The sequence below is a fragment of the Neophocaena asiaeorientalis genome, unplaced genomic scaffold, assembly GCF_003031525.2.
Source record: "Neophocaena asiaeorientalis asiaeorientalis breed wild unplaced genomic scaffold, Neophocaena_asiaeorientalis_V1.1 scaffold72, whole genome shotgun sequence".
Taxonomy (NCBI): domain Eukaryota; kingdom Metazoa; phylum Chordata; class Mammalia; order Artiodactyla; family Phocoenidae; genus Neophocaena; species Neophocaena asiaeorientalis.
In genome coordinates, this window is record NW_020185336.1 from 7412224 (window position 1) to 7479327 (window position 67104).

The 67104-nt window shown below is 41.7% G+C and overlaps 1 protein-coding gene across 1 annotated transcript; it reads right to left on the reverse strand.

The window, feature by feature from the left end:
* Positions 1-40294: 40294 nt before the first annotated feature.
* DAPL1 (death associated protein like 1) lies at positions 40295-60716 on the reverse strand. The gene is made up of 4 exons (XM_024735983.1): positions 60610-60716; positions 52604-52691; positions 48243-48303; positions 40295-40577 (listed from the first exon to the last, which is right to left on the reverse strand). Exons 1-4 carry the CDS (start codon positions 60665-60667, stop codon positions 40461-40463), a joined length of 324 nt encoding a protein of 107 aa, XP_024591751.1. The 5' UTR covers positions 60668-60716; the 3' UTR covers positions 40295-40460.
* Positions 60717-67104: the final 6388 nt, after the last annotated feature.

Below are 67104 nucleotides of genomic sequence, written 5' to 3' on the forward strand. Positions count from 1 at the left end.
CTGGGGCTGAGTATTACTTTGTTGCTGTTTGTTTGTTATTTTAAATTTTGTAAGTATTAGTTGACCTTTCAAACCTTTTCTGGGTATTTTTTGATTGCCAAAAATATTTTTATGACCTAAACAAATTGTATATAAAGTGATATAAAACATTCATCTTAAAGGTTTTCTTAATCTTTTTGGAATAGGCTGGGTCTAGACAAACAAGATACCTTTTTTTTTTTCAATACGCGGGCCTCTCCCATTGTGGAGCACAGGCTCCGGACGCGCAGGCCCAGCCGCTCACGGCATGTAGGATCCTCCTGGACCGGGGCACGAACCCATGTCACCTGCATCGGCAGACGGACTCTCAACCACCGCGCCACCAGAGAAGCCCAACAAACAAGGTATCTTGATGTTAATTACCTCTAGCTATTAATCACTATTCTTCCTTAATTCAAATACCTAATTCAAATGGCTAAATTCATGAGGGCTTGTACTTTATTATATTATTTAGAAAGTATTTCTATCAGAGTAAAAGATTTTCTATTATAAGGGATGAAAAAATTTTTTTTCCTTCTACCCTTTCTAGGTTCTTGGTTGGGGCTCTGCAACAAAAGGCAGAGACTAACAAGAGAAAGCATTCAAATTTATTCAATATAAGTTTTATGTGACACAAGAAGGAAATGAAGACCCCAAGAAACAGTTAAACCTGAATGTTTTGATACTAGGTTTGGTGAAGAATGGAAGGTCACAGAAAATGTGATAGGACAAAAGGGCATGAGCTGAGAGTGGTAAACTGAGGAAAGCTTAGCGAGGAGGCCTGCTTGTTTGGATTCCTCTCAGTGTCCCTCCTTTTCTCTGGGTAGAGGGAGAGCACTTCCCACATGAAGGTCTTTCGACCTGCTTCCAGGGAGAAAGGAAGAGCAGAGATACCTTCCTACACCTGCCATTTCTCAAAGTCCTTCAGCTTAAAATATTCAGTATGCCAAGGTGCCATATTTGGGGGTAGCGTGTTCTTAACCCTGTTACCATCATAAATTAAATGTATTAACTCTTTGTGAAATATTGTTGCTAAGAATCTTTTTATAGAATCAGATAATTCTGTAATTTTATTTTACTCTTTTTACATACATCTTATATCAAATTCTCACAGTAACAGTCGAAGGGAATAGCACTAGATTAATGCTTTAAAAGTTAATGAATTATTTAGACATATCCTTTTGAGATATTTAGATATATCCTCTCATATAATTTCCTCCTTCTAATCAGGGTAGAAGTATTAATATCCAATCTGTATATCTTGGCTTGAATTTCTTCAAATTATCTTTGTATAAGCAATTCTCTTAAACACGTAGTTCTATAGAAAACAATCTAGAAAAACATATAATAAAAAATTAACAGTGGATATCTGGGATGTAGAATTGGGGAGGATTTTCTAAAATGTTTTACAGCCTTTGTGTGTTATTTTTATAATCACAATATATTTGTGAATGCATATGTGTATATGTATATATGTAGGATAAAATAAGAGGTTTTACATAGTAGTTTTGGGCTCTATTGCAATTCTTTATTGTTTTCACCTTCATCATAAAGGGATTTCACTGTCACAAACCTGAAAGAATATCCTGTTGAACTTCACCTGACATTCTATGATCTGGTTTAGCTACTTTACTTTTTTTTTTTTTTTTTTTTTTTTGGGTAAAGCCCTGGTTTAGCTACTTTAACCAAATGACTCTGAACTGAGGTGACCAAGGGCAACTGCCCTGCTCTAGACTGTTAGATCCAAATTGCTTTCAGCATGTTAGTGGTACAGCCAGGAATATCCAAGCTAGGCTAATGGGCAATCACTTGTCAGTCCACAATCAGCCACAGAAAATACATGTGCAAGCATTGGAAATGAACTTTACAGATTAAAAAAAAAAAAACCAAACAAATAAATTATAATGATTGTTTATTAATTAATAAATGGAGTACATTTCAGCCAGTTTGTTTTCCTCCTTTCCTTGTTAGGCCATTTTATGTTGACCAGAAAACACAAGTAATGGAGTTTCATCTTTTTGCTATTGTCCTTCAGGAGTGGGAAGCATCTTCTTTCAAAGTAGCCCTTCTTATCTGAGAAGACCCTGACTGGGTTAGTTCTTTGTTTTTTAATTTTTAGGATTCTCGGTCTCATGTTCTCCAGATTTTATATTATTATTATTCCAGTCCTTAGCATGCATTTAGAGATGCTGCAGGAGGTTCTATAGGTAATTCATAGTAGAATTAGGAATAGCACTGTTTGACAGTCTTTGCTCAATGCCTGCCTCAAATGGCATAATGCTACAGACGGCATGTTTTTGTGTTCCTGCAATTCCTATGTTGAAACCTAATCCCCAATGTGATGGTATTTGGAAGTGTGGCCTTTGGAAAGTGAGGTGATTAGGCCATGAGCATGGAGACCTCCTGAATGGGATTAGTGCCCTTATAAAAGGAGACCCCAGAGGGCTTCCCTGGTGGCACAGTGGTTGAGAGTCCGCCTGCCGATGCAGGGGACACGAGTTCATGCCCCGGTCCAGGAAGATCCCACATGCTGCAGAGTGGCTGGACCCGTGAGCCATGGCCACTGAGCCTGCGTGTCCGGAGCCTGTGCTCCACAATGGGAGAGGCCACAAAAGTGAGAGGCCCGTGTACTGCAAAAAAAAAAAAAAAAGAGACCCCAGAGAGATCCCTTGCTCCTTCTCCCACTTGAGGTCACAGCAAGAGGACAGCTATCTAAGAACAAGGAAGCAGACCCTCATGAGACATCCAGTCTTCTGGTACCTTGATCTTGGACTTCCCAGACTCAGAATTGAGAAATAAATGGTTGCTGTTTAAGCCAGACTATTGGTGGTATTTTTGGTATAGCAGCCTGAACAGACTAAGGTACATAGGAAATTTTTAAATCTGTGAAGTGCCCCTTGACAACTGTAGGTCTCTCCTGACCCATGTCCTGTCTGTTAGCAAGTCTTCCCAATCCTCACTCCAAAATATGTCTCTGATGGATCCACTTCTCCCCATCTTCAGCATCCCCACCTGATCCTGGCTATCAGGAGAGACGTCCGATGGAACCACTGTCACACCTGCAAACCGGTTTTTACTCTTGCTCCCTCCAGTCTTTCTACCATGTAGCAACACAGAGTGACCTTTCCAAAACAGAAGTTTGACCACTTTATTATAATTTTGTTTAAAAAGGTCAGGTTGGTTGAGGTATAATTTACATAAAGTAAAATTCATCCCTTTAAGGTATATAATTCTATGATTTTTTTTTTTTTTTTTGGCTGTGCTGTGCATCTTGTGGGACCTTAGTTTCCCGACCAGGGATCAAACCCGTGCCCCCTGCAATGGAAGCTCGGAGCCCTAACCACTGGACTGCCAGGGAATTCCCAATAATTCTATGAATTTTAACAAACACACTCTGTTGTGTTACCTCCCACCATAATCAAGATATAGAACAATTCTATGGTTCCAAAAGTTCCCTGGAGCGTCTTTGTAGGCAAACCTTTCTCCACCTACAGCTCCTGGCCACTGATCTGTTTTCTGTCTCTATACCATTACCTTTTTCACAGTGTCACATAAATGGAACCATACACTATGTAGCCTTTTGAGTCTGGTTTCCTTCACTTAACGGAATGCATTTGAAATTTATTCATGTTGTTGCTTGTGTCAGTAGCTCATTCCTTTTTATTGCTAAGTGGTATTCCAGCAACATAACTCTTTATCTATGCACCAGTTGGTAGACATTTGCACTGTTTCCAGTTTTTGGTGACTATGATAGAAGCTATTATAAACATTTGCGTACAGCTTTGTTGGATTTTTGGGGGCAATGGGGGAGTTCATAGGTATCCACTTCTCTTGGTTAAACATGTAGGAGTTGGATAACTGGATAATACGGTAAATGTATATTAAACATTATAGGAAACCGAGGCCCTGTCTTCCAAAGTGGCCGTACCATTTTGTGTTCCCACCAGCAGTGTATGAATTCCAGTTGCTCCACATTCCCCTCAGCACTTGGTATTATTGGGGTGTTTATTTGAGCCATTCTGGCTTTAATTTGCATTTCTCTAATGACTAATGATGTTGAGCATCTTTTTATGTGCTTAGTTACTATCCATATTTTTTCTTTGGTGAAGTGTTCAAATTTGTTGCCCATTAAAAAAAATTGGGTTGTTTTATTACTGAGTTGTTTGTTTGTTTTTTTTGCAGTACGCGGGCCTCTCACTGCTGTGGCCTCTCCCGTTGCGGAGCACAGGCTCCGGACGCGCAGGCTCAGCGGCCATGGCTCACGGGCCCAGCCGCTCCGCGGAATTTGGGATCCTCCCGGACCGGGGCACGAACTCGTGTCACCTGCATCAGCAGGCGGACTCTCACCACTGCGCCACCAGGGAAGCCCCAGATTACTATTTCTTAAAGCACCGACTTCCTTAATGGCTACGTAAACTTCCTCTGTTCATTTCAACTAAACTCGGGGTGGGGGTGGGGGGTTGTAAACCCTATTTATGAAAAAAGAAAATTGGTGTGTGTGAGATGTGTGGGTGTAGGATGGTGTGTGTGTGGGTGGTGTGTGTATAGGGAGGGTGGTATGCGTGTGTGTACTGTTGTGTTTGTGATGTTGTGTGTGGAGGTGTTATGTGCGGGTATAGGTGTTGTGTGCATGTGGGGTGTTGTGTTGTGTGTGTGGGTGTAGGGTGTTTAGAGGAATAGGGAGGGGGTGAGGCTACAAACTGGGAGCTCTACCTGCCAGGAAAGGTGCAGGAAGAGGGCTGTGAGGGGCTGCCGAGCACCACAAAGTCCTCTCATGACTGTGACTTAAGGCTGCTTGCTGTTTTCTCTCTATTTATAGCAGCTATCTCGTGATTATGTCTGTGCTTTTTGCTTCTGATCTCTGACTAAAGAAAGACTTTTTTCTGATCTGTGTTTCAGTCAGGCCAGTGATTTATGGCGTTGGCTCTTCATGAGTTTTTCTTTTGATCATCGTTTGCCCTCAGTTAATTTGCTCTAGCGAAGCTTCAGGAGGAGATTAGCGGGAGAAGGACTGCATTTAGTTTTACCAAATGAAGTGTTTCTGAATTTGATCACTCACTTCTCACTCAAGGGGAAATTTAGGAAGTAGTAGTAACCTCTTTGATATTTAACAATCTCATTGATGGTCTCTGTTATTTATGTCTTAAAGGCCCACACTGACTTTAAATACTGATTATTCATTTAAACCCTAGTCACGGGCTAAAACCAGAAGTTGAATGCAAAGCACAACCACTAACCAGACTGCCTTCTGGTTAATTCTAAATTTAACTGGCAGCTTACCTTTAGTGTGAAAGAGACCTTCTAATTTTGGATTTCTTATGTGCACACAGGTATTGCAGTAACTGGTGGGCTGGTTGTTGATTAGAAAGAGGCGATTGTAAAAGTGAGGTCAGAGAGCTTTCCTCAGGCATGTGCCACTAGGTCACCTCACCCGCACAGTTATTTTCAGAACAAGATGCTGCAAATAGAGACCATAATATTTTTCTTTCCACATTGTTTATTTCAAGAGACATGGGAACCATCATGAAGAAGATTCATAGGCTTAAAATGTAAACCCTGCAAGGCTGCTTTGTTTGAGTTAATGAAGATGTGATTTTGGCGTCTCCTCTTCCCCGATCTCACCTCTGCCCTGAGAAAATGGCAGGCCCTGAAATTTATGGGAATTCTGACCTAAAGGGCCAGGAAGTGCAGGAGACTGGAGAAGGTGGGTAGAAAGGGGACTGGCCTCCCCTGCTGTACATTTCCCAGGAGAGAAAACAATGTTACCCGCAGCTCTAGATTTTTAAACTTGCAGAGATTCGTTACTCCTCTTAAAATAGCCGCCGGCATGTGGAATTCACTAGATGTCATTTAATAGATTTCCCTTCCCTTCCCTTCCAAGTTTGAAGGCTGATAGCCTGTCATTTTACCTGGGGAAAAAAAAATTCTTGAAGCAATTAGAAAATCCCTAGCCCTAAAATTATAGACACAACCTGCACATACGTAGCCCAAACGAAGTCTTAGGGGAAAATGATTAGTTTTAATTTGAAATTTACTGTGAAAAATTTTATTTCAAAAGATCAATGTTTGCCAGTTCTATTAAGCTAACAGGGACAAGGCTAAAGGCTGAAAGAAGCCTTAGAGTCAGTCATGAAAGCTCCAGATTAAAAAATATTTTTTAAATGGTCTCATTGAGAAAATTTTCAAATGAGAGTCACACTTGAATGAATGAATGCTGTATCAAATTATCCAGGGACAAAGAAGAGAAGCCATTCTACCAGAACAAATGCAGCCTGCTTTGTCTAGAGGACAAACCATTCTTGCAGGCCGTTTGGAAATGTCACTTTTAAGTCAATGAGAGTTGTGTTCAAATGAGAGGGGGATGCAAGACCCTATTATATTCAGTAGGATGTGATGTTTTGCCTCTGAATGGTTTCTGCAGTGCATGAAAATTCCTTTTTTTGGGGAGGGGAGGCGTCTATCTTGTTAATGTCTTAAACTGTTTCCAGGTTTTACAAAGTGCTTTAGTTTTTACACTGAAAGGGCAGACATGGTTATGCTGGAACACCAGTTGTCCGGCTACATAAGTTCTGACTTTTGGGGCAAGTCTTCTGAACTTTTAACTTGGTGAAAACAGATTGCTTGGCTCGCATGAGGAAGTTGTCTTCTGGAAGTGATCCAGGGCTTAGAGTAGTCCAACCCAGCCATTTTCTCTGTCCTTCCAAGATATCACCACTGGAGTGCTGTCCATAACGTGGTTGATTTGACCAGTGATGGTGTTCAGTGAAACAGGAAGTTCAGAACTGAGACTGAGCAGAACTGACAGGGAAGTCAATTCACTGCCCTATACTGACCAGATTGCCTGGCATCTTCAGGATTTATAGGCCAGCCAAAGCAGTTTGGCCTTCTTGGTTCATTTTGACAAACTCTAAATCTTCGACTACTATTGGTAAGCTCACAAAATCAATTCATTTTTGTGGCTTTCTTTTCTTTCTTTTTTTTTTTTTTGCGGTACATGGGCCTCTCACTGCTGTGGCCTCTCCCGTTGTGGAGCACAGGCTCCGGATGTGCAGGCCCAGCGGCCATGGCTCACGATCCCAGCCGCTCTGCGGCATGTGGGATCCTCCCGGACCGGGGCACGAACCGTGTCCCCTGCATCGGCAGGTGGACTCTCAACCACTGCTTCACCAGGGAAGCCCTGTTTCTTTTTTTTTTTGATTACTAAAAGAGACTGTATGCTGGGACTTCCCTGGCGGTCCAGTGGTTAAGACTCTGCACTTCCAGCGCAGGGGATGTGGGTTCGATCCCTAATCAGGGAACTAAGATCCCACATGCTGCATGCTGTGGCCAAAAAAAAAAAAAGAGAGAGTATATGCTAAGCAACAGTCCAAATTCTTCTGGCAGATATAATAAAATACTTAAAATGACTAATGATGTATTTGTATCATTTTGATGTATGAGCTTTTAAAAGACAAGTTTCTCCATGGAGATAGAAGGATGTGAATAAGCTGGGCTGCCAATGCTCAGCCATCCTTGTTCAATGACAGCAAAGACCCCCAGCAGACACCAGCTGAGGGAAAAAGCAGATGCTCACTTTGATCTGTAAAATTTCTCCAGAAATACACAAGGGCTGACACCTTGTACAGAAACTCAAAGTTTTTGGATCCAAAGAAAATATCTCCTTCCAAAAAGAAAGCAGGTTTTAAAGGGCACACACTATCCACACTGTTGACAAAGATCAAATTCTCCACTTAACTGCACAATTTTCCATTGGGTTTTCCGGTAGAGGCAAAGCTTTAGAACAGTGATGAAGTAGTCTGTGGTCAGGAGTGCGTCTAACTTCAGCGAGAATCAGGAAGTATTCTCCATGATGCTATTTCTCAAACATGAACAAAGACCAGTACGAAAATTTTCATTACAAGTCTAGCAATAATATTGTTCGTAATCATAAAAAGAATATTAAAAGTAATACTAACAATAAGCGTATATTACCTTTTACTATATGCCAGGCACCGTACTAAGCGCAGATGTGCATTTAGTCCTCAAGCAGTTTTCCTGGGCTTCGTGTTATTAGCCCAATCTTACAGATGAGCACACTGAGGTTAAGAAAAATAATTCGCCCAGAGTTCGCAAGTTATTTTTTTAGCTTGGTAGAGCAGGTATTTGAATCCAGGCGGTGCAACTCCAGAGCCTGAGAGCTTAACCCCTGATAAGGGCTAACCCTTACGGTGCATGCTCACTGTGCACCAGGCAGGCACTGTTCTAACCGCATTATTACTATCATTTTACAGATAAGGAAATAAAGAGGTAAAAAAAAAAGCCTTCCCGAGGTCACATTGCTATTAAGGGTGGAGGTCAGATTTAAAACCAGTCACTGTGACCCTAGACTCTGAGCACTTAGTGTCTAAGTTTGTCTAACTGGTTAGAATATACGTATTTCTTACGGGAATTAGTAAAAGTATTTTCATTTTGGATTGCTAAAAAATGGGACCTGAATTGTTTTGCCTAAATCAGTTATTCTAACGAAATGGCTGTTGATCCCTGCTTAGGTAGTCTCAGGGCTATTCTGCAGCAGGCTGTATGGTTGAACTTTTTGTTGGTTTATACTACCCTCTAGTGGTTAATAGAAAATTCTGATGATGTGGCTATTTGATGACAAAGAGAATGTTGCCCGTTAAGAGGACTAAGTCCTGAACCTGGATTGGTACTATTTGTACTTCTAGTATCTTTTGACTGTGGGGGTGGGGGGTCCGGGGGATTCATAAAGACAAAAAGCTACTATGAATTCAGTACCTCTTTTATGTGGGTATATTTTATTAATGTCAAGAGTATACATACACATTGCAAACAAGATATGCACCATCTTGTTTGGTGCATATGTATATATGTGTATATGCACCATCTTGTTTCCAATGTACACATATATACACACACACACATATACATTCACATACATATATACATATACATGTGCGTGATTTATTTATAGTTTTTGTGTAAGTCTTAGCTATAGACAATGTGTGGGGTACACTGATGGATTTGAAAGCCTCACAGCAGACTTCCCTCCAAGGCTCTTTGCCTATAATTTCAACAAATACCCATGCCTAAGCCAATCACAGACAAGGGGAACAGAATAAACACAAAATCTTAGATTAATCAGCATATTCTCCTGAACTGGGCACAGGGACCCCTTCCCTGGTGTTCTGTTTAGGAGGAAGAAGTCCTGCTACATGAGTACATCACAGTCTTACTTAAGTCTCTCGTCCCCCAATCTCCATCCCTGGCTGACTTTAGGAGGTGCTGGCCTACAGACGGGAGAGCAGTGGCAACAATCTTTCTCTTGAAGTAATGAGGTGCATTGTCTAAAGGGAATTTAAAAACAACAATAAAACCAACCTAAAAAGGGTCTGCTTTTTATTATCTCCATCAGTGGGCAATTCTAAACAATGACAATGATAAAATAATTCTCCCTGAAAAATTTTTTGCTGGTCTAAATTCTAAACAACTATGGTTTCTGCTTAGTTTTAATAACACACTAACACTTTAACATTCAATATGTTTCTAATTAACACATTTGTGTTACTTATCCTTTCATAAACATTGTGTTCTGTGACATAGAAGGTAATTTGGAGAACTTCTGGTTAATACAGTTGGCCTATGACACATGCAGGCTCAGCTATAAGCATTTTTTTTTTCAGGAGTAAGTTCATGATAAACTGGAATCATTAGACCTCAATTTGCGCTTAGTTGAACCACATATTTCTGAGTCTAAACTACAGATTTGAAAGAATCAGTGATAACACAGTGACTATAAAGGCTAACAGAATTTGAGTAACTTTCATTCTGTCATTCCCTGTAACCATACAAACATATTTGCAAACAGCCATAATCAACCTAGGGCAACGCACAGTGAAATGCTAAGCTTTAGAATTGTTCACTGAAGACTGACACATAGAAAATGTGGAGAAGACTATTAACTCTGCAAAAACAAACCATAAGGAAAATGGACATTTCGAAGAAGAATGTCAAGAGAAGCAGCAAAAGATGCTGGCCTTACACTGCCAGAAGTAATCAAGAAGACCATGTTTGAATGCTGCAAGCATTTTCACCAAGAACGGGTATAAAATATCAAATACAATCAATGTTAACTATCACTCAGCCACTTTCTCTGATTTCTGCAAAACAAAAATTTAGGAAGTTTAAACCAAATACAGTAGAAATTTATGATGAATTTTTTGATGAAGATACTTTAGGGAATTTACTTTTTGGGGCGGACTGCAGAGATATTTGAAAACTGCTACTATTCATCCTGAGGAAACAAAGACATAGACAACATTGCAATCTCTGAGATTTGTTGTGAAATAGGATTGGTATAATCTCTGCCAATCTCATCCTTATGGTTAAGTTTTTTGCTAACTCTTTGTATATGTATTGCTTCATTTGAAAGAGGACCGTCAAAATTAAAATAATTAAAAGGGTTCTTTGTTTAATATAAGTGGAGACAGCTATGCTGTCTATTAAACATGTGAAGGTTGATTTTGACAATCATTGACAAATTTGCAGACGTGAAGACTCAAAAGTAGAAACTAATGCTATTCATTTCTGCAACACACCAAACGTAGGTATAAGTTTTAGCCCCCTTTTCAAAAATCCATTACATGTTTTCTTTTGTGTCCTGTGATATTTGTTTTTTGTTAAAAGTTTTTTTTTACTGACTTCATTATATCAATGACTGCTGATGCCCTGTGGAGGTCACTACTTTGACAAAGTCTTCATAGTGTCTCCGAAGAGGGAGGTCAGACATGGGATATTTATAAGGTATCGGGGTCTGGTTTAAGGTGGGTCTTTCAGTGTCAGACTTGATTGGGTTTGGGCAAAGTTCATGATATAATAATTTTAATATAATTTAGTATAATTTAGGATTTTGAAGTGAGTCTTCAAAAACTAAACAATCAATTGCTAAGTACAGTTGAGTTAAGTATTGCTTTGAGAAGTAGCTCAGTAGCTATTTACCCAGTGTTATGGACCAAGTGCGTCCTCCCAAAATTCATGTTAATGTCCTAATCCCCAATGTGATGGTATTAGGAGGTGGGGTTTGGGGGCTGTAATTTGGTTTAAATGAGGTCAAGAGAGTAGAGTCCCCATAACGGGATCAGTGTCCTTATAAGAAGAGGAAGAGACACAAGAATTTTCTCTTTCTCGTGCGCACGCACTGAGGAAAGGCCACATGAGTGCACAGCGAGAAAGTGGCTGTCTACAAGCCAGGAAGAGGGCCCTCGCTGAGAACCTAATCTGTCAGCACCTTGGTCGTGGACTTCCCAGCCTCCAGAACTGGGAGAAAACAAATGTCTTCTGTTTCAGCCACCCAGTCTACAGTTTTTTTTTTTAACAGCAGCCCAAACTAAGACACCCACTAAGGGCAAACGGATGGTCTGTTGCTTGGATAAGTTAATTTTTCAGGAAGTTCAACTTGACCTTCCTGATCAAGAATCTTCTGGTAAATTAACAAGAGTAAAGTTGTGTTAATGCAGATAGTAAACTGTGTGGCTGTAGATGATTTCGTTTCTCAACATATGCAAAGTTCAATAAAGTAAAATGAATACTGTCTGCATTTCTTTTCTGGCTATCACTATTATTTATTTATTTATTTACTTTTTTTTTTTGCGGTACACGGGCCTCATCACTGTTGTGGCCTCTCCCATTGCGAAGCACAGGCTCCGGACGCACAGGCTCAGCGGCCATGGCTCACTGGCCCAGCTGCTCCGCGGCATGTGGGATCCTCCCGGACCGGGGCACAAACCCATGTCCCCTGCATCGGCAGGCGGACTCTCAACCACTGCGTCACCAGGGAAGCCCCTATTTTTAAATTTTATTTCATAATTATTTCCGAAAATAATTTTGTTGTTTAGAAGAGTGATGTTAAAAATGTTCTGTTCTGGTTGCCAGTTATGCTAGGGAGGCCTGCTAGAGGGATTATATAAAAAGACCCCGCAGTACGTGGGGTGGGAGCAGTAGGATGTTGGTCTCATACCCACAAAAGGAAATGAGGTTTATACAAGTAATCCCAGAGGTGCTCTCAAAGGCCCAAGAGAGTCACTTATCACGTAACACTTTTGGTGTGTTAAAAATATTAATTTGTACACTCACGTTCATACCAGCATTATTCACGGTAGTCAAAAGGTGGAGGCAACCCAAGCGTCTGCCAACGTATAAATGGATAAACAAAATCTGGTATACACATACAAGGACATATTACCCAGCCTTAAAAAGGAAGGAAATCCTGTCACATGGTACAACATGGAGGAACCCTGAGGACGTTATACTGAGTGAAATAGGTCAGTCAGGAAAAGACAAATGCTGTATGATTCCACTTATATGAGGTTCCTAGAGTAGTCAAGTTCATAGGGACAGGAAGTAGAATGGTGGTTGCCAGGGGCTGGGGGAGGTACTAGTGGGGATTGTTGCTAAATAGGTAGAGAAGTTTCGTTTTGCAAGATGAAAAGAGCTCTGGAGATTGGTGGTACAACAGTGTGACTGCACTCAACACTACTGAACTTAAATGACTACTGAATTTAACACTTAAAAATGGTTATTAAGGTACATTTTATATTTTAGCATAATTTAAAAAATACTGTTTTGTGACTTGGAAACATTGATGATCTACTACAGTTTGCATAATGCTATTTTGGCATCGCTTCCTTTAAAAAAAAAAAAAAGGGTAGCAAACCTCCAAAGCACCTTTGTACAAGTAAGAAAAGGCACCTTTTCCTCAGACACCTTGCTGCCATCTGCCAGAAGGTGATTCTCATGCAGGTACAAGTCCACAAGGATCTCTGCATGAAAGGTGCCCCCCTCTAAAGTTGTAGCACACAATGTGCTACCCTTGTGTCGTTCAAAGAATCCCTGACTAAGAGCTCTGCAAAATGCAAGGACCCTGGCTTCCACACTTCTGAGAGGCTCTGCAAATAGTCCATGGTGTGAGTTGTGGCTTTTTGAAACTTTGGGAGATGGGAAACCACAAGAAATGTTTGATATGGAGAGTTTGGACTATACAGGTTGCAGTAGCTGAAAATGCTGTCATATCATTGTGAATAAGCCAAAAATGAAGGCTCCCAAGGGGTCCACCTGGCAACTCAGGAGGCAGCTTTGAATCCGAAGTGGTTGCGCCAGGATAGAAAGATGCCACCAGAGTTGGCCTCATTCACAGATAAATGCATAGATGGATGCTATACAGGACACTGGAAAGGCCCTCTGCACAGAACTAATCTTCCTATTAGTTGGGAATGCCTAGAATCCCAGTTACTTCCTTTATGACTTATAGATTGTCAGAACTACAGATCGTCTTAGACATCACCTGTTCAAACCTCCCATTTCTCAGATGAGGACCTGCTGTCTAGAATGCTAAATGACTCGCCCACAGATGCACGCTAATGGGGTTTACTTTTGCCCTCCCTCTGGGCATCTGGAGAGGGAGAGAGTTCTCAAGGGGAGTGGGGAAGTATCAGAAGAGAGCAGGTAGAAGGTTCCAGAGACATGGGTGTCCCACTTCAGTCATCATAATTTCCCTTTTCCTATAACCCCTAAGCCCCAAGAGGTGGTAAATGGGGAGAGAAAAGGGGGAGGCACAAGTATACTGATAGTATCGAGAAGTCTCTTAAAGCTTAAGAAGAAACTGTAAGTACATGGTGTGAATTAGACTTTTCATAATTTATTCATTAAATATATTGAACATCAGCTTATGACAGGGATTCTGTATCTGAGGATCTTACAGCCTAGTGGGGGAGAGAGATGTAAACATAACTTATAATAAAACATGAAATATGTGGTATCAGATGTATGAATCCAGTGCTAAGAGAACTCTGAAGAGGCAACAGCTATCTTTCCACAGAGGCCTTTGGGAAAGCTTTCCAGAGTAAGGGATATTAGAATGGGTATTGAAGGGTGAATAGGAGTTTGGCCGGTGGGATGAATGTGAAAGAAGGTTCTAGGAATTCTGGGAGGAAGAAATTGCCTGGGGCAGAGTCTAGAGAGTAGCTGCAGCTATAATAACTTTAGGAATGACAGGAGGGTCATGTGACAGGAGCACTCTGTGATTAGTGGAGAATAGGCAGAACTAAGAAGTCAGCCTTTATCCTGGAGCCTACCAAATCAACAAAGGCTGTGCGGCAGAGTATGACAGGACCCTTTTCCTATAACCCCTAGGCCCCAAGAGGCGGTACATGGGGAGGGAAAAGGGGGAGGCACAAGGGTACTGATAGTATTGAGAACCTCAGCTGGCTTCAGTTCAGGACAAAAGGCAGTGGGAGAGAGCGGAGGTGGCCGGTGCCACAGCCAGGCTGTGCTAGTCGGTGAACTTGCCAGGACAAGCCAGGCAGGGCGTGGAGAGCGGCTGGGCCCCCGCCCCCTTGCAGCCATCTGTTCCTTCACACACAGGCTGGGCCTCCCCCTACTCGTGAGGCAGCAGAACTCCTGCCCACTGACACGTGAAACAGTGGGGATGGCTCAGAACAAGGGAGGCCTGTGGTGAATGTCTCCCGCCCCGACTCCTGCCTCGGGGAAGGAAGGGTCTGCATGTGCGTACGATGTGATGTCTGTGGCTTCCATATGCAGTACAGGACTTGAGTAGTAAGCAGGTAAACAAGGAATGTCCCTTTAGCCCTTCCAGGGAAACCTACAGCCTCTAATCCTGAGAAAAGCAGGAGGGACCAGGCATTTGGGTGCAAAGCAAAGAAGACTGCCCGTAGAAGAGAAATGCTTTAATCTGGCAGTGGCTGGATACCAGAACATATCAGAGCCAGCCCTAAGGTTGCCGCCAACTGCTGTAGGAACAGGCAGAGGGCCAGGGAGTCGGGTGAACCCCAGAGGCTGAGATGACCTATTGGGCCCTCAGCCTTTGGGCTCGTGTAGCATTAGTCTTACTAGCTGAGGACACTTAAAAAAAATTTTTTTTTTAACATCTTTATTGGAGTATAATTGCTTTACAATGGTGTGTTAGTTTCTGCTTTGTAACAAAGTGAATCAGCTATACGTATACATGTATCCCCATATCTCTTCCCCCTTGCGCTGAGGACACTTTCTAGCTGAGCATTTGAGAACAGTCCCTTGTTTGGGAGCCCCCAGGTCAGCATAATACTGGCTCTGGTGAATGATTCCTAAATGGAATTAAACTCAAATGATTCACTTAACGAGATTCTTTCCTTATAACTGTGTACATCTGAATAGAGCCCTATGGCTTGTAGCAACATTTTTTGAAAGGCTGCACATTATTAATATTGGGAGAGGAAGGAACAAAAGGGTGTATGGGCTGAAACCAGGAGCAGAGGTAGGGAGTAGAGAGAAAGCTGGGCTGAGCAGCGTCTGGAGCCCTTTCTGGAAGCCCAGTAAAAGCGCTTACCCATGGGCTTCCCTGGTGGCGCAGTGGTTGAGAGTCCGCCTGCCGATGCAGGGGACACGGGTTCGTGCCCCGATCTGGGAAGATCCCACATGCCGCGGAGCTGCTGGGCCCCTGAGCCATGGCCGCTGAGCCTGCGCGTCTGGAGCCCTGGAGCCTGTGCTCCGCAACAGGAGAGGCCACAACAGTGATGAGGCCCGCGTACCGCAAAAAATAATAATAATAAAAAGTGCTTACCCTTCAGCTGCTTGACAGGGAAAATAAAGTGTCCCAAGGGAGAGGTGGTGGGGAGGGAGGCACATGTACACTTGAATGGAAGTTTCTCAATATTTTAAATAATTCTTATGGCCATCCTGGTGCACCTGGTTACTGAGGGTGACAGGTGAGGGGCAGGAGACCTGGGGCAAGTGCCGGAGAAGGACCTGCCAGGATACGTTCGTGGCATAACATGGCTGCGGGGTCAGGGCTGGAGAAAAGAGATCGTGATGATCGTCTTCAAGCTCTTCATATTTCCGTAACTCTTTTAATTCTCACAACAATTCCACGGGGGTAAGTATGTATTTTATCCCTATTTTCCAAATGATGAAATCAAGGAGTGTACTGGATCATAAACTAACAGAAAGAAAACAATGAATAGAAAGTAAAGAACATCCTACTGTCTCACAGGAATTTCAGAAACAATAGCCTCCCCATCACAACCTGCTCTCATGGCCCAAGGTCTCCAGCAGCTACAACTTACGCTAAAACTTTGTTTTGTGATTGACGGATCTGAAGGCAGAAGATTAAAGTAGAATATGTGAGAAATTGCTTTAAAATTTGACAAGTCAACCAGTGAGAATTAAAAATCAGAGTTCTCTGTCTCTGGGTTAACTGATGCTGGGTCAAGCAGAAATAAGTTAGTTGCTTGTTCCAAGAAACTGTTACTCCTAGAAGATAAGAGTATGAACCAACTAAATATCTTCCCAATCAAGAATAACAACTTGCTCATAAACATGCCCCTCAAGACCCTTGCCTGCTGAGCCCGTGAATGCACAGCTATTGTTTCACAAACGCTGCCTAATTCCGAACAGTTCCTCACTTTGCAAGAGTCGCCTGAAAAATCACACAGCTCAGGTCCAAAAAACCCTAGAAACATCCTGCCCTAAAAGGTGATGTTTATCAACAGGTTTATTCTGGTGGTCTTTGGGGACTTAACAGTTGACATCAAGCATATATTTAACTATATATTGTGATAACATTGTGACCTTGTCAGTAAGATGACCAAGTCTTAGCACAGTCTTATGGGTATAAAACACAAGCTTTTGGATCCTTCCTGCTGTAGTGATATGTGCTCCAAAACTAGAGCCAGAGACTTATAACCTGGGGGGCCCAGCGACACTGCGTGTGGTAGAACATGGTCATTACAATGACCGGCTCAGGGACGTCCAAGTGCCCACCATCCACAGTCTCTTGAGTTCCTGCCTTCCACCCAAGTTGCCATGAAGTGTGTCACGAGACCCGGCCAACCTGGCCATACAGATTGGACCAGAAATAAGGTTCTGACAAATAAAAACACTATGTCAAAGAGATATCTTCACTCCCATGTTCATAGCAGCTTTATTTACAATAGCTAAGACATGGGAACAACCTAAGTGGCCATCAACAGATGAGTGGATAAAGAAGTTGTGGTATACACACACACACACACACACACACACACAGTGGAATATTATTCAGCCATAAAGGAAGGAAATCCTGCCATTTGCAACAACATGGATGAACACTGAGGGCGTTACGCTAAGTGACATAAGTCAGACAGAAAAACAAATGATCTAACTTATATGTGGAATCTAAAAAAAATGAACTTGTAAAAATAGAGAGTAGAATGGTTGTTACCAGGGGCTGGGGATAGAGGAATTGAGAAGTTGTTTAAGGGTAAAAACATTTATATGTAGAATTACAAAAACATAACAATAAATCCCTCCCAAAACTCATAGAAAAGGAGATCAGATTTGTGGTTACCAGAGGCAGGGGATGGGGAATTGAATGAAGGTGGTCAAAAGGTGGTACTTAACTACCTTCTACCTTCCAGTCATAAGGTAGATAAGTACTGGGGATGTGATGTACAACACGGTGACTACAGTTAGCGCTGCCATATGGTATATTTGAATGTTAAGAGAGTGAATCTAAGAGTTCTCATCACGAGGAAAAACACAATTTTCTTTCTTTTTCTTTTTGTATCTATATGAGATGATGAATGTGAATTAAACTGACTGTGGTCATTGTTCCACAGTATATGTAAATCTAGGCATTGTGCTGTACAGCTTAAACTTACACAGTGCTCTATGTCAAGTGTATCTCAAGAAAACTGGAAAAAGGAAAGAAATAGGGTTCTGACAAAGGCAACTCTATATGTTTTATGTAAGGAGAGCAGAGGCTTCTGAGGTGGCCAGACACGAGAAATCAGACCAGTAGGGGTGCCAAATAGAATGCTAACTCACTCGTCCTAGCTTCCTCATTCTGGCGAAAAGAGAGGGAAGTGGGAAACTCAGAAGCCAAGAGAAGTAAAGACAGAGGTAGCAGTAGAAACAGCTGGAGACTTGAGAGAGGATCCGAGTCATGAGAGTGCAAAGGCACCAGGCAACAACAGATGCTCAGTGTGGATGGACCATAAAATGCTGGAGTCGTCGAGCTGCTGGAGCATCCTGGACAGCTGTGAATCGCGTTCAGTTCTCCAAGAGGCCTGCGGTGTTGCTGATGAGATGATTTGTTGGAATAACGATAAAGCAATAAACAACATTCATTTATCTTTTTCAGATATACAGTTTAACACAATAATATCCACAGACGTTAAATGTTCTGTTCCGTGGATTTTGAAAATTGTATACACCCATGTCACCACCACGCAAAACTTGATGGAACATTGTCATGACCCTAGAAGCTTCTCTTGTGCTCCTTTCCAGTCAATTCTTCTTGTACAAGAGCACTGTAGACTAATGCGCCTGTTCTTATGCTTCATACACAGTGTCCTTCCTGTGTCCAGCTTCTTTCACTCATCTGGAGAGTAATCCATGTGTTTGCAAGTATCAACAGTTGGTTTCTTTTCATGGCTAGGTAGAATTCCACAGTAGGAATGTGCTAAAGTTTCTTTTTTCTCCTATTGATGAGCATTTAGCTTGGTTCCAGTTTGAGGTCATTGAGGATAAGGCTGCTACAAACATTCATGCTCAAATCTTTCGGTGGATATATGTTTTAATTTTCTTGGCTAAATACAACGGAATGGAATTTCTGGGTCATAGGATTAATGCATACTTACATTTATGAGAAACGGCGAGTCTGTTTCCGAAAGTGATTGTACCATTCTACACTCCGAACAGCCATAGATGAGAATTCTATTTGCTCTGTATCACTGTCAACATATAGTGTCATTAGTCTTTTTGATTTTAGTCATTCTATTGGGTGGAAACGGTATCTCACTGTAGCTTTAATATGAATTTCCCTGAAGGTTAATGATGTTGAGTACCTTTGCATGTGCTAACGTCCGTTTGTATTTCTTCTTTTGTGAAGTGTCTATCCATCCAAGTTTTTTACCCATTAAAAAAAAAAACAAAACTGAGTGGTTCATCTGTTTTTGACTTGTAGCAGTTCTGTGTATATTCTGGATATGAATACTTTTTCAGATAAATACACTCTATGTATTTTTCCAATCTGTAGCTTGCCTATTCATTTTCCTAATGATGTTTTTTTACTTTAAAATGTTTATTTATTTATTTTTTGGCTGCCTTGGGTCTTCGTTGCTGTGCGCGGGCTTTCTCTAGTTGCGGGAGTGGTGGCTTCTCTTTGTTGCGGAGCACAGGCTCTAAGCACGCAGGCTGAAGTAGTTGTGGCACATGGGCTCTAGAGCACAGGCTCAGTAGTTGTGGCACACGGGCTTAGTTGCTCCGCAGCATGTGGGGTCTTCCTGGACCAGGGCTCGGACCCGTGTCCCCCTGCATTGGCAGGTGGATTCTTAACCACTGTGCCACCACCAGGAAAGTCCCTAATGATGTTTTTTTGATGAAAGAGCTCACACTGAACCAGCCACAGTATTAAGTGCTTTACCAGTTGTTTTATTTAATTAACTTTTTAAAGTTAGATATTCATCTTCCCATTTAACAGATGACAAAATGAATGCTGAGGGAGGTTAAATAATTTACACACAGTTCACGGATGAGAGAGCCTGTATTTGAATTAGCCTCACTTCAGAGCCTGAGGTTCTAGCTACACACCAGCCTTTGGGTCTTTACTCTTTCATTTTAATCACAAAGCCCCATGATTACAGAGAACAGAGTAGTGGTTAGGGGGAAGGGAAAGGGATGGGAGGGAGGGTAAAATGGGTAAAAGGGATCAACTGTATGGTGATGGATGGAAAATAAAATTTTGGTGGTGAGCACGTTGTAAGGAAGAACAGAAGTAGAAATATAATGTTGTACACATCAAAGTTACCTAATAAAAAATACAATAAAATAATAAAGTTAAGAAGCAAAATCTAAAACAGGAGAATACAAAACAACATTGAGTATCAAAAGATTGTAGAACTGACCTGGATGTAATTATATGGGAAGTACGTTTAGTTCCAAGAGAGTTACCAATAAAGAGACTGTTATGAGTTAAAAAAAAAAACAAAAACCCAAACCAAAAACCTATCATTGAAGGCAGGACATCCGAGCCTTTTTCCCTGACAATCTGAAAGAGATTCATTTTGGGCAGTAGTGAACTCCATCCCTGGACAGTGCAGACCTGCTTTTGTAAACCCACCGTCTGTTTTAACCACTTTGATGCAAAATAGCCGCAGATGAGTTCTTACCTTGATCCTGGGTGCTTTACTCCCTCATCAATTGCTCTAAAAGCAAGAAGTTCATTATGCTCATACTGACCAGCCATAGAATTACTGGCACCATTAAATTGCTTTGAAGTGAGGTTATAGAGTTCAGAGAAGAGAGGTTTTCTTCTGGGCAGCCATTCAGTTTTGAGGCTTGCCTTGTCCTTTTCTTAATTCCCCGGCATTATTTGCTTATAATAACCACTTCATCCTCTTAGATAGGGTCCTCTGCACAGTGCTAGCCAGACTCTCCCACGTAGGGTGCTACTGTATGGGTAGCCACATCACTGCTGCTAAATATTTATGCTCTTTGTGTTTTTTTCAAGAATCTCCTGTGTCCAGTAAAACATCGTCATCTGAACTTGCATTACACAGTTCTTTCCCACAACTCAATGATTTATAAAGGCTTGATTGTAGTAATAATGGAACATACATGACAGCAAGGAATACCACACATTATGAAGTGCTATACTGGATAGAGGAGTCAGCACAAGCTATAAAACTTCAGGGGACAAAGGGCTCAGGAAGGTCTGAGTACTCAGAGCAGAACAGAACTCTGCAACAGAGGGAGGGAACAGGGCTTTCCCCAAATGATAGGTAAAGAGAGAAATAGTGGGTGGAAGGCCCTGCCCAGCAGGAGGTCTGCAAAAGAAAGCACCCCATGGGCTGAGGAAGCTGTTTAATGTACAGTTGACAAAGGGCAAAGAAGTTCCTGGAAATGTTTACAGGGTGCTCCAGAATGTAACCCTCTACTACCAGTCCTGTGAGCTTTGTGCTCTGGGCTCCCAGTGTACAATGTAGAGACGGGATTGGGTTTGTCTCGCTTGAAATGATTCAGTGTTTATCTTGGCTTGATTGGTCTCAAAGTAATTGTTTTACAAAGTGCAATGCCTTGCACTGCTATTTCCTCAAACCCATGTTCCTTTTCATTCACTCTTAAATGTCAAAATTGGGAACCATAAAAGTCTACTCTTTCTGGCCATCTGGCTTTCTGCTGGCATTAGAATCCAGTAAGACAGACAGACAAAAACACCCAGACCTTTTCTTTTTTCCCGTTTAGGGTGAATATGAAAGCATTTTATGGGTAACTGATCAAGTTCTAATTCAAGAGAGCAGATTAGGGGCTTCCCTGGTGGCACAGTGGTTAAGAATCTATCTGCCAATGCAGGGGACACGGAGAGGACACGGGTTCGAGCCCTGGTCTGGGAAGATCCCACATGCTTCAGAGCACCTGAGCCTGTTGCTCTAGAGCCCGTGAGCCGCAACTACTGAGCCTGCATGCCACAACTACTGAAGCCCGTGCGACTAGAGCCTGTGCTCCGCAACAAGAGAAGCCACCGCAATGAGAAGCCCGCGCACCGCAATGAAGAGTAGCCCCCACTCACAGCAACTAGAGAAAGCCTGTGTGCAGCAAGGAAGAACCAACACAGCCAACAATAAATAAATTAATTTTAAAAAAAAAGGAGAGAAGATTAAATATACGGTACAGCAAAAAGCAAACATACTGGCTGTGTGACTTTGGGTAACAATCTTTCTAAGCCTCAGTTTCCTGGAGACGATGATAATACCTATCCTCTATGTTCACTAAGGACACTAAATGAGATGATAAATGTACAAAAAAACTACCTAGTACATAACAGTACTCACTAAATGTTAGTTCTCCCTTCTTTTCTGCCTGGGCTTCACTTTTTTTTTTTTTTTTTTTTTAACAATAAACCCAACAGTTATTATTTATCTAATTGTCTAAGTGACAGACCTAATAGTCCATTTCAAAATAGCAGGAAGGGATGAAGGGATTGGACACAAGTCTTTTGCTGTACCAAAGCTGTGATCAACAGCCAGTCCCAACTGAAAGCAGTGAGTAGTTTTAAACAAAGAGATGCTAGCTCGCCATAAGAAAATTCATTAAACACATGACAACCATGGTTTATCAGAAATGCAACAGGACAGACTACCAGGGAGAAAATGCAAATTTAGCAGACATTGTTTTCTTAATGCACATTTACCCCTTTATGCCAATCTCATCTTTAACAATAATAGAATGAAAGAATGAAACTAAGACTGTATTTAGAATTGATTACATATATGATTTTTAAATGATCTATATATGTGTGTTTTATATGCCATATACATATATACATGTACATATATATATAATTTTTTTTTTAACTGGAAGATGACTTCTTTTTTATGTTTTAAATTGAAGTACAGCTGATTTACAGTGTTCCGAGGTGTACAACAAAGTGACTCAGCTACATATACACACTCTTTTTCAGATTCTTTTTCATCATGGAAGATGACTTCTTAATCTAAGGACATAACTCTTTTTTTTTTTTTTTTTGCCACTATGCGGCTGCTTCCCACTAGCTATCTACCTTACGTTTGGTAGTGTATATATGTCCATGCCTCTCTCTCGCTTTGTCACAGCTTACCCTTCCCCCTCCCCATATCCTCAAGTCCATTCTCTAGTAGGTCTGTGTCTTTATTCCTGTCTCACCCCTAGGTTCTTCATGACATTTTTTTTTCTTAAATTCCAAATATATGTGTTAGCATACGGTATTTGTCTTTCTCACTTATTTCATCTGTAAAATGGGACCTGCCTCATCCTTGCCTCATAAGAATCAAAGGAGAAAACCTACATAATGACACTTTGTAAGCTGGGAAGTGCTACATGCACTAGTAGTTACTATGAAACAGGTCATTATATTTTCATCATATTTCATCATTTTCATCATCACTCCTCTGTGTTCCAGATATTCCTTAAAGTAAAAAAAGAAAAGGACAACAATGAGAAGTTTTCTGTGGGTCCCAAACCTCCATTTTGAAGGGACTGGAATATAAAGCAGCAGGAATAAGAGCTTTTAAGATTTAGTGGAAAAGAGAAAAACAGCATTTTAATGGGAAGAAAAAAAAACTTCCTAAACACTCTTCCAGACAAGCAGCATTTTAAGTATTATCTTCAACATTCAGCTTGAAAAGGTACTGGATTATAAAAATGAATTGTATGTGCTTCACAATGTTGCGAAAACGCGGAGACCCAGAGGTTCTCTAGTCATTGAAGAATCAGCTCCATTGATTTGTTTTGAAATAATTCTCTTAATTCCTTCTCACAATAGAATGTTGCAATGGAAGTGTCAACTAGGTACAAAGATGCCATAGATGTGACATTCCAAGTGGAGGCCCCATCATTTGCAGAAATGGAGAAGCAGCTCCTTGACTCATGACACTTTACCCCAGAGGGAGGTGAACCCTGGGGGGTGGCGGGCTGGGGGAGAGTGCCATGGCAGGGATGGAGGGAGAATTGCCTTGAGAAGGGAATGCATTCCATACTTCCTGAGAGTTGTACCAGAAATTCCCAGTGATGGGACTCTCCAAAAGACCCACAAAAGGAAAAGCCAGTTGTGATCACGCCATCAGCAAGAAACTTGGGAACCTCTCTGACCCCCTTTCCCTGATCCTTCCCCACTCGAGTTAGCAAACTGGGGCCCTGAGGGGGACAAGGGGGAAGTTGACCGCATGGCAGATTTCTCCAGCTGAGCCCTAAATCCACCAGAATTTCAATTTTTGTATTGATCAGGCATCCTAATTGCTGGATAGAGACCGCGGGACCTAAAGGGAACATAAAACAATTGCTCCCTGAGGCCCTGAGAGGGAACAGATGAGTCAGGGGCCTGCCTGAGTTTTCTGCTAATCCCACCTCCCTAAGGATCAGGAGGAAGTTTGTAGGAGTGTGTTTTCATTGTTGTAATGCTTAGTGGTGAAGGTGCTACTGGCATTTAGAGGGCAAAGACCTGGAATGCTAAATATTCCAAAAATCGTCCTGCTTGGGGCTTCCCTGGTGGCGCAGTGGTTGAGAGTCCGCCTGCCGATGCAGGGGACACGGGTTCGTGCCCCAGTCTGGGAAGATCCCACGTGCCCCAGTCTGGGAAGATCCCACGTGCCACGGAGCGGCTGGGCCCGTGATCCACGGCCGCTGAGCCTACACATCCGGAGCCTGTGCTCCACAACGGGAGAGGCCACAACAGTGAGAGGCCCACGCACCGCGATGAAGAGTGGCCCCCGCTCACCACAACTAGAGAAAGCCCTCGCACAGAAACGAAGACCCAACACAGCCAAAAAAAAAAAAATTAAATAAAAAAAAAATTTTTTTAAAAACAAACAAACATATCACTCCAACTTCTGCTTCTGTCTCAGAATTCTGAAGAGTTTCCATACCACAAAAGACCCCTCTCTACCAGTGCTGAATATTGCAAGGAGATAGGGAGGCAAGTCTGGCAATATCTCCCTCCAGACCCTGTGAGCAATTTGCAGTCACAGTGCTGTGTGATATATCTGGACAAGAGTTCACATTAAATAAAAAGGATTTTTATATCATATATTATATTATATTTTCCTAAATATCCCCTCTCTATCTACATGGGTAATTGAGCACTTATTCCATCACATCAAGGATATAAACTGTTTGCTTTCATTTTCAAAGGACTCCCAGCACCCCACAAATTCCTAAATTAGATCCAATGCAGCCTCAGATCTTACAGGAGTCTTGATTAGCAAAGTAAAATAAAAATTAAAGTAAGTGAACATTGTTGGGGAGACAAAAAGAACCTCCCTTACTCGGCAGATCCGAGCATTTAAAATGGCAGTAATTGTGTCACCATCTTGCATAGTTTCTGAGGATGTGTGCAGAAATTCATTCTACTACGACCAACTGGATTTCCCCCTCTTTCTTCAGACCAGAGATAAATATTTAGCTACAAACCTCAGGATAGAATAAAGCCAGACTTTTCGTTTATTTAACAAGAAAGCTTAGTATCAGATACTTAAATCGTTAAGGAGAAATGACAGCCTAATGCTGTTGTAGAACTAAAGATTAACCAGGAGTCAACAGGTTCTCTTATAGTCTGTTTTCTACTTATATCGGTGGGAAAAAAATGTTAATTCACTCAGAATTGGATATCGTGGCACTGAGTCTGGATTCCTTGAAAAGGTCTGTTTTCTCTCAGGAATACTTAGTCTGGCACAGGGAAAATGAAAACAAGTTAAAAAAAAAAAAAACCATTCCCGGGTAGTAATTTTTCTCTGGGGACTTAAGGAAAAAAAAAAAAAAAGAACAGCATTTATGTTGAATAAAATGCTTTCTCTGCAACATCATTTTGAATGTCAAGTAAAAATGCACAGAGCAGTCTCCCCTGGCAGCTGGGGTCCAACTTTAACTGCTTAAAACCAAAATTTTCAGAATATATTTCCTTTGTCAACTGAAAAATTGGGAAGGAGAAGTTTATATGTGTTTAAGAGGAGACAAAGTAAGCAGTATAAAGAGTTACTATTGCATATGCTAAAATCTGACAAATGAGAAACATAACCAATGTTATTAATCAATGTGTAATTATATCAGCATTCCATGTAAGCCCATTATTCAATGTAACTTGCCTATGGGGCTGCATTAGATGAAGGTCCAGTTATAGAAACGTGTGGCTGACAGGCTATAGTCACTGAACCGACTGCATCTGGCATCCGCTCAGCGTTGGGACGCTCTCTGGCTTTCCCTGAGACTGGCCCCTGACTCATGGTCATCTTCTCTATCCTACAACCCTTTTTATCCTGGTGATTTTGTCAGTAACCTTGTTCCCTTCTCCAGCTTCACTTAGTCACCTACCTCCGTGGCCACAGCCTAGAGCCTGCCCTCAAGGGGCTCTGACCACAACCTTCCTTACCGCCTCCCTCCTACCATGCCAGGTCACTGACCCCATGGAGACCCTGAACCCTTGAGCCTTTTATTGTCTTCTTGTTGTCAGCACCTTTTGTTTCTTAGCTCATCCAGATGGGATTGCAGTTACTCACCTGAAAATCAGGGACAGATTAGATGACCTAGGTGCTGAAAAAACTACGGTGCCCTTGTCCTAGATGTAATTCAAAAAGTATAAAGAGGGACTTCCTTGGTGGCACAGTGGTTAAGAATCCTCCTGCCAATTCAGGGGACACAGGTTCGAGCCCTGGTCCGGGAAGATCCCACATGCCACAGAGCAACTAAGCCCGTGTGCCACAACTACTGAGCCTGGGCTCTAGACCCCATGAGCGCAACTACTGAGCCCACGTGCCACAACTACTGAAGCCCACGTGCCTAGAGCCCGTGCTCCACGACAAGAGAAGCTACCACAGTGAGAAGCCCGCGCACTGCAATGAAGAGTGGCCCCCGCTCGCCGCAACTAGAGAAAGCCCTTGCACGGAAACAAAGACCCACACAGCCAGAAATAAAAATAAATAATTAAAAAAAAAAAAAAAAAGATGTGCAGCTATAAAAAGTCCAGGAAAAACCACAACACACACACACGCACATACAAACACCCCCTGACATGGACTGTCAGGTTTTGTTTGGCCTGGACAGCATTTGAAGCAGCATGTAACTAGTTACCAATATTTTCGATTGGATGACTTCATCTAAAAAGTTATATTTCTGCCTTCTCTTGGGGTCTCGGTGACACTGGGCTGTGACAGTCACCAGGAACCATTTTGGATAATCCTGACTGCCCCAGTTTGCTGAAGCCCCCTCTTGGTCCCTACCACCCTCACCTTATGGCCCAGCCCCTAAGGGCATTTGTAACCTCCATCCTCAACAATCGTTTTCATTTACCCTCAATGTCCTTCCTCATCATACCTCTTAAAACTTATTCCAGGGGCTTCCCTGGTGGCGCAGTGGTTGAGAGTCCACCTGCCGATGCAGGGGACGCGGGTTTGTGTCCTGGTCTGGGAAGATCCCACATGCCGCGGAGCGGCTGCGCCTGTGACCCATGGCCGCTGGGCCTGCAAGTCCGGAGCCTGTGCTCCGCAACGGGAGAGGCCACAACCGTGAGAGACCCGCGTACCGCAAACAAACAAAAAAACTTATTCCAGATCTTTGCATTTTCCTTAAACTCCCTACCCTCCCCAACATTTGTTCCCCTGCAGTCTCATCAGATAACCTATTTTATTGACAAAACTGAGACCAAAGTTACTGACTCTTCTATCTGCTGTCCAACCTACAACGTTTTCTATAACTGTCCATATCTTGCTTCCACTCTCAGAGAATGGACAGTCCTCCTTTTAGATGAAGGAACCTCTTCAGTTATGTCATTTTTAAAAACATAATGTTTTTTATAATCGTAGAAGTGATATACCCTCATAACCATTCAGCCAAAGTTAAAAATAAAAGTAGTCCCCTCCACAAACCCACAATGATACTACTCCTCAAAAGTAAATACTGTGAAATTACTGTTAAATATTTGGACGAAATCCTGGTTTCGTCCACATGCGCACACACGCACAGAGACATACACATGCTCATATATACCTAAACATATATGTATACACAAAATTTTATTGTATTTTTCCAAAACTATGATTGTATATTTTTGTGTAATTTGTGTTTCTCTACTTAACAGTGCTTGTGAATACCTTTATGTGTCAGTACATGTAAATCTGCTTCTAACAGCTGTATAGTGTTCCATTGTTTGCATATGCCATGCTTATTCAAACCCTTTCCAAAATTCCAAAAGTAGTGTATGCTTACTAAAAATAATCCAAATTATACAGAGTATAAAAAGTTAAAGATGCTTCCCTTCCCATATTCCCCAGTCCCATTCTCCAAGGGGTAACTATTATTAACAACTTGCTGGGAATCTTTGTGAACTTTTAAAAACGTCAGATTTACCGGAGTATAATTCACATACAGTAAAATTCACGTTTTGTAGCCTACAAATGTACAAACGCATATAGTTGTGGAACCATCACCATAGTTGAGATATGGAACATTTCCATCACCCCAAAAAAAACTTCCCTCATGCCCTTTTATAATGACTTTCTTTCCAACGCTCAGCCCTTTCAACCATTGATCTGTTTTCTGTTCCTATAATTTTGCTTTTGCTTTTTCCAGAGCAAATATATTTATATTTGTGTCATATAAACAGAATACACAATGTGTGACTTTTTGAGTGTGGCTTCTTTCATTTTAGCATAATACATCTGAGATTCATTTGTGTTGATGTATGTATTGTCAAGTCGTTATTTTGTCTAGTACACAGAAATAGTTTTTTTTTTTTTTTTTTGCGGTACGCGGGCCTCTCACTGTTGTGGCCTCTCCCGTTGCAGAGCACAGGCTCCGGATGCGCAGGCTCAGCGGCCATGGCTCACGGGCCCAGCCGCTCCACGGCATGTGGGATCCTCCCGGACCGGGGCATGAACCCGCGTCCCCTGCATCGGCAGGCGGACTCCCAACCACTGCACCACCAGGGAAGCCCAGAAATAGATTTTGTTTCCAAAAATGGAATCATGCTATACCTGGAATTAAGCTATTTTATTTTTGCTTGTTTACTTAAATATTATAAACCTACGTCCATATAATTTACTACATCTAGATCTAATTCTTTCTTTTGAATAGCTGCCCAGTATTCCATTATACACGTATTACAGATGTATTTAGCTGCTCTTTTTGTATTGGACATTCAGGTCATGTCCAAATTTTCACCATTCCGGGCAAGTAAAAATGTATGAACCAGTAAAACACATACTTGTTCATAATTTCTTGTGTATGTATAGAGTATTTCTATAGGATAGATTCTTAGAAGTGGAATTGCTAAGTTAAAAGTCAGGTACATTAAATATTTTTATAAATACTACCAAATTTCTCTATAAAACTTGTATATATTTAAATTCCATCAACCCTGTTTGAGAATGTCCTTTTCTCCATAAACTTACCAACAACAGATAACAATCTTTCTAATTTTTGTTGATCTTATAGGCAAAATGATGGTATCTCATTGCATATCTCTCATCTCTAATGACATTGATTACAAAAAGTATATATTTATTAGCTATTTGATTTTTTTCTCTGAAATGCTAGTTTATAGCTTTTGACCATTTTCCTGTTAGGCTGTCATTTAAAAATGCATTTGAAGGAATTCTTTATATATTAGGTAGACTAGAAATGTTTTTTTTCAAGTATCTACTTGATTATGGGGTCTATAGAAACTGTATATTTTATTATCTATTCTGTAATACCTTTCTTTATGATGTCTGTAAATCATATCATACACAGGGAAACTTTTCCACTCTAAGATTTTAAAGCTATTCTCAACTCCAGAGCTTAACCAATCCTTTGCTGATAGACAAGTTGTTTCCAGTTTTCCCTGTTATAAGCAATGTTGCCTTGAACACTCTTGTACATCTTCTGCCTTTGAAGAATCTTGTACATTTTTTCCTCCTATGTAAGCATTTTCATAAGATTTTTTTGTAAGATAAATTCCTAGAAGCTGAATCAAAGGATAGGCCTATTTCAAATTTTGTTTATCTGTGCTTTTGGAGTTCATATCCTTCAGCCTATTTTGGGACCTCATTCTATCAGGTACTCCCACTCCTGCACAAATATTTAGCCTCTCCCATCTTTGGGCTCTTTCTGTTCAGCCCACAAGCATACTCCAGACTCACATTGTTTTAGAAACAAAGTAGAATAAAACAAAATAACTTCCACTGAGTCTGCACTGCTTTCTAGCTGCCATCAGTTTTTCCTTCCCTCGCTCTCTTTTTCTTTTTAACGTCTTTATTGGAATATAATTGCTTTACAATGGTGTGTTCATTTCTGCTTTATAACAAAGTGAGTTAGCTATACGTATACATATATCCCCATATCCCTTCCCTCTTGCGTCTCCGTCCCACCCTCCCGAACCCACCCCTGTAGGTGGTCACAAAGCACCAAGCTGATCTCCCTGTGCTATGCGGCTGCTTCCCACTAGCTATCTATTTCACATTTAGTAGTGTATATATGTCAGTGCTACTCTGTCACTTCGTCCCCACCTTTCCTTATTGCCCATTACTACTACCCACTGCCATCTGTTTTCTATCCCTGTACTCCACTGATGGAGAAGATACCCAGGGACCTCCACATGGTTTATCCAGCTTCACCTGCAGCTCTTGACTACTCCCTCCTCCCTATTACTCTAGGCTCTCCCATCTCCCTGTCACTAGCTCTTTCCTGGTACTGCCCTTCTTGGTCAGACTTCCTTCTCCAACTCCTTTGGGTTCCTTCTTCCAACATTCACTCCTTTAACTTTGATGTTCCCAGTGCTCTCTTCTTGATCTAATGCTCTTCTCTCCATACACATCCATCCCACTGATTGTACAGACTCTCGTGAAATTAATGCCAACAACACATATAGTAGGATGAATAATGGCCCCCCAATATATCCAGGTTCTAACCTTTGGAACTTGTGAATGTTACCTTTTTTGGCAAAAGGGACTTTGCAGATGTGATTAAGTTAAGGATATTGTGATACAAAGATTATCCTGGATTATCTGTGTGGACCCAGTGTAATCACAAGTATCCTTATAAAAGGGAGGCAGAGGGAGACTTGACTATAGCAGAAGAAACCAATGTGATGCCACACACATTGAAGCAAGGTGCCACACTTGTGGCTTTGAAGATGGAGGAGGGGCCACCAGCCAAGAAATGTAGGTGGCCTCTAGAAGCAGGAAAGGCAAGGAAAGTATTCTCTCCTACAGCCACCAGAAGGAACCAGCCCTGCTGACACCTTGACTTTAGCCCAGCCAGACTGATTTTAGACCTCTGACTGCTAAAACTGTAAGAAAAAAGTTGTATGGTTTTAAGCCATTAGCTTTGTGGTAAGGTGTTACAGCAGCCTCGGGACCCTAATACAATGCCCAAATCTATAGCTCTAACATCAGAACTCTCCTCTGATCATCAGTCATAGTCATCTGCCTGCTATCTTCAATTCAACGTGACCCAAAAAGAACTCATCACCGTCTCCCTCCTCCTTCTGTGTTTCCCTGTTTCATTCAATGGAACCACCATTCCCTGAGTCATGCAACTCAGAACCCATGGGTCTCCCTGGCCTCCTCCCACCCATAACCAATAACCATCCAACCCTACAGAGTTTGTTGTCCAAACCTTTTTCAAATATGCTTCCTCCTCTCCACCCTTATGTCTCTGCCTATGGACTGATCCCCTCCTCCAAACCATCCTCCATATCAAAGTCAAGAGGAAGATGAGCCTTCTAAAAGGCAAACATGCCAAAGCTCCTTCCTTTAACAACCACCCAGAGTCAAGTCCCAGCTCCTTGGCAGACCATACAAGAGCCCCCCCTCTCCAGCCACATCTTCTGCTATTCCCTGCCTTGAATTCTAGTGGCACTGAGTTGTTTGCCATTTCCCTGCCTATACTAGGTACTCTCATGTCTTCATGGACACAGACCCAGACCCAGGAGTTTGGTCTTCCTGTGAAGGATACCTGTTAGGTAATTATAATAGCTGTGGCCTGAGGGTCAGGCTTCTAATTAAACATGCATCTAGGGGTTGACTCTAATCCTTTCCAGAGACCTTAGAGGAAAGTGCTATCTTTGCACTCTCCCTCTGTTATGCTTCAAAGCACCAGTGTTCCTTCCCTAAAGGGGAGATTTGCATGCATCTGGCACCCTGGTTTTTATGTCTGTTGCCCCAGGTTTTGTGGTAATTGCCCAGGGAATGCACCTTGATTGCCTTGCTCTGGTGGCCAGAGGGGCTTGTGTTCCTGGGTCCTGCAGGAACTGGAGTGATGATTCCTGGCAGGCTGCCACCCGCAGGATACTGTACAGACAGCAGACTGGGTCACTCCCCACCATCCTTCTGTGAAGGAGGCCTCTTTGCCTGTGCTGGAGCTCTGGCCTGAGGGGCAGGCTTTGTGTTGGGCACACATCTAGTAGCCTACAGAGCTGCTCTCAAGGAATGTAGGCTGTAGATGTGATCTTGGCCTCACTCCAGCTTGCTGGTATCGTCCAGAGAAGAACTTATATACTTGTCTGGAGCCCCTATATTCGTGACTGATGCCCAGAGGATACCTCCAGATTGCCTGTCTGTGGTGGCCAGCAGGGCTTATGCTTGTGGTCCTACAGGATTGCATATTTTGTATACTTTTTTTTTTTTTTTTTGCGGTACGCGGGCCTCTCCCCGTTGTGGCCTCTCCCCTCGCGGAGCACAGGCTCCGGACACGCAGGCTCAGCGGCCATGGCTCACGGGCCCAGCCGCTCCGCGGCATGTGGGATCTTCCCGGACCGGGGCACGAACCCGTGTCCCCTGCGTCGGCAGGCGGACTCTCAACCACTGCGCCACCAGGGAAGCCCCCTTATATACTTTTCAAAGCTGCTCGCTGAAAGTCTGGCTTTCAATCAGCCTGAATCTAAGTGCTGAGAGCCTCCCCTTTTGAACACTGAAGTCTCGACACATCCTCAAATACTGGGAGCTACTGAAAACATAACAGGCTGCTTAAATAATTACCAAAGTCTGAGAGACAACTATGAGCTAGGGTAGGGGTGAATGACAAGATTCATCTCCTACAGGAGGCCTCTCCTTCAAGACTGGAAGAGGTGGGTTTTTTTAATCTACTGCATAGAAACCAAAACAGAGAGTCAAGCAAAATGAAGAAACAGAAGAATATTTCCCAAAGGAAAGAACAAGATAAAACCTCAGAAAAAAAACCTTAATGAAACAGATGTCATTTATCTGATAAAGAGTTCAAAGTAACGTCATAAAATTGCTCACTGAACTGGGGAGAAGAATGAAAGAACACAGTGATGGAACAAAGAGGGGGAAAATATAAGACAGTACCAATTGAAGTCACAGAGCTGGAGAAGACAATAATAGAACTGAAAAATACACTAGAGGGGTTCAAAAGCAGATTAGATGAAGAAGAACGAATCAGTGAACTTGAAGACAAGGCATGGAACCCACCCAATCAAAGTAGCAAATAGAAAAAAGAATTTAGGGACTTCTCTGGTGGCACAGTGGTTAAGAATCTGCCTGCCAATGCAGGGGACATGGGTTCAAGCCCTGGTCCGGGTAGATCCCACATGCCATGGAACAACTAAGCCTGTGCACCACAACTACCGAGCCTGCACTCTAGAGCCCACGAGCCACGACTACTGATCCTGTGTGCCACAACTACTGAAGTTGGCATGCCTAGAGCCCGTGCTCCACAACAAGAGAAGCCACCACAATGAGAAGCCTATGCATCGCAATGAAGAGTAGCCCCCGCTCGCCGCAACTAGAGAAAGCCTGTGCACAGCAACGAAGACCCAATGCAGCCAAAAATAAATAAATAAATTTATTTATTTTAAAAAAAGAATTAAAAAAATTGAAGATAGCTTAAGGAACGTATGGGACAACATCAAACAGACTAACATTTGCATTATAGGGCTCCCAGAAGGAGAAGAGAGAGAGAGGGGCATAAATTTTATTTGTAGAAATAATGGCTGAAAATTTTGTTTTACTTTGTTGAGCATTCTGCTATGCAATGGAAAATTTCCTACAAAAGCCTCCTATTCTTTTTTTTAAAAAATTATTTATTATTTATTTATTTCTGGCTGTGTTGGGTCTTTGTTGCTGTGCGCAGGCTTTCTCTAGTTGTGGGCTTTCTCTAGTTGTGGGCTGTGTGTGGGCTTTCTCTAGTTGTGGTGAGCAGGGGCTACACTTCATTCCAGTGCGTGGGCTTCTCATTGCGGTGGCTTCTCTTGTTGCAGAGCACAGGCTCTAGGCGTGCGGGCTTCAGTAGTTGTGCCATGCAAGCTCAGTAGTCGTGGCTCGTGGGCTCTAGAGCGCAGGCTCAGTAACTGTGGCACATGGACTTTGTTGCTCCGCGGCATGTGGGATCTTCCCGGACCAGGAATCAAACCCGTGTCCCCTGCACTGGCAAGTATATTCTTAACCACTGTGCCACCAGGGAAGTCCCTATGTTCCCTATTCTGTCCTTATAAAGAGAGTGGTGTCTAGTTCCCAACATCTGCCCTCTTTCCTTTTTAAATGATCACTGGCTCCTTGTTTCACGGTACAGGTCACTTCACCTTCCTCTCAAGTGTATGCTGTGGAAAAGTGCAGCTGGCTAGGTTTTTAAAAGCTTGGAAGAACTGAGCAGCACGTCGGCCAGACCCAGAAGTGTGTCCTTGCTTCAAAATCTGCCTCCCTTAGAACCACTTGACCCATGATATCCTCTGTCAGATGGCTTGTTTCTTCATCAGCCCACAGCCAAGCTCATTGCTCAATCTTTCCTTACACTTGATGAGTCTGGTTAAACCCTTCCATTATCTCTAGACTCTCTTTTGGTGCATTATTCTGCCCATTTTAATCTTGCAGCAATCCTCTCTCTTCTTTAGCTTTCAGAGGGAGTAGTTTTATTCTTCTGTGACCTTTTTCTGCTCTCATCGTCTCCATTCTGTTTTATCTATTCTTTGATTTCACTGTTCCTGCCCCAGTGTCTTTACCTTGATTTTAGCTGTCTGTGCTCTCCCTTAAATGCCTTTGTGACAATATCTATTTTACTCTTGAAAATCTTTGGCTGTATTTCTTTGGAGAGCTCTCTTTATGTCATTAAAAAATGTTTCACTTTTCTGAAATCTTTAAAGGGAAGCACTACTTTGGTTCTTCACTTCTCTACCCAATTCCCTATGTTTTAAGAAATTAATTTCAACCGCAATCATTGCATGAATAGAAGTGATAAAATCTTTCACTTCAATTTTATGACCTCTAGCGTTTTTGCTTGTGATACTCAATTCTACTATATTCAGATGGCTAGCTAGCATGGACAGCTAAATAAATCTCCCTCTCTCCAATCTAGTAATTTTTAAACTTGAATAATTGATGGACCCTTTTTTTTAAAAAAAGAAAAATTCTCTTGACCTACAGTATTGATCTAAGTTATTTTATTTATGATAAATTGCTGTTTTAATACAGATATGGTTCTGGCTAGTATGGGTAGTTTCCTGACTTTAGCAAGCCTATGAAGAATTAATTCTCTCACATTCTTTTCAAACTATCCTAAAACTTTTGTTCACGATGAACATTTATGTGGTAAGGCTTCCTTTTTTATTTCTTTTCTCATAGGTCTCTGATAATTATAGTAGTGATATGACTGACCCCAGTGAGACTGAGGTTGAAAACGCCAGCGCAAACTTGTGCCTGAGGTCTTGTTTAACACCTGCTGATAAAGTGGGCACGCAGGGCATCCAAATACGCTTTTGCAATTATTCAGATTGATTTGGAAAGCTCTTATAGAAGACACTCACATCTCTGTATCTACCTCTTATGGGCTGATAACAAATACTTCACTGAAGGGGTCACCTTTTGTTTAGCCACTGCCCCAGCTCCTTTCCCAAGATGCATGTGACATCTCCCCCAGCCTCATGCCTTTTCTGCACACCGGAGAGGCATCCTGTGCACATTCTCCTTTTTTAGCTTTCATTCTTTCTTTTGAGGGTTCAGATCTAAAAACTGTATCTTTTCTCCCAACCTGGTTGACTTCCATGACCTTTCCAAACTTTTAAACAAAAATCTGGAAATCTGAACTTAGGTGGCTCTTCTCCCACTGAGGAACTTGATTAGTCCCCAAGCAGTCCTTTCATACACCGATTTCTCTCTTCAAATTCAGCTCTATTTCTTAAGCCCAAGTTACATTCAGATCCTCTCTTTGCGGAGATTTCTAAGCTTTAGCTCCAGCCTGTGTTCTTATGGGGTAATGGAGACAGTGCTAGATTTGAGATGACAAGATTCCCAGAGAAGTTCCACCACTTAACAAGCTATAAAACCTTGGGGAATCTCTTAACTTCCATGAGACTTATTTTTCTCATCTATAAAATGGGATGATATCTACCATCCCTCATGATTGTTGTGAGGCTTTCACGAAATACTGTACTCATTTAGTTAAAGCGCTGCTTACCTTAGTCATGTGTGTGTGTGTGTGTGTGTGTGTGTGTGTGTGTGTGTGTGTTTTCTTTTAGTCTTCTAATGTTTCCTTTGCAAGTTTTCCGCTTTCCTTTGGCGCTTCATTTTTCTTGGCTCGGGTTCTCTGTCACTTTGCTTTTTCTAACTAACTGATTAATTGATCGATCATTCATCCATTCTGTTGTATCTGGATGAAAATGTTGACCTCCTGAGAATTGATGTCAGACTTGCTGGAGGCAGGGAGATGATTTGGGGGTAAGGTGACTCCCTAAGGATGTAGTTTTTCTAGAGTCGAGACAACTACAGAAATACTAATTGCTGATTTGGGATGGAATAGAAATCAGGAGGAGGGGGAGAGGAGAAGAGTGAGGAAAGGGAGAGTGGGAGAGATGGAAAGCATCCAGGAAGATGGTGTGAGGAATAGGAGACTGCCGAGGGTGCGATGAGCAGTGAACAAAATCCAGGTTGCGGGAGAGTGAGAAGTGAGTGGGGCTATCTAATACTCTATTGGAAGCTGTCTGGTTCCTGTGATGTAAATCTATGCCAAATCTTTGGTAAGGCTTATCGTGGAAAAGGGCTAAGTCCCAAGCCAAGAGCAGGGTGGTAGGATATGGGGACAGCAAGTAATGAACAAATCTATTGGAAATCAGAAGTGACCATGACAATGTAACCCCCTAGAGGCTCACAGATACCATGGGGAGGGCTTTGAACATCCAGTAGAGGCAGGATGGGCATCTGAGCTAATCTTACTTGAAGGGAGTGGCAGTTCCTGCTGACATCTAGACATTCATTTCATTTTTAAATTAATTAATTAATTTTTGGCTGCATTGGGTCTTCGTTGCTGCGCGTGGCCTTTCTCTAGTTGCAGCGAGCGGGGGCTACTCTTCGTTGCGGTGCGCGGACTTCTCACTGCGGTGGCTTCTCTTGTTGCAGAGTACGGGCTCTAGGTGTGCCAGCTTCAGTAGTTGTGGCACGTGGGCTCAGTAGTTGTGGCACATGGGCTCAGTAGTTGTGGCACACAGGTTTATTTGCTCCATGGCATGTGGGATCTTCCCGGACCAGAGCTTGAACCTGTGTCCCCTGCATTAGTAGGCAGATTCTTAACCACTGTGCCACCAGGGAAGCCCTAGACATTCATTTTAAAACATAATATGTACAAATGCCATAGCCTCTTTGGACTTGGGTTCCAACAGAAGAAAGCCTATCGTACAGGAGGAACTTGACCGATGTTTGTTGAATAAATCGACTTTAATTTTTACTGCCATTTATTTACCCTCCTTTATTCCTATCATACCCTGTTTTTTTTTTTTAATCTGAGTGACCTCAGAACTAGCTATCTTTAAGTGTTCTCTTTATCCTTTACCTCAACAAGAACTAATTTCCCTATTGTTTCCTTCCTGTACCTCTCCTTAACCCCTGACAACTGCATGTCATCTTAATTTTCTACTTTCCCTCCAGAAGTTCCACTTCTCACTGTTTTCTCAAATTCCACAGCAGTCATTTCTGTGGCTGTTCCTGTCTCAGCATTCTCTCTCTTGCTCTCTCTCTCTGTAGTGTTTTGGTTTTTGTTTCTGGCTCTTGTGGCTAGCCAGTCTCCTTTTTATGGTGAAAGATTCTTGGATGGTTTATTTATGTAAACCATACTCCCTTTTGCTCCACCATATTTGTAAAATTCAATTTAGAGAGAGACAGAGAGAGAGAGAAAAAGAGAGAGTGTGAGTACAAACTCATGTACACATGAGCACTTATCTCTTGGGGTAACATACTGAAGTATTTCTAGATGAAATTATTTAAGGTTTGGGATTTGCTCTACAATAATCCAGAAGAAAAGAGGGGAGAGGGAGAAACAGTGGCAGTGGGAGGTGGAGGGGGGTGTTACGCATAAACAAGATTGGCTGCATTGTTGAAGTTCTGTGATGCGTACCTGACAGTTCAGTATGATATTCACTCAACGTGTTTGTAAGTTTGAAATTTCCAAAATAAAAAGCTCAATTAAAGTCTGTTCATTAAAGATCTGCATGGGAGTCATTGACCTCCACAGCTAGCACATTTTTTTTTTTCCTGTACATGACCTCATCCCCAGCACATCCCTCGCCCCGCACTGAGCCATTTCTAAACTTTCCATATTGGTTTGTTGGCTTGCCAACTTCCCTTTGGCCTAAGAGCTCCTGGTGGGCAAGGGCTAGTGTCTTACTCATCTCGGTAGTGCCTAGGATACAGCCTGTTGAACTGAGGAGGAATGAGCTAAATTACCTGTCAGTAAACCCCCAGCCCTTCACTGACGGATGCCCCCTCCCCCATCGTCCTGGCTTTTGCTGGGTCTGTGACCACATATAGGGGCTTCTAACTGCGTGGGGTCACAGCCCACTGGTGCAGGGCTGCATTCCCCAAGAGGGAGAGGGAACAGCCCCTTTGGCTTTCTACATGCACAGCCCTATCACCACAAATTTCTCTTATCAGCCTGGTTCTTCTTCAAGATATTTCCAGTCATTCCAAGACAGTCTCCAAGGTAATTCCAGTTTCCTTTCAGATCTGGAGTTCACATCAAACTTCTTCCTATGATTCGGTGATTCAAGTGACTGCAACTGTGGGCCTAGGTTAACGTGCGGGTCCTCGCTGCCTAGTGTCATTTTGAGCAGTCTCTCTTCCCCTGCAATTCACCTTCTGTCTCAGGACACAGAGAATGTCATCCTTTTCTCTTTGCATTTCCTTGGGGTGGTTGGCCCTCATACCACCCTCTGGAAAGGCAAATGTAGCAGTGCTGCCATCTTTGCTTCCCATGTGTCTTATCGTCCTCCCCAGTTTCCTCCTTGCTCTCATCTAGCCCAAATCTTCAGCTTTCCTATTCTAGGTTCAGCTTATGTCATCTCTCGTAGTTCTCTGCAACTACTACAGTTCTGGTGGCTTCTAGGACAATCATCCTGGTATCACCTTGCTCTCAATACCCTTTAAATGGCTTATTACAAATCCCTGTGTCCATTTTGTCTTCTTCCCATTATGCTACTCCGAGGGTTCAACTGAGGGGGCAGATGTTCTTATGCTTGTATGACAAGGATCAGAAAGCTTGAGTGGCTTGCTTGAGGTTTATGACCTAGTAAGTGTCAGAAGTAGAACCCCAGTTTCCTTATCACAGTCCAATGTTATACCTAGTACCCACCATCTGGCTTATACTTTGCTACTGTCCCCTGGGAAGTGATGGCTGACCTTGAACTTCTGTGCATTTATTTGCCTTGCAACATTTACCTTTTTGGAATATTTCTGACAATAGTCCCAGAGGACTGCGAACTGAGCTAAGCCAGCGTGGGGTGGTCAGGACTGTCTTATTGATTCATGCTGGCGCTGACTGAAGCTGGACTTGGGTTCTCTTAATCCTGAAAAGAGTCAAACAATTCAGGAGAGGAGGTGGGGTGCAACGTCATGACCACTGGGCCTTCGCCAGATGCCTTTGGATTTCCAGGAATCAGAGATAGTCTTGGCATCAGGTCATACTCCAAGGGCTGTCAACCTGTAAAATGATGGGCTGGAGTGCTGACCCCTTCCTTGGGTAGAGAGAAATGCTGACTGTTGGATAGCATTATTAGTTAGAGGTGCAGAATGGTGGAACTATGAGTGGCAGCTAACTTCTGTGGGAAAAAAATGTGTTTGTCCCCTACTGTCACCTGAGGATGCTCTTGGCTATTCACCTGTGAGCATATGAAGTGTGTGTGTGTGTGTGTGTGTGTATGTGTGTGTGTGTGTGTGTGTGTGTGTGTCGGAGGGTAGAAGAGCTACAGCAGGTTTCCCTCTCACCTCCACCTCCAGTTAACACCAACTTCTATACCCCAACCACAATGTCCTGTAGCATCAGGGGCCCTCAGTTCTAGAGCATCAACTTTGTGGGAGGCCCTGAGTAAATCTCCCCTTGAAACTAGAATTCTACTTTCCGACCTTGATTGCTTTGCAGAAGAGAATATGTCTGTAATAAATCTAATACTTTCATTTTCCCTTACCAAACCTTAAACACAAACTATGTATTTATGTGGGAAAATGGAAAAGACATTTCACCTCAAGTGAAAACTTGAGCATGTTATACAAACACACTGAGAAGAATCACTCCTTACGTTTGCATAGAACGTTGGCCTTTGCAAGGCTCAGTGTACCACTTTCTAACCTTTGCCTTCAGGGAGAACTCACTGTGGGTGAAACCACTCGGTCCACATCAAGGAGAAAAGAGCTTATCCAGGGAGGTGGAGCGGGTAGTCGAGTATTCTAGATTCTCCACTTATTCAACAAAATTACACACGTAAACATCAATGGGATCCTGACTAGGACCAAAATGAGGCCCAGGAATGAACTGGATTTGCAATTTCGGATGCTTTATTACCTAAAGTCAGAAGAGAAGACATAAAAGCTGTTTTATTTACCAAGAAAGTGCACTAGGCCTGTGGAAAGTCAGTCCTTTTTGCTAAGCCCTCAGATATTAGAGGCAGTTGGCTAGATGGCTGTGTTTTACATCCCAGATTAACATTTTCGAGGCTGCTGAATAATGTAGATCCTTTTCAGTGGAGTGACCTTCTCCAGAGCAGGTCTGGGTTTTTGATGTGCCATGTGCATTATTGCTGGAAATTTATGGCTGAGCTAAAGGTGAGGAGGAAAGAAAAAAAATGAGCATATTGGATCTTTTGGGTCATAAAGTATTAAAGTAGCAGAAAACAAAACAGCTGGTCAGAGGAATTTCACAGTTTTGTTTACTTCTTTGATAGTATCTTTTTTTTGCATACCACCTCTAGCTCTGTATCCATGGATATACTTGTTAACCTGGGTTTTCCCTCATTAGTGTGTTTCTAATTTTTTAAAATTATAAAATATATTATATATAAGGTAATTATATAAATTATATATATATATATGTTTTGAAGTGACATTTTTAAAGGTAGAAATATTTTCATCAGTCCTCCAATATTAGAATTTATTCTGGCATATATACTATGCATATACGGAACACCATATGCTAAGAAGGCTATGGGGACACTGAAGAAGGTCCTGGGGTGGGGAGGAAGAACGCCTCGGATGTCAGAAGATCAGAAATAAAGAACCTCTGAAAGAAGTTAGGGGATTTTTAGGTTGAAGTATGTGAAACTGGCCATTTTATGAGGTTCAAATAAACGGTCTGGTAAAGAGAAGGCTGAGGAATGACTTATTAGCTTCAGGTAACAAAAGTTCTCACTAGTCATCTCTGCAGAAGATATCTATGAGGAAATGAGCTTAAATAGATTTAAATTAACACAGACTGAGACTTTGACAATAAGAGGAATTTCATATGGAACCAAGAGACCTTATGGAATTTACATTAAGGACAGCTTAAGATGGAAAGGATGCCCAATGTTGCAAGTCTTTCAGGCATAGTTTTCCTAGGAGGAGAATTTGGACCCAGAGGCCTTTCGGTTCCATTCCAGTTCTTGGTTTTCAAGCCCACTGATTCAGTATAAAGGTACCTAAGAACACCTTCCCTAGCCAGCAAGGAAGGGATGCCCCAACTCACCAGGAATTTAATTTATCACTATTGAACTTAGATGCCCTTGCCTTGACACTCAAATAAAAGGGGAGATAAACTGTTCATGACCCCAAACATCACTGTTTATGGTTTGTTTGGGCTCTTCTAAGCCAGGGAAAACATATGTACCTTACATCACTTCTCAAATGTCCCTAAGCTCTGAGCACACAGCATTCCCTTTCATGTGAAACTTGGCTCCAGAAAGTTCTTTCTTCTTGGTCTTAAAAAAATTAAAGATACTGGAAGAATATACACTGAAGTGTTAACAATGATTATCTCTGAGGGGTAGAATTATGGGCAATTCCTAGTCTTTTTCTTTACTTTGCCTTTGTTTCTCTAAAAGTTTTCTTTTACAATGAGAAGGTAAAAGTTATGTAATAATTAAACCCAAGGACGGTCTATGCTGGCATTCTAGCAGAAAGGAAGAAACATAATTGAGGTATTGGTTATAAGTATTATTTTACAATCTAACAAAAGAGCTGCTGATTTATTTTTTTGTCAGATCAGATATCATTGGGCCACATGACATACATTTTATAGTGTGGTAAGGGCAGAGTGTTTTGTTTCGTTTTTCTTTTAACGTTAGAACCAGAAGGAAACTTAAGAGGTCATTGACTTCAGTAGTTTTCTTCCAGACTAGGTGTCTTTAGTGTCAACTAAAACAGATGGATTATTTCAGGTTAGCTCTAAATCACATTCAAGAGATTACAGGTAGGAAGACCTACTTGGCAAGTTACTTAAAGTCAAATGTAAGGTAAAGGAGGGTGAGAAAGGAAATGAACAAATAATTCTGATATAACAGAAATCTGGACAATTAGCCAAGGTGAGATGGATGGGGCAAGATGACAAGGTGAGAAAGAAGAGAGAAAACCACAATGTTGATCGTTGCTCTTAAGGTGTCAGAGTGATGGTGGGTGGAGGTGGGAAAGGTGATCATTTCCAGGGTTATCTGCGCAATTCAGGGGCTACATGTTTTGATCATTTAAAAAATTGCGATAAAACATAAAATTTACCATTTCAACAATTTTTAAATACACAGGTTAGCAGCAATACATACACTTACATTGTTGTATAGCCATCACTACCATCCATCTCCAGAACTTTTTCATCATACCAAACTGAAACTCTGTACCCATTAAAGAATAATTCCTCATTACCTCCTCTGCCAGCCTTTGGTAACCACCATCCTACCTTCTCTCTCCATGAATTTGACTACTTCATGTATCTCATAAATGTGAAAGCATGTAATACTTGTCCTTTTGTGTCTGGCTGATTTCATTTAACACAATGTCTTCAAGATTTATCCATGTTGTAGTATGTGTCAGAATTTCCTTCCTTTTTAAGGTTGAACAATATTCCATTGCATGTATAGAGGCCACATTCTGTTTATCCATTCATATGCTGATGGACACTTGGGTGGCTTCCATCTTTTAACTATTGTGAATAATGTTGCCATGAATACTGTTGCACAAATATCTCTTCAAATTTCTGCTTTTAATTCTTTTGGTTATATATTCAGAAGTAAAATTGTTAGATCATACAGTAATTCAATATTTAATTTTTTGAGGAACTGCCATATTGTTTTCTATCGTGGCTACACCATTTTACATTCTCACCAGGAATGCACAAGGGTTAGGGGCTACCTTTCAACTAAGGCATTTAACTGAGGTTGTAAAAGCTCTGCTCAACTGCGTCTCAAAAGAGGAATGCCACAGATCAGAATGAATGGGAGACCGCCCCTGGGGGCTGTTGGCCATCTGTGAACTGGTCTGGCAAAATTTAGGGGGAAAAAAATCAACAGGATTGAGAAAATAGTGGAAACAATTCCGACAAGGATAAGAGCCTTAGATAAACTGCCCATAATTATTAAATTACAAATGTACAAGTTGCAGAGGGTAAGGGCTTTATAGGGACAGGTGAAAATACAACCAGAGAGTCAAGTTCTCTTTCTCAAACACCCCACCCCCTCAATCAGTAGCATCCTAATATAGAAAGACTTGGGGGTTGTGGGTGGAGAGTCTACAAAGGGTCTACCTTCAGATGATGGAACTGTAAATAATAGTCAATCACTAAATGCCCCGATTCTTTCCTGTAGATTTTAAACCAATGGCGATAGGAACATTTTATATTCAAGTCCAGACCAGAAATAAGTAGGAATAGGTTTCTAACCTACAACTTGTGCTTTAGTCTGACATCTTAACTTTGGGGACACTTTGGATTTTTCATCGTTAATCTTTGTAAAATGATAGGGTTTGTAGAATGAAAGGTGTTTGTCTGACTCGTTAGGGTAAAAGAATCTAGGTTAACCCCACAAGAGAAAGAAGGATATGTGTAAGGATTCTTCCTGGCTGTGGCTCCATCCCATAAGGGACAAAATATTGAACTTGAAAAGCAGATCAATAGAAACTTCCACATTGAGAATTTACCTTCATTTTGGGTAGTCGTGACCTCAGAGCCTACGTTTTTCGTTTCAGAGAAAAAGTCAAAGAAGTATGGTAAAAGTCTTTATGATTAGAGCTATGAAAGAAATTCTAGAAATTAAAAAGTCAGTGGCAGGTTTTGTTTTAGAGCCTGAAGTCAGGTGGTATTAGAAGACTGGCAGCTCTTCCATTCATCTTTGAAGGGTGTTAACTTCCAACTTGAAGGTTGGCACTTAGATTTCCACACCCCGTTAAGCAAAGTGCTTAAAACAAAACATTCAGCTTGAGTCAACGAAATTCAAGGATCATCCTACACAGAACAAAAGAAACCTTTTTAGATGTGCAGATGCCTTTGATAGTTTCCCTTCCCCCAGGATCCCATTTCACATACATCTCACTAACCTTGGCCCTGGTGACATAGCTGGCAGCTTGAAAAGTGGCCCCAATTTAACTAGGCTTCAACTAGGCTTCAACACTCCACCCCCGTCTGCACTATAACCCAGCCCCGTTACTAATGGTTTAACTGGATACTTTTATGTTGGGAGAAGCTTCACAACTATTGCCAAACTTAACTTCTGTAACTATCGAGAGAATGAATATATTAGGCAGTATCATTCTCTCTCATTCCTTGCCTTAAAATAATTCAGTAAACGAGCAATCGTAGATCTCAGGGGAGCTACGGGACTCTGAGGGGTAGATGGAACTTGGTCTAAGACCAGGTCTCCTAGATTTTTATCTTAGAGAGCTTTGGGGTTATACAACCCTTCTTCTACAGGAATAAACACATGATGTGGCCTGTCAGTGGGCAACATGAATTCTCTCAGCATTTAGGGCTGGAAGAGGTGAGAAAGACTGACTAGAGAAGAAGGGAGGGTCCTACCTACCTTGAAAGGTAGTGGGGAGTGAAGTCTGTGTGGAGATGAGTGGGGGAACGAGTGGGAGGGAAAATTTTAGGTTGCTTCCCACTTAGATTTGTACAATTCCAACCTCTTGGGAATTGTTTTCCAATCTCCCAAATCTTAAACCCTTGGTTGGCTTTAAAGTAGGGTATCCAGACATGATTGGCATACGGATAGAAATTTCCTGCCATGATTGAATGGTTGCTGAGCTCCTATGAATAGGGCTATAACTCTCACTGTTTTGGACTCTAAGTTCTTAAACTGGTATGGGAATTAACATGGGTTCTAGGAACTAGACATAATTCTAGCTGAGGGCATGAAGGAATGTTAATAAATGCAGAGGCTATGACCCTCATTTCTGCTACTATATTTCTTCTGGCCAGTTGTATATTGTTAGATCTTCATGACAATATATATTGTTGGGAAAATCATTGTAATGCAGATGAAAATTTATCATCAGATATCTATATCTCTCTCTCTATAAATATTTTTAATACATTTATTTATTTTTGGCTGTGCTGGATCTTCGTTGCTGAGCACGGGCTTTCTCTAGTTGTGGAAAGCAGGCGCTACACTTCCTTGTCGTGCGTGGGCTTCTCATTGCGGTGGCTTCTCATTGTGGCGGCTTCCCATTGTGGAACACGGGCTGTAGAGCGCACAGGCTTCAGTAGCTGTGGCACGCGGGCTCAGTAGTTGTGGCTAGTGTGCTCCAGAGCACAGGCTCAGTAGCTGTGGCGTATGGGCTTAGTTGCTCCGTGGCACGTGGGATCTTCCCGGGCCAGGGCTCGAACCCGTGTCCCCTGCGTTGGCAGGTGGATTTTTAACCACTGCGCCACCAGGGAAACCCTAAATCTCTATATTTTATATGTCTTATTTTTTTATGTTAGGCTGTATAGTTATGCATTTCTTTTTTAAAAATTAAATTTATTTATTTTTGGCTGCGTTGGGTCTTCATTGCTGCTAGTTATGCATTTCTTTTCATTAAAAAATTAAGGTATAATTTATGTACAGTAAAATAGACACCCCCTTTAGTGTTTAGTTCTATGGGTTTTCACAAGTGCATACCATCTGTGACCACCACCTCAGTCAAGATATAGAACCGTTCCTTCACCCCCCAAAATACCCTCCTGTCACTCTGTGGTCAACCCCTCCTCCCACTCTCTGGCAACCACTGATCTCAGCAGATCTATTTCTTAAAAGGCATTGGTCTTTCCACCCCAGGTTGACCTTTTTTATTATGAAATCCTATTATGCTTCAGGTTGAATTATGGATTCAGGGAAGATTTTTCTTAGCTGTAAGGGACCATGTGGATACCACCAACTTCCATATTCAAGGCAGTGACTTATGGTAATCTTGGGACTTGATTTTATTGCTGGTCTCTTATCCTTTGCCTGGATTCCAAGTGATGCCCTGTAGGATATCTCCTTGGGAATAGAAGCTAACACTTACTGCAGGCTAACTGTGTCTGGCTCTGTGCTGAGTCCTTTACACATGTTCTATACCTTCATTTTATTCTCACAACATCTTCGTGAAGTGGATAGTATAAACCATATTCTCATTTACATATGAGGAAACAGAAGCACAGAGAAATGAAGAAACCTGCCCAAAGACACACAGCTAGCAAGTGACGGAGTCAGCATAGGACCCAGGCACCTGATATCTGACGCCAGAATGCCAGAACCTGTTCTAACCAGTAATCTATGCAGTCTTAGCCATGGACCTACGCCAGTAGACATGGAGCTAAGTGTTAAAGCGGCTTTAAAAAAAAAAAGATACAATTGCTGTTAAAAATATTTGTAACAGCACGCCAACTCAATATTTTCTTATGATTTCTAAATACAACTTATTGTTGTTGTTATTTGATTCTTCTGTTTATCTTTGAGATTCAGAAGTGATATGAAAGAACAATACGAAAGGGAAAGAACCTTTATGTCATAGACATATGCACATGTGTCTATAAAAAACAATAAAGGCTCTGGCATCATACCTAAAGTACAGCATCATCAACCTTTACTGACCACTCTCTGTAAACATTTTATTTTGGGTTAACATATATTCTAGAGGAATATATCTATTCCACTTAGCTCTACTTACTGTGGACATTCTATTGCCCCTGAGGAAGAAGCGTTTAGTGGGCATGGGCCAGAGAATGTGTGTGGCAGGTCATCATCCATCCCTGACCTTCTTCTAAAGTCAGGAAGGCAAAGAGTCACTTATGATCGCACCCCTTCCGATCTATCTGATGGGAGAACCAAGCCCCCCTACATGAGAAGGCTCTGTAGCTTTCGTCTTTCATTAATATCTTGCCTGATACTACTTGCCTCATGGGTTTCAGACACACCTTTTCTTTTCATTGCCATGAAACAGATGTTACTAATTAGAGCAGAGAATGCAGGCAGGTTGCTCTGTGTCGGGCACTGTTCTAAGAACTTCCTGTGGGTGAACCTCATTGATCCCACTCAACAGCCATCTGAAGTATATATATCCTCTTCCTTATCTTCATTTTACAAATGACGAATCAGAGGCACGGGATCAGTAACTTGCTCTAGACCTTAGGTAGCAAGTGGAGAAGCCAGTGCTAAACAGGGGTCTCAGAAGTCTAGCTGCACATTTACTACTCTAATCTTTTTCAGACCCCTGATTTTGGTAATAACAGCAAGTCTTCCTTCTGCAAAGGACACCCGCCCAGTCCTGTCTCTTCAATATATATGGGGGCCGCAGAAAGAGTGGTCCTTCAATGCCTGAATTCAATGCACCCACCCCCTAGAAGTAGAATAAGGACCCTCACTCAGCTCACTTACAACATTTAAAAACAAAAGATTGAATCCAAAACTAAACCACTGTCTACGTGGGAAGAATTTTCTGAGTTTCCTGAGCTATTTAGAAAGAATTCAAGATACGGAAATAAAAATAGCAATGGTCAACCACCTTCATAAATAGACTTTACTAGATAAAGTCAGCCAGTGCCCAGGCTTCCTCCAGCCCCAAAATGGGCAACCCTCCACCACACACCCTGGCCTCAAATCAAACATTTCCTGTTGGGAGTGCAGTGGTGGGGAGGAAGTTCAAAAAGGGCTGAATTCCCAATACACAGGCTGCCTTTTTTTATAACAACAGGCCAGCGTTTCCAATAAATATTTGGGATGGCAACGTCAAGTTCTGCCAGTTTGGCATCATGATTCTTGCTTAATTTACTATCTTATTTTTGAAATGATTTATTAAATAGACACTAGGAATTTGGGAGCATCAGCTTTTCTCATCAAAACCACTTCGTGTTCCTTGAACTGAGAGCAGATTCTTTCACAAGGACATCAAACCTCTGAGTTGGAAAACACCCCAGTGGTCATCAGCTCATTCACCCATGCAGCCCGATCGGCTGAGTGAATACTGGCTGGGAGCGTCACGTAATGTACCTCACCCACGGCTCACCTTCTCCAGCATATCGTTCAGGGCATCCGTCGTCTGTATTTTGGCAGCATTTGCAATGGCACTGTGAAGATGAAAAGAAACTTCACATAGAAATGGAAACTTTCCCACTAAAGAGGCTAAGCCATTTTTACAGAGGGTTTTCTACTTGGCCTTTAAGCTTTCATTCTGCTTGGCTACTTCTGGAAGACAAAAAAAAAAAAAAAAGTCCTACTCTGTATGCCCATGTACTACAACAAGCTTTGCAGGCCAACTCATTATAATTAATATTTTTAAACTTTTCATCAAAGTACAGCATACATGCAGAAAGGTGCACATGTTATCAATGTACAGGCTGGTGAACATTCACAAACTTGTAACAGTAGTCAAACCAGTTGCCCCTAAGAATAATCACTACCCTGACTTACAGCCCCATATGTTAGTCTGGACTTTATTTGTATATCATAAAATGTACCGTACGGCAGGGACTCGTCTGTGTCTGGCTTCTTTCTCGGGCCAAGTCATTTGCTGGGACAGTTTCAATCAGGGCTGAGTTTACAGTGCAATTTCTGGAAGGGAACTCTGCGCGTGGCATACTTGTTTCTGGATGGTTTGTGTTGGTTAGTAGACGTTATTGGGGTATGGACACAGATTGAGGATGCTTAGAAATTTATTTTCTACGCTGTATTTTTCAAAAGCTATTCTCCTAGAAGATATAAGGAGGTGCCTGTCCACAAAAAGGAGGACATCCTATCCATGCAAACATTCACAAAGCAGATATAAAGAGCAGAGGTGACTCATGGGGGAGCTAGGGAAGCTTCAGGGCCTCTCACTGCACAGTCTCCTTTCAGGGCCCTGGGAGGGACCCGAGCCATTTCATATTTGTAATTTTGTATTATTTTTCCTTAACATGGTCCTCCAATTCTATAAGATTCAGCTTCCACATACCTATATCTATCCCTGGTAAACAGGACAAAAGAGTATTTTTCTGCTGTTTTAAGTTCTGTAGTGGTCCAATTCCCATCTTTTAATGACTATTAGAAAACAATTGTTTTTTTTTTTTTTTGCGGTACGCGGGCCTCTCACTGTTGTGGCCTCTCCCGTTGCGGAGCACAGGCTCCAGACGCACAGGCTCAGCGGCCATGGCTCACGGGCCCAGCCGCTCCACGGCACGTGGTATCTTCCCGGACCGGGGCACGAACCCGTGTCCCCTGCATCGGCAGGCGGACTCTCAACCACTGCGCCACCAAGGAAGCCCTGAATTTTTTTTAAGAGGGTTCCAGTCAGCACTTTATGACTCTCTAGGCAGCTCCTCTTCCTGCAGTGTTCACCTGATGTTAGAATTAACAGTAAGTCCCTTTTGCTGAGGTGCAAAGAAGCGGATGACTTGTCCATGGCTGCCAACTAGAAGGTCATTTCCAAGCTATGACTCTAGCTCCTGAGCCCCTGGCCCAGGCGTGTTTAGCGGTGTCACACTAAACAGGGCTTACACTTGAGTCAGGTTTTAGCAGCAGGATAGGTTTCTGAAGTTAACCAGCTGGCAATTCAACGACAGTGTGACGTCATTTACAGAGTGCTTTCTCTGTTCTAGGAACTGTCCTAGATGCTGGGTCAGGAGATAAATAATATGTGACTCCCACCCTTGAGGACTTACAGCTTTGCTTTAATTATGCGATAGTTATTTTCTGATTCAGAAGAAACAAAAGCTTAATGCCAAAGGGGCAAATTTTTAAAAATTGAGCTATAGGGCTTCCCTGGTGGCGCAGTGGTTGAGAGTCCGCCTGCTGATGCAGGGGACACAGGTTCGTGTCCCGGTCCGGGAAGATCCCATGTGCCGCGGAGCGGCTGGGCCCGTGAGCCATGGCCACTGAGCCTGCGCGTCCGGAGCCTGTGCTCCGCAACGGGAGAGGCCAGAGAAGCTGACATATAATATTACATTAGCTTCAGGTGTACAACACAATGATTTGATATTTGTATATACTGCAAAATGAGCGCTACAATAAGTCTAGTTAACATCCCTCACCATACATAGTTAAATGTTTTTTCTTGTAATGAGAAGTTCTAAGCTGTACTCTCTTAGTAGCTTACAGATATACAATATGGTATCATTAACTATAGTCATCATGCTATAATTTCATCCCCAGGTCTTAATTATTTTATAACTCTAAGTTTGTGCCTCTTGACCTCTTTCATCCATTTTCTACCCCAGACACCAATCCCCTCTCCCCCGAGCTTTGGCAACCACTAATCTGCTCTCTGCACCTATGAGCTCGAGTTTTTGCTGTTGTTGTCCTGTTTATTTTTCTTCTTAGATTCCATATACAAGAGAGATCATATGGCACTGTCTTTCTCTGACTTATTTCACTTAATATAATGCCCTCAGTGTCCATCCACGTTGTTACAAGTGGCAGGAGGATCTTCTTTTTTATGGCTGAACAGTATTCCTCTGTGTGTATGTATGTGTGTGTGTGTGTGTGTGTATCACATTTTTTTATCCATTCACCTGTCGATGGACAGCTGGGTTGCTTCCATGTCTTGGCTACTGTAATAATGCTGCAATAAATGTGGAGGTGCATGTATCTTTTCAAGTTAGGGTTTCATTTTCTTCAGACAAATACTCAGAATTGGAATTGCTGGATCACATGGTAGTTGTAGTTGTAATGTTTTGAGGACACTCCATACTGCTTTCCACAGGGGCTGTACCAATGTGTATTACAAGCTATCAGTGCACAGAGGTTCCCTTTTTCCCAAGTCCTTGACACAGCTTGGTATTTCTTGACTTTTTGTTAATAGCCATTCTGACAGATGTAAGGTGATGTTTCATTGTAGTTTTGATTTGCATTTCCCTGATGATTAATAATGTTGAGTACATTTTCATATACCTGTTGGCTATCTGTATATCTTCTTTGGAAAAATGTCTATTTAAATCTTCTGCACAGTTTGAAACTGGCTTGTTTGCTTTCCTGCTACTGAGTTGTATGAGTTCTTTATATATTTTGGATAGAGTATTTCATTTGTTTAAATTTTAATTCTTATATTTTGATTTTATTATATTTTATTATTATTACTTATTTTATTTTTGGCTGCGTTGGGTCTTCGTTGGGTCTTTGTTGCTGTGCATGGGCTTTTCTCTAGTTGTGGTGAGCGGGGGCTACTCTTCATTGTGGTGCACAGGCTTCTCATTGCGGTGGCTTTTCTTGTTGCGGAGCACGGGCTCTAGGCACGTGGGCTTCAGTAATTGTGGTGCACGGGCTTCAGTAGTTGTGGCTTGTGGGTTCTAGGCACGCGGGCTTCAGTAGTTGTGGCTCGGGGGCTGTAGAGTGCAGGCTCAGTAGTTGTGGCGCACGGGCTTAGTTGCTCCACGGCATGTGGGATCTTCCCGGACAAGGGCTCGAACTCATGTCCCCTGCATTGGCAGGAGGATTCTTAACCACTGTGCCACCAGGGAAGCCCAGAGTATTTCATTTTAAAGTAGAAAAATCCTCAAAAAATTTCCTTCCCAGAAATTGAGAAGAAACTTTTAAAGTGATCTAAAAAGTAATTTTATACAGAAAGAAAAAGCCCCGAGAAATTCCATAGCCTATTTCCCTCCACGCTTTCTTTCTGAGACTGTTACCATTTTAACTCTTAAGGATGTATCTGAGCATCCTCTATTTCACTCCTTTTGAGTCACTCATGAGCTCACCTATGGAAACCATCCTGAAATAGGCTCTGAAGCGCCTCTACTTGGAGGAGCTAGTTTCACATGTTCACTTCTTTTTGAAGGCACTATTTTTCTTACCCAAGGCATAGAGGGGCTGGGCCATTTGTACATGAGATCCAGTCCACGGCTCTCTGCTTAGCTCTGAGAAAGGTGCAGTGTGTCAAGGTTACTGCGGAAGGAGCAGGGAGAAAACAACCTCCATATCCAAATTCCTTCCAGATGTGCCAAATACAGTGGCCATTATTTTCTAAATAATTGAGTGAGGAATTTAAAATAAAAGCACATTTATTTTTAATTCAGATTTGCTTCAGCAGAAAGCATATTACAAACACAAGGCCAGCTTAGGGACAGTACTTTAAAGGCGAAGGTGAAAATAAGATACAGGGATGTGAGTCCTGTTTGGATGTATTCAGGACCTTGCTTTTTAAGCAGGAGGCAGTTGCGCTGGCTGCAGGGAAGAGGAGGATGGGCAGAGAGAGTCCTCCAGAGGGTAGCTAACCCCCTCTCCCATGCTGACCCCCACCCCTACCTCACCCCACCATGCCAGCTGCCTCTAACTCTGGTTAGTAAGTGCCTAGGGAGCCTTGGTTTGTCCTAAGATCCAGCGAAGCCTCTGACTTCTGGCAGTAGAGTCACTTAAAAATCAAGATGAAGAAGGAAAAGAAATTAAGTAGTCCCCTACCTTGTTTTCTCTAATCCCGTTTTCCTGGTGTGTCTCTCCAAGAGGCCAATTTCTTGTTTTTTGGAAATTCGCTTTCCTCCAGCTTTCACTATAAACAAATAAGCATCAACAAGGGAGTCATATTTAGGGCAGCAAGAGAAAGTTTGCTTTGTTATTCAAGGTATGAATTTATTGTAGATTTGAAGAATTTCAGAACTTTTCGAAGAGCTAAACTTTAATCTAAAACAACATAATCAAAAAGTACCCTGACCTAGCATAACAGAAGAAAAAAATATTTTGGGCAAACAAGGTGGGAAGGAGAGAAGGGCTAAGGTTTTTGCTTGTCTGTGTTCCGAGAGGGGGACCTGAGGCTAAAAAAGGCAGAGGTGTTTACACCTTCGATTTGGAGAAGAGATAACAATTTATTCCCTTAGGCATTTTACTGAAAAACGTTTTTTTCTTATTATCAAACCAATTACATTCTTCATGACAGCAACCGACAATTCCAATGTGACCCTTCTGTTTTCCCACAAGATTAAAGTGCAAGGCTTGCAAGATTTTTTTTCAACCAAAGCTTTCAAAAGCTAGATTGAAGAATGAGCCAAAGTCAGGGCATGTGGTGGTAACAGGCATTTAATTCAAGAGAGATGCTTCTGATCCCACCAGATGCCCACCTTCCATCCCAGACCCCAAACCTCCGATGTTGGAGGAGCTCGGATGTTCTAATGAGTAATTAAACTGCATTAATAATCCTGCCATTCAAGAGATCAATTAGTGTTAATTAGGCTACAGATGACCTAACAGCAATTCAAGTGTTTAACAATGTCAGATGAAATCAACTTTTGAAAAGGAGCAGCCCATTTCAGATTGCAAGTCAAAGCAAATACTGTTTTCTGTTCCTGGGAAATTTGCACATCTGAAATCTGACAAGCTCAAATGAGGAAAAGCTAAATGGACGTTGATTTGTTTGAACCTGTTAATTCTTTTTATGGAAATGTCAGATTGGCAATTTTCTAAAACTGGCTCCAATAGAGTGAAAAATAGGAAAACCTATTTCTCAATGCCCTCGTGAATTGACTTCATCATTTTTATTTTAAAATTATTATTAATTAATTTTTTTGATTATGTAATAGTACATGCATAAGGCACACAATTCAAAAATCATGGAAAGGTCTGCAGTCTCCCTTCTACCATTATTTTTAAGCCTCCAGTTCATCTCCCTAGATACTGCTAACGATAACAAGTCCCTATGTATTCATCGATAGACATTCTATACACATACCTATATATTTTTTTAAATGGCAGCATTTTAGATGTTTCTAATCCATTGCTATCACAAACAACGCTGCAATGAATATCCTTTGCATATACATAATTTTGCACAAGTGCAAGTATATCCATGGGATAAATTCCTAGAAGTGATCTTGTTAATTCTTAAGAGTATGTGCATTTGAAATTTTGCTAAATCTTGCCAAAGTCACCCTTCACAGTGGTTGCACCAGTTTACAATCTCACCAGCCACAATGACAGTGATTGTTTCCCTATATCTCAAGCAACAGTGAGAACTAGAAAATGTTTGGCTTTATCAACCAATAAGAAAAAGAAAGGTAATTTGCCTTTCTAATATTTTATTGAAAGTTGAGCTTATTTCTGTGTTTCAGAAGCCAGTTGTATTTTCTTTTATAAACTGTTCACATTTTTGGTCCATTTGTCCTGTTGGACTTCTGTTCCATTAATCTCTCTGTTTATATGCCATTACAACTTTATTTTAATGATTGTAGCTTTATAACATATTAAAAAAATTATTTTTTGGCCGCACCATGCATCATGTGGGATCTTAGTTCCCTGACCAGGGATCGAACCCATGCCCCCTGCAGTGGAAGTGAGGAGTCTTAACCGCTAGACCACCAGGGAAGTCCCTAGCATATTTAAATTCTGATAGTCCTTCTTTGCTACATTTCCTTTGCAGAATTTTATTAGCTATTCTTATTTATTTTTTCATATGAACTTTTGAATCAGTTTGTCAATTTCCTCCAAAAAATCCTGCTGGTAGTTTTTTAATGGTTTTGCTTTAGATTTATAGATTTTTTTTTTTTAAGGGAAAATTCATATCTTTATATTCCTGGTTGCTCTCTATTCAAGAACATGGTATGCTTTTCCATTTTCTACATTTTCTTTTGGGTCCCTCAGTAACTTGTTCACATAAATCTTACAGATTTATTGTTAGGTTTATCCCCTAAGTATTTTCTCTTTGTTGCTGCTGTTGTAGTTGTAGAGAGGGTCTATTCTTCCATTATAGCTTTCACAGATTGTTGTTCTTATATTAATATCATTGATTTTATACCCAGATCTTATTGAATTCTCTTATTATTTATAATATTTTTGTTGACTCCCTTAGGTTTCCCAGGTAAAAAAAATTTATATAATCTGCAAATAATTATAATATTACTTTCTCTAGATTAAATAGTGGTGATGATGGACATCTTTGTCATCCTAATTTTTTTTTTGTCATCCTAATTTTTAATGGATTGCTTTTAGTGTTTTCCCATTAAGTATAATGTATATACTTAGTTGGATATACACACACACATATTTACAATATATATAATGTATATTCAAATATATTTCTTTCATCATATTAAGGAAATATCTTTCTATTACTGTTTCATTGGGCTTAAAAAATTACAAACACATGTTGAATTTTATCCAATGCCTTTTTATCATCATGTATATAATATGGTTTTTCACCTTAATGAGGTTAATTATATTAATAGATAAAAATTTTATAAATATATATTAATGAATATTTTACTATCAAACCATTCTTGTGTTCATGGAATAAACTCCACTTGGTCATTTTGAATCACCAAGTTTTTTTTTATTGATTATAAAGGTGTCTCACTAGAATTCTGTAATATTAGATACAGTCTAGGAAAAAATCCTATTTTCATACATGGTCTGCTTTAAATTCACACACACACACACACATGAAAAAAAGGCATACAAAATAATCAGCAACAGAAATGAAATAATATGGAAACACCTTCTGAATAGCCCTGGAATAGAGATGAAATAAACCAAGGGGTGGCTTTTTCTGGAAGGCTGCTTGAGAAGGGTGTGCCACTGTACGAGGAGTGGTATGGTTCATAGCCTCTTCTACCAAGAGGAATCAAATCACAATAGGTCTAGACCTAGAGCTTGAGCCTTCAGTATCTCTCCCAGCAGTATCTTTCATCCTCCTTGTGACAAATGCTTTTAAAACATGGAGTGCTATAATTACTTTCCTATTAGTGTTCCTTTTGTTTTCTCTGATGCTTTTGTTTTTGCACGTTTTCTTCCACTGGTTATTATAGCCAACTATAGAAGCACACTTGTTATAGTTAAAATAAGCAATAGTTAAAAATGAGAAGACCTTTGAAATGTTAAGCTCTGTGCCACTCATTTGAAAGAGCACAGACAATTTAGAGAATGTCCAGATGAGAGCAACCAGAGTGGAGAAGGAGCTGTGTCAGACAAGGAACTGGGAAAACTGGAAAGATCGCTTCTGAGGAAGCAAAGACTCAAGGGAAGCTTATGGTGCCATCTTCAAGGAGTTTAGGGGCTGTCTTGTGGAGGAGGAATGATTTACTGGTAAGGAAATGTTATCTAGGGTCAGAGAGCTCTACCCCCTCCTGTGCTCTGTGACCTTGGGCAAGATAAACTCCTCTGAGGCTCAGTTTCTGCATCCTTCAAAAGGGAATAATACTGATTGTTTAGGTTGTCCTAGGGAATAGAGGTGACATAAGCAGCTGGCACATGGTAGGCACTTAATAATTAGTAGTTATTATTATTTATATTTATGTTTTTCCAGAGGAGAGAATGGAAAGCAAAGAATGAAAGTTCCAGAAAGGCAGAGTCTGGCTACATATAACTGTGTTAATCAAAGTGAAGAAGATTGCGTAGTTCAATAGTATATCTCTGGTCCCTTAGTGTGTTAAAATAAAGAAAAGAAGTGTATCTGCCATGAATATTTTAGAAGGATTTTGGGGAATTTGGTAGAAGTTGAACTAGATGATTTTTATTGTAAGGTCTTTACTATGATTCTAACTCTTCCCACCTACCTACAAAAGAAAATCTATCATGTCGCTCCCTTTTGAAAGAATATAGTGTACTCAGAGAAACAAACCCCAAAAGAAATGTAAAGAGAATGTAAAGGACTTCCTTGGTGGCCCAGTGGTTAAGAATCTGCCTGCCAGTGCAGGGGACATGGGCTCGAGCCCTGGTCCGGGAAGATCCACATGCTTCAGACCAACTAAGCCCGTGCACCACAACTACTGAGCCTGCACTCTAGAGCCCGCGAGCCACAACTGTGGAGCCCGCATGCCACAACTACTGAAGCCCGTGTGCCTAGAGCCCATGCTCTGCAACGAGAAGCCACCGCAATAAGAAGCCCACACACCACAAAGAAGAGTAGCTCCCGCTCACCGCAACTAGAGAAAGCCCGCGTACAGCAACGAAGACCCAACGCAGCCAAAAATAAATAAATAAATTTATTTTAAAAAATCTGTAATCACATAATTCCATGTTTAGGTCCTTTCAATATGCAAAATGAACTAGAGATTTTAAAATGTAAGCGAGAGATGTTTTGGATACTTTCGTTAGAAAATCTACATTGATGTGGAGAAAATGAAACTTTGCTTTCCTATCTCTGAGTAAGAGGTATAATTTTGTGGCTGCTTTTGTAGTTTATAACTTTTCGAAAGTTGACCCCTGAGTTTAGAATGCTATGTTGCACAATTTTTCTTGCAGGCTTATCTTTCTTTATCTTGACTACCCTCTACCAAACACCATGCAAGAGCTTCTTTCCTTCATTAATCAGTGGAGAATGTGTGTGAAAAAGCTGACCACCACAGAGGTTTGGGCAAACTCTGCCTTGTGACTTAGAACGTTCATTTGAAGATTTTAATTAAAAGGTTAGATGTTTGCAAAACGCTTACTTTGCATTCACCGTTGAGTTTTTGGCATATTCTAAACTGTCAGTCAAGACAAAAGACCCTCATCAGGAAAAGCAAGGAGAGAGGGCTTCAGAGGGAGAGGGCTTGACCTGGGCCCACTTCACTGTCACGTCTCTGCCCCTTCTCACCAGCTATGTGGCATTGGGCACGTCCCTCGACCTTGCTGACTTTCAGTTTGCTCCTCTGTGAAACAAGGACGAGGGTACATCATCAGTCTGCAGTACTGGTGCTGTGTCTAGAAGGCTCTGTGCAGTGCCAGTCACACAGGATTGAGTGAATGGCAGCCGTTCTTGTCATCAAACCCCTGTCCCTGTGACCTGTGGGGTAGTGGGTCTCGTAACCTCTCTGTTGAACCTCACAGATCAACTCCCAGAAGTTGACATGAGCAGACTGGAGTTGAGAGAATTAAGCCTCTGGTGTTTGCTTTTTAAAAAACCATACTAACCCTTCTGCAGCTATGGTTTCCTCCCCATTTTCTGCATTAGTTTCACCCTTGGGGATACACTCCCCAAACTTCCGTCTTTTTAATGAGCCAGAAAATAGATTCTCCCTGGGGGTTCTCAGTGGTGACCCCTTTGATGGCTCTGACTCATTTGCCTTAAAACAAATTAAAGTGCAAGGAATATACAAAAACTCATGAACTGCTGCTTTTTCTGGTTCATCACATATGTACTCGGTTTCCTTGGATTACCTTCTACTCACACATTTTTGACTGTTCAGGTAATGGAGTTCTTAAAAACTCACAGCGAGGCAAACCAAAGCAGCAGAAAATCCTTAGCAGAAAAGCTAAGCTTCCTAGAACCCAGGCTGCCTCATGTTTAATGTAGTCTTGTTTTACAGCATAAATTTATAGCCAGGATCCACAGAGGTACAATATATTAATATACATAAAAGAAAACCCACTAAGCACCCCCTGTGTAGGTGGGAAAGTTACAGCTGGCTGACTTTGGAGCGGTTTCATTTTTAACCATGATGGAGCAGGCATATGTATCTTTCCCACTGCAATTTTCTTCCTGCTCTGATGACTGCAGTAGTGCCGAATGCAGCCTGCAAACATCAGGAGGTCTTGCAATTGAGGAGAATCATTTCTTTTGATGGCTATGTGTTTTACTAGGCCTGCATTTTACAGGGATTAACATTCATGTGCTGGGTACCTTACATAGGTTATCTCCTTCAACAGTCATAACAACCTTACAATATCAATGTTATTTATTACCGCCTGCTTTAGAGATGAGAAAACTGAGGCTCAGAGAAGTGGAAGGGAAGCGGGGTTTAAATCCAGGACTGTCTGATTCCAAAGGCCATGTCAGACCTTTCACAGACCTTTCATCATGTCTGTGTCCTACTTTCATGGACCTGTCCATTGCCTATAAAAATCAGGTGAAATTTAATGGAATTCTGGCAATGAATTATTTTTGTTCTATAAATACAATTTTGTACAGTAGCTATCTGGTTCAGACTTAAAATATATAGCGAGACAAGCTGAAGGATGAGGCTTCTTTGTTCCCTTGTTCTCAGTGGGGAGGCAAAAGTCTGCCTTCATCTCCATTCTAATTATCCCCAACCTCTTATCTGTAGTGTCACAGTTCATAATAATTAATTGTCATACCAGAGGCATTGGGACATGCTTGATGGCGTCATGGTGGGCTATGTACACAGAGTAATTAGCAATCATTAGTGGCGGAGACAGAAAGTTCCTGGTGGTTTCATTCAAACTTTCACTTGGTTAAGTTTATCCCTGTGATCTTTGTGTATAAACGTCATTTGGCAAATCAAGTGTTAGCTGAACTGTTTTACGGAGGATTGGGGTGGAAGTGGCGGGAAGAGAATGGCGTTTTCTTTTGTCCTTGTGTAGAAACTTCTAATAATTTGCATCGATAGTTCTTGATCATTATTTAGCATCATTAATTTTAAATAGAGATAATGTTAAATATTCCTAAATCCAATGACAAACATAAAAAGTCAGGAGTCTGCCACAGGAGACCAGGACAGGGTGCTGAGAAGTGGAAACTCAGAATTAGTAGTAACAATTCTGACTTTGGCTGGGCTGCTCACCAGAAAGCCACTGAACCTTGTGTCAGTTTTTGATGCTTTGTGAAGTTTATACCCGCCATCACCCTCTGCAGCAAAGATGACTGAAATCATCTTGGCTTAGAGGAGCCAAAGAATGATACCAGTAAATAAATTTTGCTAATGGAGAAAGGCAAGAACAAAGAGGTCAAGTTGTTGAGATATTTCTTAAGGAAAAAAGAAGAAAGGCAGTTAAAAGAGCATCAAATCAGCTAAAAATAGGCCTGCATGCCTCAGCCAATCTATATGAACATATGGTTAAGTACAATAAAACGAATTTCCATATTCCAGGGAGTGGATATAAATAGCATACCTTTTTTACAAAAAGAAAAGAACTGTGGATGTTTTGCAAAATGCCTTGATAGCTACCTTTTCCAGTCAACCCCTCCCACACTAGTGTCCTTATTAAAAAGTGCTCCTCAGCTTGGTGACAGACAAAAGACATTACTGATCACACTGCCTGACCCCAGAGCCTGAGAAGGGAGAGAAAAATTGGGTTGCTCTCTTCAGTGTGGAAGCTGGATTGGCTGGGTATGAAGTCGGATGACGTACAGGCATCTTCGGGACACTGAGTCCGAAAGCTGGGACCTCTAGGGAGGAATGTTTCCATGGCAGTAAATTACCTTCCAGGTGTGAATGGGTCGCTGCTAACCTGCAGCCATGGAGGGAAGGTCCAAGCTCACCACCTGCTCCTTTCCACCAGCGCCCAATCCCTTGTACTCCCACATAGAATTAGGTTTTCATTCAACCGGGCCTGACAAATCCCCAGGTGATTTTTACACAGAAGCCTAAAAGGATCAAAGACAGGAGGAACTCAGTTTGGAGGAAGTTAAAGGAACAAGGGGAGGTTGAGAGTCTCTGCTCTGTTGGGGCACCTCTGTGGAAGGCGCAGCATGGAAGGAGGGGCAGCAGCAGCTGAGGGGTCTTGCTGTCTGCAGGACAGAGGGCAGGTGGGCAGCCTACCTGCAGGAGGATGCCCCCCTTTCAATGCGGAGAGCTGGACTTGCACTTCACTTGCCATAGCGCGTGCCAGGGCCAGGGTCAGTGCCGGCGCTCTGGAGGCTGAGTGCGGCTGCCCCACTGCACCCTGGCTTTATACGGGCTGGGGGCGGGGTCCCTTAAGGGCTTTGCTGAGCAGCAACAGGGCTTGTCATCTAGCTTTTCTGGGAACCTACATTTTGGGGGCAAGTTTTCTCTTAGAAGAAAACTTTCTTATTATTCCCTTCATCTGAGAAGTCAAGGTAGACAGCTAAGGGGACTCTTTCCTTCACAGGAGGAAGGGGAAAGGATCAAGCTCAGTGGAATTCTTCTTCTAACTATTTATCCATCGAGTTTGTATGGTGCATCTACAATGTGACAGGTTTTGTCATATACTCGCGTGACAAGGAGGGCAAGACAAGATCTTTGCTTCAAGACATCAGTTGGTTTTCTGAGGAGGCAATTACAAAACAAAGTGTGATGCCTTTGTCTCAGTCTTTGCAATTTTAAGCATCTACACTAAGAAAGTAAAATTGGGGATGTGCACAGAGATTTCTGCAAGGGATGGTAATCATATATTTCTCTCTCTCTTTTATTTTCTTTTTAGTATTGATTGGAATCCACATGAACACCCCCAAATAGAGAGGGATAGTTAAATAAATTAAGATATAGCCATGAGAGTACTATGTACTCTTTACAAATTGTGTTTTTGAATAATATTTGATGATGTGAAAAATATTCATGATGAGACAGTGAAAAAGCAGGCTATAAACCAAGAGAGCCTGCTTTGTTAAAGAGAAAAAGTACAAATGTAAGCTTAGGCATTATTGTATCTCCAGTGCTATCAAAGTTGAGCAAAAGGCAGGTGCTTAGAAATGTCTCTTTGTTCTTCAACACAATTAAAAACTTCCACTCTTCAAAAGACATTGTTAAGAAAATGAAGACCAGCCCCAAACTGGGAGAAAATATTGGTAGAGCATATTTCTGACAAGTACTGGCATCTAGAATATATAAAGAACTCTTACAACTCAAGACAAAGAGAATAACCCAATTTAAAAATGGGAAAAAGGGGCTTCCCTGGTGGCGCAGTGGTTGAGAGTCCGCCTGCCGACGCAGGGGACACGGGTTCACGCCCTGGTCCGGGAAGATCCCACATGCTGCTGAGCGGTTGGGCCCGTGGGCCATGGCCGCTGAGCCTGCGCGTCCGGAGCCTGTGCTCCGCAATGGAAACAGAAACTCCACAAATAGAGATATTGACAACGTGTAAGCACATAAAAAGTTGCTCAACATCATTAACTATTAAGGAAATGCAAATTAAAACCACAATGAGCTACACCACATATGTATTCATATTAGAATGGCTCAACTAAAAAAACTGGAAAATACAACATGCTGGTGAAGATGCAGAGCAACTAGAACTCTCAAACATGGCTGATGGGAATGCAAATTGGTAAAGCCACTTTGGAAGTCTGGTATTTCGCATAAAATTAAACATATACTTAGTACATGACTAACAATCTAATTCCTAGGAATTTCCCTAAGAGAAATGAAAACATATGTACACATAAAAACCTGTGTGCAAATGTTTATAACAGCTCTATTCTATAATTGCCCAGAGATAGAAACAACCCCAAAGTCCATCAACTGTAAAATGGATAAACGGTGGTATGTCCATAGAATAGAATACTACTCAGCAATAAAAAGAAATGAACAGATATTTGCAACAACATGGGTGAATCTCAGAAGCATTGTGCTAAATGAAAGGAGACTAAAAAAGCCACGTATACAAGTCTATTTATATGACTTGAAAAGTCAAAATTACAGAACAGAAATCAGACCAGTGATTGCCAGAGGAGGGGGTGAGGAGAGAGGTTTCATCGTAAAGAAGCAGGAGGGGACTTTTGGGGGTTGATAGAAATGTTCTGTGTCTTGATTGTAGTGGTGGTTGCATTCATCATACATCATACATACATCACACGACAATGGTGAATTTTACTGTATGCAAATTATACCTCAGTAAATAAAAATATCTATTTGTTAAATAAATGAATGAGAATACTCCAAAATGTTGAGTGGTTGTCTGCAGGTGAGAGTATTACCTGTTGATTTTTACTATCTTTTCTCAGTTTTTCTGTATTGTTTTTAAAATCAGTAAAAATCAATTAAATTGTTTTTTTGGGAAAAAGTATGCTATAGCATTGACCAAGGTAGGTACATGCTATGGGAGCAAAGAGAAGGGATCATCCAGGTCATAGGCAAATATTCTGTGAGTGACCTTCCCTGCAGTGCCCTGGACTAGCAGCTGGGTTTCAGAGGTAACACAACTCCTTCCTTGTTTTCAGAGAATCTCACAGTCTCATGGGGGATGTAGAAGGTGAGGTGAGAAGAAGGCTAAGAGGATTGCTTTGATGATTGACAAGGGTTATAGCAGCAAGGTTCAGTAGAAATTTCTGTATCTGCTCTGACCAAAAGGGTAGCCACAAGCCACATGTGATGTGAGCACATGAAATGTGGCTGATGCAACTGAGGAACTGAATTTTTAATTTTAATTAAAATAATTTAAATATAAATAGCTACATGTGGCTTGTGGCTACTGTTTAGAATAGCTGTAGCATAAAAGCTAGACATGTGACTGTCACCCAGATCTCACTGATTACCCTCTGCTTCTACAGGTTGCAGATGGCAAGGAGGACATCAAAGGCCAATCACCTCTTAGGAGAGTCTGTACTGAGGACAGCCCAACTGATGGGGCTAAAACATAATGCATGCCCAAGCGAGGAAGACTTCTTCTGAGCACATGCTGCTTTATTTAACCATGATGTCATATCAAATAACTTTCCTTTTCACCTTATTCATATGCAAAGCCTTCAAGAGCAGACATATGTTGTGAACCTCCATAGGGGGAGTTAGTAGGCAACATTTTCAGAGTTGTTTTCATTATGAAACCTTTGCTCGCACGGCTCTGAATAACAACTCTTAGAGGTCGTGCTCTTGAAATCCAAGTAGGAAAACTCTGATCTAAGTGACGGGAGTGATGGTGTTCAGGAGGTGATGGTGAAAGAGAAATAAAGGAGGAAACAGAAGAATTGATTAGAATCCACAGGGCATCCTCTATTCTCCCAACACTACACATTGAACATGAGCCTCATGGAGTAATAGGTGGTAGGCTAACTTTTGTTGTTCCTTTTACCCCAACATGGAAAATATGTATAAGTTAATAACATGACCATAAATGAGGATATATAAAAGACGGCATGACCTCTAATGAGCCAAACAACTGTTTTACTGTAGAAACATCCATAGAGGAGGGGGAGAAGGAAAAATGAGGCCACTGTGATTTTCCTCCTGGGTGGCCCCTTCTAGCACGTTCCTCTCCACTCTGCCACCATCTGCTTCCACAGGAATAGGAGGCCCAGAGTCTCAGTCCTGACTCCCTTGGTGCATGCGTACTCCACGGGGTAGCCCTCTCAGTGGGTGGGGCTTCCTTGCTCTGTCTTATATCAGTCACTGAAAGTCCAGCCCTGTTTCGCACACAGTGAGGTGAGTCGGATTATTTACTTTGGGGATATACTAGAGACTCCACTAGGATGAAAGTCTCATCCAAGGAAAGCAATATATTACCCTCTAAAAGGGCTTGTAAACCTCATTTTAAGAGAGGCATTAGTCTAGTTAACTGCAGGGAGAGAGTAGTTCACGCTAGGACCAAAGTATTTGGGATTATGCTTCGTAACGCTAAAAGCCTAGTGAAATGGCTTCTCAGGATGCTGAGGTTGCCAGAGAGCTTTCTGTCTTTTTGAAATGAAAGGACAATATAACACTAAAGACATTAATAATATTTTAAGATTATACAACACTTTCATCGTACAGTACTTTCTTCTTTTAATTTGTGTGTGGGGACCCATTATTTTATCTTCTTCAAGCACTTGAAGCTTTGTAGTCTGTATCTCATGTTTGTTTGTTTTTTTTTTCCAGTACTCGGGCCTCTCACTGTTGTGGCCTCTCCCGTTGCCCGTCACAGGCTCCCGACGCACAGGCTCCGCGGCACGTGGGACCCTCCCGGACTGGGGCACGAACCCGTGTCCCCTGCATCGGCAGGCGGACTCTCAACCACTGCGCCACCAGGGAAGCCCTCATGTTTGTATTTTACTTCTTTTTCTTTTAATATTAGTTACATACTGCATCTAATCCCCAGGCATGATCAGCAAGAAAGCTAACCAGGAGGCCTGTGACTTTCACGTGAGAGCGTGTTTCAGCGGGAAGCCCCCTGCAAGAGGCCCTGTCCCCTGTTTTGAAAGATGTCTCTGGGCTTCCAGTGCCTGCCTGGGCTCACCAGCTTCCTTTGTCTGTTTTTAAGAAGTAGCATGGCTTCCTCTCCCCTCTCTCTCCAAAACACTGGGCTTTTCCTCTCCTCCAGGCACATTTTTAATTCCTGGTATTCTTTAGCGCTAAACTTGCTCTGTTTACTCTCTCTACTTGTCAGACCCGAAACAAAGAATCCATGAATAATTGAGATGTATGTAGGGATCTTTCTTCTGAATTGTCACACGGACACACACCTTTGCAGATGGGGCATTTCCCCAGCAACAAAACAAGTCTTGGCTCTGTGTACAGGATGGCATAGAGGCATAGATCTGGAGTGAGTCGACCTTGATAATGAGGTAAACAGTGAAGAGTATACTTCCTCTTGCCTTGGGCCTTGAAGTTTTAGTGGTAGGTGTTAGAGCAAAGAGGCAGATAGTCTTCATAAGAAGACAATAATAGTGACTTGTTTATAGAAGCACACTTGAGTAGATAAGTGAAAACACCTATTTCTGCAACCCCCAAACTTCCCCAACTCTAAAAAGGTAAAAATGTAGTTAGCCCATTTTATAGGTGGGAAAAGGCCATGAAAAGACATAAAGAGGGGCAAATGAGTTGTTAAATATTACTAAATGGCAGAGAAATGATTGGAAGCTTCTACTGATCCACTGTTGGCCTAATCTTTATTATTGTTCAGGTGATTGACATGACCATCAAGCATCTGAAAAGTCCTACTGGGAACCTGTATCACACACTGGGGTAAGCAAACAGCCCGAGAGCAGCATTACTCTCTGAGCAGCAGATGCTAGTAATAGGTTATACATCACAGGGATGAGTGGTCCTTCCATGTGTTAGAAAGTTCCAGGTACCAAAGATTCTGAAAGAAGTTCTAACTGTGGCCAGACTGGCCATGGGAAAGAGATGTCTTGTGGGGTTGCCAGCCACCAGGCTTTTGTGGGCCAGTGTTTGACTGTATCTGCTCTGCTGATGGCATCCCTCCCCTTCTGCCCAAGGCCCTCCCTGCCTTTCCTGTTACAGGGAAAACTAGAGCTGGAAATTCATAGACATTGCTGTAATTTTTTTCTTTAGTCTGGATTAGTTTTAGTGCTTTGTTTTCTCTTTTGATTTCATTTAGTATTTTCCTGCTGTTTCCCCATTAAATGTGCTCTAGGTGGGAAGTGGGGAATGGGGGTGACTTTATGGAGAAAATGTTCACTTGGTCCTTTGGCTTAAAGGGCTGAGACATACTTGCCTACGGGGGCCTTCTCTTCGTGCCACACAGGGTAAGGAGTGGATTTCTGAGCCTGGGAATCCCTTCACATGAATTCTGAGACCCTTCAGTCATGCGATGGGCCCCTCTGCTCTGTAAGTCCCATCCTACTGTTCAGAAAAAAACCACCCACTCAAGTAAATATTTATTGTGTGTCTCTTTATTGACAAAGTCCTGTCTTAGGTCTCCTACAAATTAGTCATCTAACTTAACACCTCCAAAGACTTTTACACTTTTACTTATTGAACAAGTAACACATCCCTGTAATTCAAAACTCAAAAGATACAAAAGGGTATATAGTGAATCTTCTGTATCAAAAGGTACATGCATTTGTAATACTGATATTGCCAAATTGCCTTCCATAAAAGTTGGAGGGCAATTCCCACCAGAAATATATGAGTGCCTTTTCTCCCACGGTCTTGCCAATAGGCCCACTTTTGATCTCTGTCAGGTTGAGAGGTGAAATATAGTATTTGATTTTTTTTAATCTGCATTTCTCTTAGTATGAGTGAGGTCAAACATCTTTTAATGTTTAAGACTGACTGGTATTTTCTATGTTGTGACTTGTTTATTCATAAATTATGTTGATTCTCCTATTGGTTTGTTGATATTTTGGTCATTTTTCTTATTGCTTTTTAGAAGCTTTTACATGCTGTTATGAGCATAGCAAGCAACACTTTGATAATTTTCTTGTATAAATTAGAAAATACACAGATATTATTGATGTATATGTCAAAAGTCTCCTCTAGAGAAAATTATTTTTAGTCATTAAATAAAACCTTTTTATTACTGATATTTTCAAACATAGATAGAAAAAGAGAATAGCACAACAAATGACCATGCACCCATTACCCAGCTTCAGCAATCATCAACATACGGTCAATCTTATTTCAACTATAACCTCCCCCCAT

What these genes read in the sequence shown, in the direction of transcription:
- DAPL1 (XM_024735983.1), bottom strand. Translation starts at nt 60,667, where the DNA reads ATGGCAAGTGAAGTGCAAGTCCAGCTCTCCGCATTGAAAGGGGGGCAT. An exon ending in ACGGGATTAGAGAAAACAAG is followed by an intron (nt 48,304 to 52,603) that starts GTAGGGGACTAC and finishes TCATCTTCACAG; the next exon opens with TGCCATTGCAAATGCTGCCA. An exon ending in TGAACGATATGCTGGAGAAG is followed by an intron (nt 40,578 to 48,242) that starts GTGAGCCGTGGG and finishes CCTCACCTTTAG; the next exon opens with CTCAGCCATAAATTTCCAGC.